The sequence below is a fragment of the Scleropages formosus genome, chromosome 17 (assembly GCF_900964775.1).
Source record: "Scleropages formosus chromosome 17, fSclFor1.1, whole genome shotgun sequence".
NCBI classification, from domain to species: domain Eukaryota; kingdom Metazoa; phylum Chordata; class Actinopteri; order Osteoglossiformes; family Osteoglossidae; genus Scleropages; species Scleropages formosus.
Window position 1 is genome coordinate 4,758,727 of NC_041822.1, and position 72,089 is coordinate 4,830,815.

The 72,089-nt window shown below is 39.7% G+C and overlaps 2 protein-coding genes across 3 annotated transcripts; one reads left to right on the plus strand and one right to left on the minus strand.

Annotated features, from left to right (window-relative positions):
- Window positions 1–16,277: 16,277 nt before the first annotated feature.
- On the plus strand, window positions 16,278–46,839 carry rasa1a (RAS p21 protein activator (GTPase activating protein) 1a). Its single transcript, XM_018759427.2, has 25 exons — window positions 16,278–17,488; window positions 33,690–33,842; window positions 35,375–35,510; window positions 35,662–35,732; window positions 36,054–36,171; window positions 36,275–36,306; window positions 37,145–37,197; window positions 37,644–37,794; window positions 38,101–38,179; window positions 38,308–38,425; window positions 38,514–38,670; window positions 38,940–39,027; window positions 39,219–39,299; window positions 40,466–40,623; window positions 40,750–40,826; window positions 41,037–41,209; window positions 41,750–41,909; window positions 42,428–42,570; window positions 42,955–43,070; window positions 43,167–43,253; window positions 43,750–43,817; window positions 44,181–44,269; window positions 45,143–45,220; window positions 45,491–45,625; window positions 45,965–46,839. The coding sequence occupies exons 1-25, from the start codon at window positions 16,989–16,991 to the stop codon at window positions 46,046–46,048; spliced, it is 3,105 nt and encodes a 1,034-aa protein (XP_018614943.2). The 5' UTR covers window positions 16,278–16,988; the 3' UTR covers window positions 46,049–46,839.
- Window positions 46,840–47,207: 368 nt separating this feature from the next.
- Window positions 47,208–54,798, minus strand: ccnh (cyclin H). Of its 2 annotated transcripts, none has more exons than XM_018758907.2 (10): window positions 54,710–54,798; window positions 51,949–52,073; window positions 51,573–51,701; window positions 51,366–51,439; window positions 51,008–51,218; window positions 50,012–50,175; window positions 49,427–49,497; window positions 49,183–49,291; window positions 48,141–48,204; window positions 47,208–48,048 (listed from the first exon to the last, which is right to left on the minus strand). In XM_018758907.2, the coding sequence occupies exons 1-10, from the start codon at window positions 54,732–54,734 to the stop codon at window positions 48,007–48,009; spliced, it is 1,014 nt and encodes a 337-aa protein (XP_018614423.1). In that variant the 5' UTR covers window positions 54,735–54,798; the 3' UTR covers window positions 47,208–48,006. The 2 variants fall into 2 exon arrangements, with proteins under 2 accessions (XP_018614423.1, XP_018614424.1); XM_018758908.2 differs by lacking the exon at window positions 54,710–54,798 and adding an exon at window positions 52,496–52,679.
- Window positions 54,799–72,089: the final 17,291 nt, after the last annotated feature.

The window sequence follows — 72,089 nt, forward strand, 5'->3', positions numbered from 1 at the left end:
TCTTTGCTCCCAGTCTGACTGGAGATCAACAAACTCTTCACCCATCCCCAACAATGAGAACTTGTCTGACCCCTCGATTCCAACTAAATGATCCTGTACTTGGGTCCAGCCTTCCCCTCGCCTTGGTTCTGCATGACAAAGAAGGGTCTTAAAACTCATTTCTTCTAGGTTCGCTTTTCCCATGATCCAAGTGCATGTGAATGTTTAAATGTTTATACTCAATTTGTTTCTAATTGTTGAATAATACAGTGAATTCACTTTTATTCAGCTACTCATGTGATGTAAATGTTTGTAACATTTTTGTGATTAGAAATCATTCATTAATGGATAACTCTTTAGGCACCTACTTGTATATTGGTTTACATGGTGAAATGTAACAAATGAACTGTGCTTTGATTCATGTGTCTGTATCAGTCTCTTTTTGTTGATGTAATGCACTCATTGTATTTTTCTGATATGTATGTTTCTTTGGAGAAGTGTCTGCTAAATGAATAAATGGAAAATGTCAATGTTTTCTACATGGAAGGGTGTATCTGCACTCTCTGGTTTGAGAGGAGGCCATGGAGGCTTACATGAAGGAAGCCCTAAAATTAGGGATCATAAGGCCTTCCACCTTCTCAGGTTCTACAGGGTACTTCTTCATAAAATAGAAGGTTGTGGTCTTCAGCCATGTATTGATTATCAGAGTCTTAATGCTATTACCATTAAATACCACCATCTCATGCTTTTGATAACTGATGCCTTAGAACAAGTCCATAGAGCCAAGTCCTTCACTGAGATAAACTTGTGCAGCACCTATATCATGATCTGAATAAAGGACTGGGACAAGTGGAAAACAGTTTTTAGTAGAATTATGGCCCATTGTAAATATTTTGATGTTTTTTGATCAAATGAATGTACCTTTAGTCTTCCAGGCAATCTTTAATGGGGTACTTAGAGACCTGATAAACTCTTTGACACTGGTGTACCAATATGATATTATAACATTTTTCAGGTCTTTGGAGGAACCCACAGGCCATGATTGTCAGGTTTTACAACAGCCATGAGAGAATAAGCTCATCATAAAGGGACAGAAGTGTTGACTCCATCAAACCACTGTAGAGTTCTTTGGCTATTTAACTGAGCCTCAGTGCATGGAAACAGACCCTAAGAAAGTTGAGGATGTACTGTCTTAGCCTCAATCTTAGCCAGTCAAGGACATGTAGAGATTTTTAAGGTTTAGCCAATTTTTATTTAAGGTTTACAGTAGCAGTACCTTTGTCAAATTTCATCAGTGGAAGTCCCTGTCAGCTCTCCTGGATCACTGAGGCACCCAAGGCAACCAGAACCTTCAAGGAGTTGAAGGACCATTTCGCCTAGGCCTTGGAATGTATGAGTTAAAAACAGCTGACATTATGTCACTTAAATGAAACGGCAGCCTGTCACACCACCATGACTCCAGGCAGAAATAATGCTGCAATACAGATATGATACTATCTGATGCTGTCATCAGATTCTGGGCTCACAGCCATTAGATGCATTCTCATAGAATGACTAAGGTCTTTTTTAAATCTTATAGAGTCACCTTTCAGGACACTCTAAAATGAGATTTTGCAAGACTATCGCTACTGGGAAGGTTATACTATAACTTTCAGACAGTTGATATTTTGATATATATCAAAATGTGATGTAATATATACAGTATACATGTATATGTATATATATATATATATATATAGTATGTGTATATATAGTATATAACATATACAGTATAAATATATCTGTGTGTATGTTATCATGGTCTTAAAATTATGTACTCAGTATATGGACTGTACCTTCTAATTCTACTTACTAATTCTAGTGTGGGGGGGGGTGCAGTGGCACATTGGGTTGGACCGGGTCCTACTCTCTATCGGGCTTGGGGTGCCTTGCGATGGACTGGCATCCCATCCTGGGTGTGTCCCCTCCCCCTCCGGCCTTATGCCCTGCGTTCCCGGGTTCGGCTCTGGCTCCCCGCGACCCCGTATGGGACAAGCAGTTCAGACAATGTGTGTGTGAATTCTAGTATGTTCTTATTATGTAATGTTATGCTGTTTCTTCAGTCAAATTGACATTTTAATGGCATTTTTAATATGATGGTTAATGCATACCATCAAACCAGGGAAAATTTCCTTCAGCCTCCAAATATGGCATAATGGTTAATGTATTTCTCAGTTGCTTTGTAATATTTCTATTAAATTTTGATTTATCCAGCAGGCACTTTTCTCCAAAATGACATAGAACTCAAAGTAAAGAGAAGTAGAGACAGCTAGTACTGTAGTAGTTAGTGCTACTACCTTTGGCTCCAAAGATAGTAGGTTTGATTCCCATCTCTAGCTCTAATACTCTTGTGCAAGGTAATTGCTCCAGTAAAAATTACCCTGCTATGCAAAGGGGTGAAAATTGTAAGTTGCTTTGGAGAAAAGTGTCAGATAAATGTAAGTGCATTTCACAACAGGCAAGTAACGTTAGATACGGACATGCTGCCAAAGTGCAGTTTGTCTAAAGCTGTAATTTTTGTCACCACACATTGCACGAGAAGCTGCTTATAGAATTGAGGACGGAATACAATGGTGATCATGACCAGTGGTGTGATGCAAATTTATCTAGCTGTCAGTAAGTCTACTGAGAAGTGCATCTGAAAGATATGCATTTTGAGACTTTTCTTGAGTGCTGAAAGGGACTGGTTAGTTATAAAGGAGAGAGGACACTTATTCATTCGGTTAAGAGCCAAAACCAAGAACCTGCAGACTTTTAGTTTTGGATCTGTCCTAAGGGGGACCATGTAGTGGAGTCTAGTGGTCTTACTGGGTGTGGGGAGTAATCAGGTATGGTCGCTATCAAGGTGCAGACCCTTTGACCTCTTAGGCCATAATCACAGTCTTGAATTTAATAAAACTAGCCACTGGAAGCCAATGCAAAGTGACGAGGGGGGAAGATACTTGGAAACACTTTGGAAATACAACTCTTACTATGGCATACTGGATCAGCTGGAGAGACTTGATGGCAGAGGCCAGAAGACCAGATGGGATGGCTGAATCAGTACAAGCAAGGTATCCCTATGGCCTGGAGCAGGAGCTGTGCAGATTGTGCTGTGAGATGTGGGCAGATCCTGTAAATTTTATACAGGAGGTGTCTGCAGAATCACATTATGGCTTCAACATGCTGCTAAAAGCAGAGATTTCAGTGATTTTTATTCCTATAATTTCAAACTGAATACACCAAAAGCACTAGAGAAGTATTTTACATTTAGTAGGCAACTAGCAGAGTAGTGGTTAGAGTTGTTGCCTTTGGATCCAAAGGCTGCCAGCTGGAATCTCATGCATTGCCGCAGTACCCTTGAGCAAGGTACTTACCCTAAACTGCTGTAGTAAAAATTACCCACCTGTGCAAATGGATAAGTAAATGTAAGTAGCTTAAGTCTGTAAGTTGCTTTGGAGACAAGCATCAGGGTTATGTTCATGTCAACTCCTCTCAGTTTACTCCTAATGTGAATGCCTGTAACTGAAAACACTTTCAAATTTCCTTCCAACCCCTATGAAGCTTCTGTCATTCTCAGTGGCTAGGTTCAAAGTACTCCTCATGTAGAAAGAATTAAACATTCACCCATAACATTCACTGTGAGAAGCTGGTGCATTATGCAAATAAGGAACGTTATATAAATAATTCTGGCAGTTGGGTTAAATTAGATTATCACACTTGTCTTGTTTTCTTTCTTGATTTGAATAGGAATTTACACGCTATGCTTGATCCCGCGCATTGCAAAGAAAACGAAGCCGACATGAAAGAAGAATGTTGCCACTGTATAAATAACAGGTCTTATTATTTACCATTGTGAAAAAAGCAGATACATAAAAAATTCCCTATTTAAATATCCACATCAGGGAATTTGGCCAATGAACTAAAATTGCGTAAAATGACATCTATTACTGTCTAAAGAAATTTTTTTTAAGAGAAGCACAAATGACAGGGCATGTTGATCATTCCATTAAGAAAAAAAAAAATATGAATATTGTTTTTTGAATTCATTTAGTGTAAGTAACCCATTTACACTGACACACTATCGGAGACATCAAGGCAGCCAAGTCCAAAACATATTGTGTAACTGCATTAGATGTGCAAACACTTGCAAGTTAAGAATCTAATTCATTTTACATCTCACTGCAGCTGAAACAGCCCAGTGGATTAATGTGATTTTCGCAGTTCACAGAGGTTGCTCTTAGTGTGTATGAACAAACTGAGAATGAAACAAACTACTTGCCCCCAGTGCATTAGTCTAGTTGTTGCTGTTCCAGATTAGGCAGCACTTTCCCTTGTTTCTTTTTTTTTTTTAAAAAAGAATGTCCTCTGTGGTTTCTGCCTTAGTAAACACCAAACCAGATGTACTTCAGTGAGTCCAGGCCAGGCCTGTTGGCTCGTGGACATCAGGGATCTGATTCCTGCATTTTTTTTTTTTTTCCTTTTCTTTCTGCTGAGTGACTGAGGGGATCATGTGCGCCAGTCTGCCGCCATCCATATGTGCTCTCAAGTGGCAGCTGCAGGCTATGAAAAACCAGACAACAGCCCTTCCCTCAGAAATGCCCAGCGACATGCTGGGTTTCTTTAAAGAGGGCCACTCCCATCCCACAATACGTCTTGAGTTCACAGACCCCAGGAGACGTGTTTTTTTTTTTTTGTTTGTTTAAATGTATTTAAAAAAAAACATTACGAGGAAGGTGATCAGGAATCGTGGATGTTCTAGTAAAATTTTATGCAGCTACTCGTGTGATGAACTATGGTTCATATGGTGGAAAGAAACTAACTGTACTTAAAAACGACGCGTCTGCGTCTATGTCTCTCTTTCTCCTAATGTAGTGAGCACATTGTATTTTCTATGAGATGTACGTCGCTTTGGAGAAGAGCATCTGCCAAATGAATAAATGTAATGTAATGTAAATGTAAGTGATGTCTGAAAAACTGGTAATAGCTATAATAAAAGCTACATTTTTATGAAGCACGGATTAAAGGTATCTACCTAAAGCTGCTGCCTTTCTAGTTTATTCTGTGTTTTTGCGTGTAAAGCTCTCTTCTCTCTTTTTTTCTGCAAAGGCTTAAATGTTTTCATTTATGCCCAGCTTCCTAATTGTATAAAGTATTTTTTGATCATTAATTAGTTTGCCTCAGCAAGCGAGTAAAGATGCAAATGAGGGTGACTATACCCTGCTGTACTCCTCTAGTGAAATACAGCAGTGGCATTCCCATCTGCCTTTACAATCCCCTGGGGAATTTCTTGGAAGTGAGGTGCAACAGCCCACGCCATATTTTCTCAGTGCATTATTATCATGACAACTGAGGGAAGGCCAGACCCTCTGTATGCACATTCCAAATAGGGCTTGTGGAATAAATAGGCCTGAGACGCAGAGCGGTGTGTCATACACATGGCGCATGTCACACTGCTCAGTGGCGTGAATGACAGGAGGCTGTTTCTCACACATGGCTTATTTGACAACCAAGGCGCTTTTTGTGACAGAATTCAACAAATGTCTGTTGCAGAACATTGTGTGGGAGGGTGGGGGGGGCCGGGTAATAATCAGGTAAATGTATCATCGTTGGCGCTCGTGCTGAAGCAGCACATGTTTTCTTGCGTACCAGGTAATTTGTTTTTTTGAACAGCACAAGAGGCTGTCAGGGGAAGAGGAAATATTTCAATTTGCAAAAACAGAAATTATTTTTTCCAAATCGCTGCAATAATAATACAATCAGAAACTTTTACTGCAACTTCTTTTGCGTTAAACACTCATTTACATTACATTGCACCAAGGTAGTAATCTCTGAAAAAATAAACTAACGTATACTACGAAAATGCGTTTAACTGGAGCCATGTTTAACAATATGCTGTTTCAGCTCCTGAGACCGTATTTTTTTTTTTTTTTTTTTAAAAACACACACATTTTCAGAACCGCTCGTCCCATACGGGGGTCGCAGGGAACCGGAGCCTAACCCAGCAACACAGGGTGAAAGGCCAGAGGGGGAGGGGACACACCCAGGACGGGACGCCAGTCCATCGCAAGGCACCCCAAGCAGGACTCGAACCCCAGACCTAGTAGAGAACAGGACCCAGTCCAACCCACTGCGCCACCGCGCCACCGCGCCACCGCACCCCCTACTTTTTTAAAACATTTCATGGTAAAATATTTATAGTAGTCACAGCCTATATATTTCTATCATTATTTGTGCAGTTACCTGGTGTTGAAAGGTATTTCTCTAATATTTCATATGAGAAATGGATAAATACAAAAATAATGAATTTATGTATTTAATAAATCTGTAATGCATATTCTGCTGGCAAGTGAATATTCACAGTTGAGCACGGCATGAAAGCAGAGGAATGATTAAGTCCATTTACACACGTGTGAAATATGGCGAAAGATGTTTCATATTCTGACAAGGGTTTCATGCTCATCAGCCTTTGTGTGTTTGATAGTGTGCTTGTCCGTGCAGGTTCTGTCTTATTCAACATACCTTCCAAAACTTATTCAACTTTAGAAACTGTCTTAAATTTTCATAACATTCTTTCATTCTGAAATTGAAAATTTATACACCATCTATTTTTAAGTATGTGGCTGCATTAAGCAGAGCAAGTTTTCAGGGTTCTCTGGAGGACAGTAATGATGTAAAACCAGCCTTTACCCTCAGAAAAACCCTCATTCCAACATTCAACTGTCACTCAGTACATTTAAAATTTAATGTTAATGCAGTGAATAATTTACTGTTGACAACAGCATTATTATTCATTTGAAGAAGGACTGTATCTTGGGAAAGAAAGCACGCACATATACTGTGTGATCAGTATTCCTTTTTTATTTCACTTTCAGGGAACGTGATCATTTTGCAAGTTTATGTCCAGATAATATGTTCTGTATACTTAAAAAAAAAAAAAAATGCATTGTCAATCATTTTGAGATTGATACCTTGATCTAGAGGGGGGCGTGGTGGCGCAGTGGCGCAGTGGGTTGAACCACAGTCCTGCTCTCCGGTGGGTCTGGGGTTCGAGTCCCGCTTGGGGTGCCTTGCGACAGACTGGTGTCCCATCCTGGGTGTATCCCCTCCCCCTCTGGCCTTACGCCTTGCGTTGCCGGGTAGGCTCCGGTTCCCTCGTGACCCCGTATGGGACAAGCGGGTCTGAAAATGTGTGTGTGTGTGTGTACCTTGATCTATTTTAAAGATACATTGCCTTATAGCTGACGTACATCATTTATCCGAAAAAAGAAAAATAATATTGAAGCAATAACAGGATGAAACTTTTGTGATAATCTTGTGTATAAATTACAGCATGATTAATACAACTGTATTACTCATTAACTGCATTATATCCTTGAATGAAGATAATTAAATAACCTAACAATTTCCTTTGCCTTCTGAAATGCAGAAAGCGATATACAACACAAGCAAAAACCAGAATATACAGATGGTAACAATTTATCAGGCTCTGATGCTTTTCATAGGTGTTATTTTTTGTGCATCTGTATTTCTTGGTAGATTGAGCTTGTGTACTCCTCCATTACACATACAGGCTGAAGCTGCTTGTCCCACATGGGGTTGTGGCAAGCCAAAGATTAACCCAGCAACACAGGGCGCAATGCTGGAGGGGTTGGGGGAACATACCCAGGATGGGACACCAGTCCATCACAAGGCACTCTAAGCAGGACTCAAACCCCAGGCCCACCAAGGAGTGGGACCTGGACAAGCCCACTGCACCACTGTGCCACCACACCCCCACTACTCTATTCTTGCTTAGCTAATATAGCTCTACTACCTGTTACTACCTGATACTACAGCCAATAATTATCTAATGATACAGATTACATTTTGGCAGAGAGGCTACTCCTTTACATTGCAGAAATGTAATATCAAGATATTTTAGATCACAGATCATAAAATAGCTCAGCTGGCTTATTGTGTGTTGGCACTACTTATTCTACTCCATCTGTTAATAAATGCTGATTATCTACTAAAGTGCATGCCATCACACATGTTGTTTACTATGCTTTCTGATAAATGAAGTGGACAGAACAGGCGTTCACGTAATGAAAAATAGTTTGCCAAGGAAGCCTTATTATTACTATTATTACGCTAGATAGGGTACACTGATTTGTAATGTAAATTCATTCATTGTATTTTTTCTTGGAGATGTACATCTGTGAAATGAATAAATGTAAATGTAATGTAATGTAGTTTCCAAGATGCTGTTTAATAATTTAGATAACCAAATTTATCAGAAAAATTCTTCAACATGAATTCCTGATATTATGGACAAACGCTGATTAAGTGTACCTGAATACAAATGAAAAATTTTGCCAGATAAGCCCATATTAATCCTAGACAAGGAATCTGTCAGGATCACACAGAGACGTTGATAGAGGTGAACTCAAGTGAAGAGTTTATTGAAGTGTGCTTAAGATTGTTGGCACAGTTCTCATACTGTGGTTATGCGAAGGCTTGAGAATGAAGAGACAAGAACGTAGGGATAGAGTGGGGGACTTGTGGAGCTGAGACACAGAGAATCAGAGACACAAAGAACTGGAGAACTCGAAGAAAAGGATAACTTGGGGCACTGCTGACAGCTTAAACTTGGGGTTTATAGCTTAAAACACACTCAAGAGGGGTCAGGTTAATAAATAAGTGGTAAAGGGAGTGCTATAAACCCAAGGTTGGAACTGACTCCAAAAAGAACTGGTTCAATGTGTGACTGGGGTGGTTGCTCTAGGTCAAACTTACAGACACCTGCAAACATGAGCAGAACTCCTCTTACACGCTTAAGGTGAACTGTGGTGTCTATTCTGACACTGTGTCTTTCGGAATACCATATAATCAAAATACCTCCTGGAACAAAGTCTCTGCAGCTTTCATGGTAGTAAGTAACCCTCTCAGGAGGATTACACAGCAGGCTTTGGAGAATCTATCAGCTGCTGTGAGGATTGCTGTGTTTCCCTCTGACCTGGACAAGTCTAATAAAGTTAATAAAAATGTGGAACCACGAATGATAAGGTGCTGGAAAGTGCTACAGTAGGCTAGAAATCAATTGTTCAAAAAACCAAAAATGTGCCAAAGAAATTTTGTGAAGGCCAGGACAAATTGTCTCACATCCTACTTTATTGTGGCCCACCAAAAAGACAGCATTTTTTTAAGACACCACATAATTTATATGTACTCATTTAGCAGATGCTTTTCTCCAAAGCAATACAGATCTCATAGAAAATAGAATGTAATGTGTTCATTACGTGGGGGTGCAGTGGCGTAGTGGGTTGGGCCACAGTCCTGCTCTCTGGTGGGTCTAGGGTTCGAGTCCGCTTGGGGTGCCTTGTGACGGACTGGCGTCCCGTCCTAGGTGTGTCCCCTCCCCCTCCGGCCTTACGCCCTGTGTTGCCGGGTTAGGCTCCGGTTCCCTGCGACCCCGTATGGGACGAGCGGTTCTGAAAATGTGTGTGTGTGTGTTCATTACATTAGCAGAAAGGTGAACTTAGATGCATACGCATGATTCTTAAATGCAGTTAGTTTCTTGTCACCATATGAATCGATCTACATCACACGAGTAGCGGTATATAACTTTATCCAAATATCGATGACTCCTTCCTAGTAATTTTTTTTTTTTTTAATTATAAATATGTATATACATAGAGGGTGCGATGGTGCAGTGGGTTGAACCACAGTCCTGCTCTCCGGTGGGTCTGGGGTTCGAGTCCTGCTTGGGGTGCCTTGTGACGGACTGGCGTCCCGTCCTGGGTGTGTCCCCTCCCCCTCCGGCCTTGCGCCCTGTGTTGCCGGGTAGGCTCCGGTTCCCCGTGACCCCGTATGGGACAAGCAGTTCTGAAAATGTGTGTGTGTGTGTGTGTATATACATATATACAGTATATATACAGTACTGTGCAAAAGTTTGGGCACTTGAGAAAAAAAGCTGTAAAGTGAGAATGCCTCCAAAAACAATGCTCTTAATTAATAAACTTCTTACAAAGCTTAGTAACCATCCATCGCCAACAATCGCCTTGGTGCAGCAGGCTTGGCCAGGTCTCTGATGGGTCTGGGGTTTCAATCCTGCTTGGGGTGCCTTACGATGGGCTGGCGTCCCATCCTGGGTGTGTCCTCTCCCCCACAGCCTTGCGCCCTGTGCTGCTGGGTTAGGCTCCGGTTTGCAGCGACCCCGCTTGGGATAAGTGGTTTGAGACTTTGTGTGTGTGTGCTTTCTTTCTTTAATGACATACTAAACCCTTACTGTAATATCGTAATTTTTTGCAAAAGGAATGCTTGGAAATCTAAAGACCTCAAATCAGAAGACATTAAATAACCATCTAAAACAAATATTTTTGTGAAACATCTAAATGCCTAAGACTTTTGCACAGTACTCTATTTATATTAAGATTTATGTTACATTACAGGCATAGTTGCATGAAGCGTTATCCAATTGTTTAATAGACATGATCTCAAAGTTATAGTGCATGAACATTTAGACATTACATGAACTAAGTAGATCATGGTCAAAGTGAACGCGGAAGTAATAATAACTGTTATCTTAACATTGCAAGTTGCCTTGGAGAAAAGCATCTAATAACTGCAATGTACTGTGACAAGGCTCACTGTATTAGTGTATGTGAATGGAGTAACTGTTGCACTGAAAACAGCTGCTGAAGTTTACTCTTTACCACATCACTCTACAATAAAGACATAATGGCACTTTACAATAAATTCCTTTCATGGTAAAAAAAAAATTAATGCACAGCAAGTAGAAGGTGAAACATATTATATCCCCAGTTAGTGTTTCTTTGCTCAGCTTTCTCTGGTGACAACATTAAAAGCTCTGGTAGTCATTTTCACTGGAGGAGAGTTACAGCGGAATAGAATAAAGGTCACATTTAATCAACAAACTAGGGTGAGACAACTGCGGGTGGGGACTAACTTGAAGAGGCACAGATAGGAAATGACAGAAGCTTTCAGGCGACACTTTCTGCCCTCCTTCTTACACACATCCTGCTGAAGTGAAAGAAGTTCCAAAAGCACAAGTTTCAGACTCGTCTCGCTGTTAATGAGGGACTCCTCCTGCCCCAAATGAGCACCTACTGTTTAGCGCATGCTTATGTGTAATCAGGACAGCATGTAATGTAAGATTTAATTACATCGACCTTAAACTGGAAGGGTGCAGATATACATTTACTTATTTAGCCAACACATTTCTCCAAAACAATTTCCAATGAACTCTATGTAGTGTTATCAGCCCACACATCTTATTCACCGCGGTGACTTACACTGCTAGATACACTACTTACACTGGGTCACTCATCCATACATCAGTGGAACACACACTTTCTCTCTGTCACTTGCACTGTACATATTCACACACTGGGTATATTCACACACTATACTATCACACACTATGCACACGCACACATTTTCTGAACCGCTTGTCCCACATGGGGTCGCGGGGAACCGGAGCCTACCCAGCAACACAGGGCGTAAGGCCAGAGGGGGACGCCAGTCCGTCGCAAGGCACCCCAAGCGGGACTCGAACCCCAGACCCACTGGAGAGCAGGACCCGGTCCAACCCACTGGACCACTGCACCCCCCATATACACTATGCAATATTATACAATGTTACACACACAATAATATGTTAAACACTGGATACAATCACACACTGGACAGTTAAATACTGGATATATTCAGATATGTGACACAATGTCTATGCAGTGCAACGCAACACAATCTAAGCACCAGTCCTAACTGTTGTTGTGGTAATATTGAGTAAAGCACTTACCTTGACTTGCTTCAGTAAAATACACACATATACACACACACACAGAAGCCACTTATCCCAAGCAGGGTCACAGTGAGGCAGAGCCTAACCCAGCAACACAGGGCACAAGGCTGGAGGGGAAGGGGACACACTGAGGACAGGACACCAGTCTGTCACAAGACACCCCAAGTGGGTCTCAAACCCCAGACCCACCAGAGAGCAGGTACAGGCCAAATCCGCTGCACCACTACACCACTGTTTCCCTGTGAACGCCCCCCCAGTAAAATATCAAGGCGTATAAATGGGTGGATTGTTGTAAATTGCTTTTATGTAAAAGTATGAGAAAATCTAGTAAAATCGGAATGACATGTATGTGGTTTAAGGTAACAGTGTGCGTCATTCAACCATTGTACTCTCACTCAGCTCTCCTGGCATTTGTCCATTTAGCTGACACTTTTCTCAAAAATGACTCACAATGTTAAAGTTAAACTTACTCACCCAGTTCGATAATTTTACTGGAATAATTGAGAGTAAGTACCTTGCTCAATGGCACTACAGCCAGAGGTAGGGATTGAACCCGCATCCTTTGGAACAAAAGGCAGGGGCTCTAACCACTAAACTACCAGCTGTGCTTCACATATGATAAGATAGCTCTCATTCATAATTTTGTATATAATACTAATTAGTGAAGGGGGTGCCGTGGTGGAGGGGGTGCCGTGGTGGAGGGGGTGCCGTGGCGCAGTGGGTTGGACCGCAGTCCTGCTCTCTGGTGGGTCTGGGGTTCGAGTCCTGCTTGGGGTGCCTTGCGACGGACTGGCGTCCCGTCCTGGGTGTGTCCCCTCCCCCTCCAGCCTTATGCCCTGTGTTGCCGGGTAGGCTCCGGTTCCCTGTGACCCTGTATGGGACAAGCGGTTCTGAAAGCGTGTGTGTGTGTGTGTGTGTGTGGTTTCATATTAATGATTTACAATCATGACCTGTAGTGTACACCATTGCGGTCTTGTTGGATACACTATTTCAGCACTTAAGAAATGGCACCTTCAAAACAATACCATAACGGCAAAAAGTCATGGGAATCTGTCACATGAAGCAATATTCAGAAAAGGGACTCAGTTGTTTCACAAACGGATAGGTGTTATAATTACTAGCCCTTTCTTATTGAGCATTGTTTCCCTGTGATGAGACGGGTCATGATACCAACAGTAAGTGTTAAAGGAAGCTGATTGTGAACGAGACCTCCCTAAGCAAATTGGGACATGTGGGCAGCCACTGGTACTTCGACCCCCAGAGGTTTTTTCTTTCTCCCTTGCTTTTTTTGTTCCTTTCCTATATGTCCAGTTCACTTACTTACAGCTCCAATACTTATATAGTCATTATAGTAATTTAATATATAGCCAACCTTTAATTTGTATCATACCTCTGATCCATTGTTCAGTGCTCTGTGTCACTGTGTGAGAAGAGCGCTCTATAAAAATGTGCTGGGCTGAATTGAATTAATAATTCAGATCTCTTCATTCTGTCAGTTTGCTTGTATGTACATGGAACTAAAGACAGAATAAGTGAAATTACAATATTCTGTCAAAAAATTAGTTGCTTCTTGCATATCAGTTAACGTAACTAAAATATTTAGCAGAAAAATAGCTATCATTCTGTTTCTGTGAGTCTAAATAGCTACTAGTAAAGTCTTACACAGAAAAAGTTGTATGAAATGCAAAAATAATTCAAAACAGGAACTTTGCAAGGTCATCTACCAAGCTACTTGTCATGGGGTGTGTGGGCAGAGTGAAACATAGATGTAGATTGGAAATTAATAGTCAGCTATTTCATTCTGTTTATATTTATATAGCAATACCTTTTCGTACAGGGCCATTGTATTTTGCTTCATTTGTCAATTTGAAAGGTCACTTTTGGTAATGTATAGATCATCCAGGGGGTGAAGAAATTCTTTTTTGTTCAAACTGTTCAATTACAGAACAGTTTACTGTAGAAGAGTTGAAATGTGTCTGTAGACCATCTTGACTTACCACATTCTCTGTACTAGTCCCATTTGAATTTCACAGGAAATAAAGGAATTTTCATATTAGTCTCCTCAAGTTATAGATGTGCTTTGGCATGTAAAATAGTTACACTGCTATTTTTATTATGAAACACTTCTTTGGATATACAGATGTTCTTCGACTAACGATGGGATTATATTTTGATAAACCCATCGTAACTGGAAAAATCATAAGTGGAAAAAGAATACAGTACCGCAAGTACCGAACATCATAGCCTACCTTTAATGTTCTCAGAACACTTACCACAGCCTACAGCTGGGCAAATTTAAGCAGGAGACACACATGAGGGTTTAGTAGACATGATGAGATGCAAAAACACAAAATAAAAAAAGGCTTTTAACACAGTCTCGGTTGTTTACACTCGTTGGCGTGATTGCTACAGAGACTGCAACTGTGGTTGAGTGGATGCTGCAGCTCGCTGCCATCGTCCAGCATCATGAAAGAGTACCATACTGCATATCAAAAGTGCAGGAAAAGATTGAAATTCAAAATTCGAAGTATGGATCCTACCGAATGCGTATTGCTATTGTACCAACGCAATTGTGAAAAATCGTAAGTCGAACCATCGTAAGTAGAGGAGCATGTCTATAAAAGAAATGCTGTTTTAAGGTATGTGGAGAAGCATTTAATGATAGTGAGTGAGTGCTTCAAGGTGGGATGGAGTTGAATATACTTGTTAGAGTAAGTTAAGCTTCTGAGGTTGTAGCTTATTGCATAGTTTGAGTGGATTCTTAGGTATGCAAGTTTGTCTCCAATTGAGTTAACAAGATTTGTTAACTATAATGTATAAGACATTGTATGGTAAGTTATTTTTAATTGCCAGAATTTCTAGAATGGTGGCATGGTAATGCAGTGGCTTAGTATCCGTGTCAACCCTGCAGTGAACTGGCATCCCTTTTAGGGTGTATGACTTAGCCCTTTGATTCTGGGATACCGCTGTGAACCGCTGTGACCCTGATGAGGACAATTTTAAAAGAAATTGAGAGAGAATTTATGGAAAAAACTGTTACGGACGATATCTTTATTAAGAGAGCAAATAATTTTTACATGGCAAAAATTACGTAATTCCATGTCTTGCAATCAAGCAGATAGCATAGTGGTGCTGCCTTTTAGATACACTAAATACAGATACAGGCCCCAGCCTTGAATCCCACCCCCTTCTGTAGTACTCTTGACCAAGCGTTCCAGTAAAAAGCACCCATGTTTACAAGTGGTAATTTATGTATCATAAACTACACATAAAAACTAATAAAAGTATTAGCTACTGTTTTGGGAGTTTCTGAAACAAAGGAGAAGAAGCATCAATGGTCTGATGAGATGAAAATGGCGCTTTTAGGCCGAAGTAAAAGCTATGTTGGGTGAAATGCAAATACTGAACATCGCCAGAAACACACAATCCTTACTGTAAAGTATGGTGGTGGCTGTATCATGCTGTCGGGGACTGTTTTGTGCTACAGGGCCTGGAAGGCTCATTAACATAGAGAGTAAAATGCAGTATGGTGCAGGGAAAACCTTGAGGAAAACTTGAGGAGAAGATTTATTTTCTAACAGGACAACACAAAATCAAGGCTACACAGAAATATCTTAAAAAGAAAAATGTCAATGTCTTGGATAGGCCAAGTCAGAGAATGGACCTCAGTACAATGGAGAATTTATGGTAAGACTTAAAAATTGCATTCCCATCATGGTTCCTATGCAACTTGACTAAGGTTGAGTAGTTTTGCAAAGAGGAGTGGAGAAAAATTGAAGTATTAAGATGTCCAAAGCTGATACAGACTTACTCAAATAGACTCAAGGCTGTAATTTCTGCAAGAGGTCCTTCTACTAAATCTTGAAATTGTGAATATTTGTTATTTTATTATAAGTTATTTACTGTTTTTGTCATTAATTCAAAACAACTTTGTATAAATGTTTTTGCTTTAACATTAGAGATTATTTTTATTAGACATTAAACATTATCTTTCTGTTGATCAGTTTCAAAAAACCTTAATTGGAGTGATAATGATTTGATGTTATACTAAAATAAAACGGGAAAAGTCCGGGGGGGTAACTTCTTATAGCTATACACAAACCTAACATTGTAAATTGTTCTGGAGAAAATAATCTTTTTTTTTGGGAGGATTACACAATTTATACAGCATCCCAAACTTGGTAACCTAATAACACTAAAGATTAATAATATAATCAGTTAAACCCAAATAGAAGCAGGCCTATGTATGTCCTGGAAACTGCTCTTTCAATCATCATCATCGCTTACTAAACCTAAACATTTTTCCTTTTTCTTTCTAATTTGCCTTATTATTACATTATACATGATAAGTCTTTGGGATCAGTTAAGATGACAAACTTCCTCGAAAGTCTATTCATCTGGGTTCTGCTCCAGCTACCATCACATCCCCCAAGATCAACCGTTTGCGATCGCAGATAACATGGATGGGCGCGCGCGCTCGCTCGGGTCACTCGACGTTCGTTTGGGCGGGCCTGAGCGCGCGAGCGAGCACGCGCTCCGAAGGAGGAATGGAGGGGGAACCGTAAGCGGCAGCGTTAGCGAGCCTCCAGCAGACCTGTAATCCCGACGAGAGAATTTAGCTAAGAAAATTCAACAAAAGCACCGCAGTTTTTTTCTTCTTCTTCTTACCCCCTATTCGGGACGCTTACAAGAGGAGAACCCGACCGCGCTAGATACCACACTATATGGAAAGCGACGCCGCGACTGAGAATGTGAAAGCTTCGGGACTCCGTGGGAACAAACAAAAAGGAGCACGCGCCGACAATAAACAACACTCTCCGACAAGTGCGACTTCTGTCGAGTGAAGAGGGGCCAGGAAAAGGGGCAGAAAAATCGCCAGCCGCCTCTGCTCACATACTTCAACTCGTAACGTTTTGTTATTCCGCGTCGCCCCGAACTTATAACTCAAAAAAGAAACAATGAAGACGTAAAACTTTCCTTTCCAGCGTAACGTCGTTAGCTAGCAGGCTAGAGCTAGCCGTTTTCCCTGCTCCGCCGGGGGGATGTTTGTGCGCTCATGTCGCACAATTTGAATTGACGACTCATTCCTCAAGTTGAAACTTTTATTTCCACTAGTAGACGGTGCATAAGACTGGCGGGGGAGGACGTATCCCTTCCGGACTTGACCACTCTGTATTGTTAAATGATGGCCACGCAGGTCAGCGGCGAGGAGGCGCGTTCGGTTGCGGCGAGGACCCGGGTTACAGGCGGTCGAGGCCCCGACGCTGCGGCCCCTTTCTCGTTTTATCACCAGCCCACAGAGCGACTGAGTGAGCCGGCCTCGGAAACAGGTCAGAGCGGCCGACACCCATCCGACACGTCCCCCGAGTCCCCCTGCGACACGATGCTCAGCGTGCTCCCCGAAGGCGACCTGCCGAGCTCTGCCTTGTCCTCTGGGAGTGGCAGCGGCGTCGGTAGCGGGGCGTCCTATTCGCCCACTTCGGAAGGACCGAGCAGTCAGATGTCGCCCATCTCAGTGGGTCCGGACGGGCCCTCCGGATTTGCCCCTCTGCCGCCGCCGCCGCCGCCGCCCCCTCCTGTCTACGGGGCCCAGGGCACCGTTGATGAGAGCGACACGCTGGACGGCCAGGAGTGCGAAGAAGAAGAAGTCGCCTTCCCTCTTACAGCACCGCCCACAAACCAGTAAGGATCCTTTCGTTTTTTTTTTTTTTTTTTTTTAACACTCGGGCGGCACAGCGCCTGGGTGGTGCGAGGCGAGGACATGATGGGTTCGATCCCGAGCCCATCTGTGTGGAGTGTGCATGTTCTCCTCGTGTCTGTGTGGGTTTCCTCTGGGTGCTCTGGTTTCCTCCCACAGTCAATAGACATGCTGTTCAGGTTCCCCCATAGTAAGTATGTGAGTGACAGAGAGTGTTCCACTGATGTATGGATGAGTGACCCATTGTAAGTAGTGTAAGTCACTGCGGTGAATAAGGTGTGTGGGCTGACAACACTACAGAGTTCATTGGAAGTTGCTTTGGAGAAAAGTGTCTGCTAAATAAGTGTAAATGTAAACCTTCTAACGCAATGGGTTGGGGGGCTATGAGGGCTTCGCTATAGGACGCCCCTTTTCCGGGCTCTCTTGCTATGGTTTCGTGTATTTTCCATGTGTGTACATCCCGAAGCAGCGCTATACGTGAGTGGATGGTGGGGACAACACCGTCCAACCTTGTTTTGCGAGTTCCTGTGCGGCCCAACTTGACTGCAGCGCTGCAGCTGACACCCCAAATCACTGCTTGTCACGTCTCACAATCAGTGACCAGCAGTGACTTCAGTTTCCCCACAAAATGACTGCATGTCCCAATTGTGTAATGTGTGACTCTTTTATTGCCCAATACAGCCATGTGTCCTGCTGTTGTTTCTTAGTAAGAAAGCATTTAATCTGTAACCACATCCACAGTGTTTTAGTCACCATTCAGGTTCCAGTTATAGTTCACAAACTGTGCAAAAACTAGTGTTTCTTCATGCATACTTTTGGTAGAATGTGGTGCTTTGCTTTTCTCCATTTCACTATGCTTTTTTTTTTTCTTTTTTCTAGCTTGAATGTGAATACATACTGTGTTTTTGCAGAAGTCAGTGTTTTGTCCTGGTTTTATGTTAAAAATTTTGTATATTGTATCTGTATTGTACATGACTAGGTACATGTGTGGTCCTGCCCACAATGTAGAACAGCCCTTACACATTTTGCAGCTGAGCTGCTGTGCCATCAAGATTTCTGCATAAAGTTCTGTTAATAAGGTCCACGCTGCAAGGCCTTCATGGTCCTTTCAGTGATACTTCACATACTTCAGTTAAAGAAAGATGAATAATAGTTTGACTTTAATATTTTAGCAATTTGCATGTCAGTGAAAAACCTTTACAAATTAGGTAAATGTTGCTATGGAGACAGTTTTACCAAATGTAGGCATTCTTCATAGCAATATTTATCTGATTGATAAAGGACTGTTATTAAAATATAAATCAGTAGTACCAGTGTATCCAGTTATATTGCTGCTGTTAACCTTTGATTTGTTGATGCGTTTGTCTAAGGTGACATGCCGTTTCAGGCAAGCAGCGTTGCTTTGCCCATTTATCAAAAAAAAAAAAAAAAAATTATAGGAGAACTTCAGTTTGGTACCTTGCTTAAAGGTACTGCACAATAATTTTTAGTAGCGTGTCTGAAAAATGCACAGATATCCAACAAACTTTTTTCTTTTCATGATGTCTGTGGTGAAATGGTTGCACAGATTGTTTAAAAGAAGAGAAAAATGTCTTGATATTCACAAAACTTGTTGGATTTAATCCACCTAAAGCATAAATGTTGCATAGTGAGGTGTAGTTTGGCTTCACCATATCCAGTTGGTGTAATCTGTCTTTTTTAAAGTATTTCGAACTATTTTGTTCCGCTGGAAGATTCCTGTATGAGTATATTAAGTTTAGGTATGTGTTTTGCGTAGTGACAGCAGAATTAGTCTGAGAAATCATAAGATCACTGGACTTTGATATCCTGCATCTACACATTTGATTCTTCTATTTTTTTTTTGTCTGTGCCTTCCTGTAGGGGATTTAGCACTTCATTGTATATATTACAGGATCTGTGGTTGTAATTTTTTTTCGTTAAACCTTTCAAACATAAAAAGTTAAGGCCAGTTTCATTTTTAGTGAGTTTGACATTTCCTCTGCCTTCTCATTTTGGCCCCAGGCTATGGTACATCATTATTAAAATGAATCTTAATGACTATTTATTGCACTTTGGCAGTGGTACAGCCCTAGAATTTTGCGTTAGATACGTATATATACACTGTTATCTTATTTAGCCTTTAGAGACAACTGGGTTATTCTGTTTTAGTATGAAGTTCTCTGTCTTAGTGTTTTTCATTTTACAAGCAGCAAAAGCATTTTGACCCATAGGCTTTGTTTGGACATGAAGTCTATGGCATTGCACAGTATCAACATATTATAGTGCTGGAGGTGAGCACTACTTCTAAGCGGTTTGCAGTGTAAAAATGTTGTGCTGCAGGAGTCTAAATGTTCACGATACTCCACAACATCACCGTTCGTTGTACAGTAAGATGACCAGTACTTAAAATGCTCCTTAGTAATTAACAAAGATGAGGATAGTGTAGTTGTGTAGTCCTGGACCAACATTTAAGAGGAAACACAAATGTGGAAATGGGAAGCTGATGTGTTTCCACGAAGATTAGAAAGGATTTTAAGTCATAAAGGGTTTCGTTCACAAAGTGGATTTGAAGATCAGCCTTGCAAATAGGTTTGCCTGATAATTATTTATTTGTGAAACTTTCTGGGTGAAAGCAAATTCTTTGACCATGCTATTTGCCTAACTGACATAGGGGTTGTGACCTTTAGACTTTCTTTTGTCAGTCAATATTTGTGAATAGTGAGCTGAATCAGAGATACTAAAACATCCAAACTGAAGAGTCTCTTTTTGGAGGAAATTGTGTCTGAATACATCAGTGTTAAATCCCACTGACATCACTTTGGCTTGCCACTAGGTTTTTTTTGGTCTGTTATTTCAACACATTTGAAAACAGGTTAAGCAGTAATTTGATTTTATATGTTTATACATAAGAAGGTATACCTTTGCTCAGTAGATGTGAAACTATAAATGCTTTCTCCCTCACCACTTGGCAGTTTCTAATAGTTTGAGTGCAGTTTGAATATTGATGGTTAAATGCACTTCACTTTGAAGGAAAAATTGTAAGGAAGGACTCCAAAAATATAATATCAGTCTCTTATGCATCACATTCTTTGGTGTCTTTAGTGTAGTCATAGACCTTGCTGTACAGCACCTTATTTTTAACTGATGTTGCTCTTTGAGATGTTGCCTTGTTATAAAATGTTTGATTGCATAGATGTCACAATCCACCACATGTTAAACTGAAACAATGTTACAAAAAACAAAATGTTAAAAATTGCTCTCGCCACAGTGAGACGAAGTGCTGAATAGGATTGTAATGTTAAACAATGTTAATAATTATAAATTACAGACATAACGCATATAATTAACAGTACAATAAGCTAGCTGACAAAAATGGAAAGGAAAATAAAAAGCTCCCAAGCACAGTCAGAGGAGGAAATATAAACCTCTGGTGGTCTGAGTAACAGTGACAGCCCACCCCTCCTGGGCATTCTGTTGTGGTGACAGATGACCTGTGTGGATATCTAGTAAATACAACTGTAAAGATTGGGCTACTGTCTACGGAAGCTCTTATTTGTTGTCCGAGCCTAAGGTTGCTGGTCCTATTGGTTGGCTGGCACCATTGTACACAAAGCTTCATGGGTCGATGGTATGGTTGCTAGTTTAAGATAGAAAACTGGTAACAGCAAAAAAAAAAAAAAACAAAAAGGAAGCAAGGTAATTACTCTGGTAACAAACTAAAGTGCAGAATGAATAGATCAGCAGCAGATAGGGATAGAACAGATCAAGTAAGTCTTAAGCTTGAATTTAAAGGCTGAAACAGAAGTAGCATTCCTTATTCTTTATTCTGTAGCTGAAAGTACACCCTCCCACTAAAATGTTATGACCGGTATTTTAAAATGCCCAGTGTCTTAAGGATTGTTGAGAACATTCAGGAATATAGGAATTGATTGTCACAAAGGTAAGCTGGAGTGAGGCCGTTAACTACTTTGTACTTTGATGGCGACATGAGTGAGTGAGTCTGAGAGTGCTGCACTGCTCTGTTTCAGTCCTAAAAACCATGCTGTTTCTTCCTGCTCCGAGAAGCTCTCTGGGTTGCTGATATTTGCATTTCATATATTCATTAAATACTCCCCCCCCCCCCCCCCCCCAAACCAATGTACAATTCAATAAATAAAACTGCATTTCACAACAGAAGAGAGAGATGCAGAGACACAATGAAAGTACAGTCACTTAATAGAATACCATCTTCTTTGCCCACATACGTTACACAAGTAGTTACATGTTGAATCGATGAGGGGCCCTGGCTTGATCTGGATCACATTGGACTTTGAAACTTTTGGTCCCTGTAAGTTGGAGACTAACTGTACAGTGCTGCCATATTTGATTTGTACATTGAGTTGCATTGAGGAAAAGCATAGTCTAAGTAAATGCACAGTGGTGAGGAGATGTTTATTGTTGCTGCCTTTTAATACTGTACTACTTTACTGCTATAATGTTCATATGACATTCTTAAAGAATATCTGAGTGCAGTAACTGTTTTACATCAGTGAAATAACTAAGAATAAGGGTGGAACTTTATGAAATATGGTAATAGTTAAATAAGTGTGGTAAGCTAAACATAAAATGCACAAAGCATTTTTTTTTTAATGCCCCACTATCTCACATTGTCTGCACTTCTGTCTGCTATAATCATTTTGTTGTTTTGTTCCTTTTTTTGCAAAAAGTGTGAATGCATACAGGAACTTTCTATGTTTCCTCTGTTTATTTGTCATTAGTGTCTTTATAAGTTGAACAGAGTGAAAGGCACTTCCAGCAAAAAGGTAAAATGCTGAATTGGTTTACTTGCTTTGCAATATATTAATGTCACATTAGTGATGCTTTCCATCATTTTTTATGGGGAAAATATCCCTGCTATATATTGTTTTAACTCCAAGGTGCTCTTTTTCTGTCCACATTAGCAAAGTTGTACACTGGTACAATGACAGCCTGTACTATTTATAACCCTGCTCGTAGTGCTTTTAGATGAAGAACATGATTATAGAACTTTTACTGTAAATGTAGAATGTGGGGGGAAAATTTGATATAGTTAAGCCTGTTGATGTAAATGATACTATGTTTTTTATATATATATATATTTATTTCTTAGACAATTTACTGTTACTTATCACGTGATGTGAGGAATCAACATTTTGGAGGAATGAATGAAGCTTTATTAATCCCGGAGGGGAATTCTGCTTAGTTGCAGCAGCATATGATGCATATACACACAGTGAAAAAAGGGGATGAGTAGATAAATACGCATGCTTATTTATTAATTTATTTACACAAGTGAATTTCCAGCTTCTGGTGACTGTAGTAATGCTATAAATACCTGTTTAACTTTGCCAGCAGTAACTGCTAACAGAAACAATCTTTTTCCATCTATAGTGCCCAAGAGGGTGGGATGTCTCTAGCACTTGACAGCCCAGAGGTGTGTTTTTTCCCTTGCCTTTTTGGCTTGGAATATTTAGTTTTCATTTTCTCTGTAGCCACTTGGATTACTTGATAGCTTACTAGATGGTATACTTCTTGTAGTAATTTACTCTGCAGCTAACCTTTTAGGAGGGGCAAGGTGGCACAGCACATTTTGTGTGGTGGGTCTGGGGTTCAAGTCCCCTCCTTGGGGTGCCTGGTGGTGGACTGGCGTTCCATCCCGGTTGTGTCCCCTCCCCCACCAGCCTTGCACCTTGTGTGGCCGGGTTAGGCTCTGGTTCGCCGCGACCCTGTTCGGGTCAAGCGATTGTGGACACTGCATGCATGCGTGCGCGCGCTAACCTTTTGCCTTTCTTACCGCTATGTCTCTTGATCCTTTTTTTCCCTGCTCTCTCACTGTGTGAGTAGAGCATTGTATAAAAAATTTAATTTTCACAGAGCCCATCAGTTATAAAAGTTGTGAGCAGCTGCTCATCCACTGGGGCACTGTCTTAGAGGTTTCTTATAGCTGATTTATATGTTAAACTCATAATTGACTCCTTTGGTAACAATGGCAACTAAATATATTTTGTCACCACTAAAATCAGTATGATCATCTGCAAAGCCTAAGGAAATGTAGCTCTTTGTCGGCACACTGTGCCAGCTGTGCTGCTCACTGACCTAGAGAGCAGTGATTTAGTTTAGTGAAGCAGCAGGTTCTTTGGAACGTACCAACGACTAAATTAGAAACATGCCTTGTGAGTGGGAGACATCATACCCAAGTGACTCCTGCATCCAGTCGGCAGCGGAACAGCTTCACCTTCTGAGAACTCCTGCTATAGGCAGAGATGCAACAAAGGGTAAATTCACTGTAAGTGGGATGTCAAAACATATCCTACTTTTGACTGTGGCAAGAGTCTGAAGAGGATGATATTTGTGTATTTTTTTTTCCTCTATTTGGCAGACCACATTGTGGATGTGGTGTTGGAATTATATCTTTCAAGGTTTTCCAGCTTTTGCTGTTGCAGTTACTACCTACTTCATGGGATTTAAAAATGCTCAACAAATCATTTTTTATTACAACCCTGAGATGTGAATTCTTAATGGTATGGTGGTGTGTTCCTTTTCAAATTGCATTAATAACAGTTAAAATCTTATGTTTTTGAGATTGGAGGGGTTGGTCAAGTATAGGGGACTTTTTATCATTGAGGGCTACTGCAGATAATATCGTCATGCAAGTTTATGGCTTTCTTAGTCAAAGTGTTTGTGGGATGTCTAAGCAGTGTTTTTTTTTTTTTTTTTTTTTTTTTTTTTTTTTTTTTTTTTTTTTTTTTTTTTGGACCTTATGCTTCTCCGTGTTGACTCTTGAATGTAATATACATTATCAAATGCTGACAAATTACCAACTATAAATCAGTAGTTTTTATTTTTGGAATGGGAAATATACGAAAGAACATTATTTATCACGGGTACTATGAAACGGGTCCTATTCAAAGTAGCTAATGTATAAATTTCAGGCTTTTAAATACATTCTTTATTAGCCAACAGTGTGCATTGTTAATGTAAAGTGGGTACAATTTCATGATTCATGAACACTATTGAATATATCTTGATATGTATCAGAGTTGCTCCACCAGCAAGGTGAATGCTTTTCTCCTACAAGCTCAGAGTGCAGTTATAGAAACCTTGTGACTGAAGAAGCTGCTCTTTGTCCCTACCTGCAGTTGTCAGTGTCATGTGTCCTGTCTCAGAAGAAAAGTAACTATGATTTTGAGTAGGAAGAGCAAGAAAAAATAGAATTCTTTTATGTCTGTTTTTACATTTCCAATTCAAGAATGACAATTTGTGTGTGTGGTCATAGACATGTAATCACAAAACAGGTTTTTAAATGTTATGATGGGCCGTCAGACTGTGTAGAATAAGCTAGTGACAAATGTGCAGATATAGTAATTAAGAGCATTAATATAAAATAAAATTTTTACATTTTATTCTATTGATGTCTGATTTCTATGAGATGTACATCACTTTGGATAAAAGCGTCTGCTAAATGAATAAATGTAAATTTATTGTTACATGGATAGCCTTTTAAGTAAGTGAAAATTAGGTCACTACCTTTTTATCATTAATTATTCAGTAGTGAAATTTAAATTATAAATTGTGTTCTATAAACATTAAGAAAATGCATAACAATACACTTGTATAACCTGCAGAGGTTATACTAAAACTTTGCTTTTGGTATTTTAATTTTGTTAACATTGACTTAAATTAACACACACAAAAATAGCTGCTAGTTAGGTTTGCAAGAGTGAGTTAGTGGTGGACATAAGGAGAGGAGTAAGGTGAAAGGTGTGGGGCTCTTTGACCAAGAATGGAGACTGGAGAAGCTGCATCAGTTGTATTTAGCAGTCAACTTGCCATACTTTTTTAAATTAAGCTAACCACTGTTCCACATAGATAACTTATTTTCTCTGCTTTCTGACTGGTTGCAGAGATGTTAATAAAAGATACATGAACTTTATGTGAAGTAAATGCTTCAGGCTTCATGTCTCTCATGGAATATGTAGACTTGTTCTTTCAAGTCCAAAGCCGTAGACCAATGATGGCAAGAATTCAGCTGTTACTGGAGAAAAGAAAGCAGTCTCTAATAGCACAGTTTACATTTACATTTATTCATTTAGCAGATGCTTTTTTTCCAAAGCGACGTACATCTCAGCAAAAATACAATTTGTGCATTACGTTAAGAGAGAGACATAGCTGCAGACATGTGATTCTTAATTCTGATCCTAATTCTTATTTTGTTCAGTCAGTACCAAATGCAGCACAAATGTGACCCTCACAGTCCATTACCTTTGAAGTTCATGAGGAATACAGAGAATTTAAAATGATACTGCTCAGTGATGAAACGGTTCCATGATAGAAGAGTTTTGAATACAGTTATTGCAGGTGTATTTTGTTATACTTTTCTCATGAGTAGTGCAGGCAGATGTAGTTTTCTGAACATGCTTTACAAAGTGTCAATGTTTGCTTTTAAAATAGGGCTTAAAATCAACTGTAGTCACTGCAGATGAAATCTTTTATTACAGAAGACTGTAGAATAGTTTTACTGTGGCTACGTGAGTCTGAAACAAATGTGTTTTGAGACCATTCTTACATGTTGAAAGAGATTCAGGAGTTCTCAGTAAAAGAGGTATCTAAAAAAAAAAAAATAAAATACTTCCAGCAGTGGGCTGGCTTCCCAAACAGGGTGTACACTGCCTTGTGCCCTGTGTTTTTAGATTGGTTTTGGACTTCTAGGACCCTGTTTCTGGATAAAGCAGTTATCAATAATGTATGAATGAAAATATAACATTAAAGACAGACTGGAAAAAATAATTAAAAATGCTGTAAAATATGCTTGCATTATTGATGTACATAAAATACAGTTTTTGGTATTTTAATGAATTTTAGGTGGCATTTGTCATCTGGGAATACATTTTTATCTCATAAAACATAGTGGTAAGATGATCAAAGCAATTTGCTTACTGGGAAGCTTTTATGGAATGAATTAAATGAGGACTGGTTGTATTTTCAGTAGATATGCATTTAATCCTGTAATTTGTAATATCTGAAGTTTAGTTTTAGAATTAAAAGCATGCTATAGATTTTTGTTTGTAGACTTCAGACATCTGGGGCAATGTTTTTAAGGGGTATTCTTTGGTGTGGTTATACTTATACTCAGTTCTGATTTCCTAAGCTTTTTCTCCGTAGTAGCGCAAAGATCATTCTAAACCACAAGCCCTGTTTATACTAGAGGAGCAATCAGTATGGGAAGTGTGTTTTTTCACCAAAGCAAATTCCAATAAGAGTCTGCTAAATGAATAAATGCAAATAATAATGTAAGTGCTGGCAGCAAGACAACACTTGAAATGCTTCCATATAATTTAACCTTGAAGATGTATTGCAGTTGTTTATTATTTGACTGTCCATATCAAAATAAGGAGTGGATTTTTTATTTTTTCCTTTTTTTGATGTCTCAAACTGGTGTCACAAATAATTTCTAGATAGTACACTCTTTTCAGTATTATTGAATAATGAAATTATTATTTAAAAGTTGTCATCTCCTCTGGGCAGATGACATCACAGGATCTTTGAGACATTTTGAGGAGTACCTAGAATTGTGCAAAACCTTTACTCCTCTACTTTTAGAGTGTATTCTAAGTTATTATGCATTTAATTCTTTTAAAAAGTATGCAGTAGAGTCAAGCAGAACTGTTAAAGGTCCCCTTATGAACACATGTTCTTTTGAGAATATGCTAATACATATTTTAAATGTACTAGTTTATTCAGCCTTTTGCGTTCATTTTAGGAGCTGATGTTATTGTCAGCAAACCGTTTCCCTGTGACATCTGAAACTGTCCTTACAGAAACCTGAAGAATTGTTCAGTGTTACCTCATGACCAAAGGAAAAAAAAAATCTTGCTCAGTGTGATGTAGCGGAAATGTGAAAAAGGTCTTCCTATTGTATGATACATAACTTACCCCATCAGTCTGCATCAGTGAGTGTTTCATGATTATTGGCAGTTAGTGCGTGTCCTTGTGTCCTGGAGAATGCACAGTATTTTAATACACTGCTGCTTAATAATGCTAATGTTTCATGTTAAATGTATCAATAACAACTCAGGAAGTTTGTCTATTCATGTATTTATTACTTCCAAAGGTTTTATCATCTGTTTTAAATGTTAAGTACAATGTTTTTATTTGAAATACTTCTGTATTAAATATATTAGTAAAAATCAAAATTTGCCTGAATGTTAACAAAGATGCAGTAAGTTTAGGTTCAGATGAGTTCTTTGTGAATAATGTTGGTTATTATGGTCCGCACACCATTTGTGTCTTTGTGGCTTCTGTTTTCATGTCTTTACTGCATACATGAGTAAAGCAAGAAAACTGGAGGGTCAAAATACTCTCTTAGAAGTGCAAACATTGTCGCATGAAGGAGTGAATCTGCTTGGTTTCATCTTTAGTTCTGAAGCTTTTTTGTGTTCCAGCCTGTTTCCTGTAGCACACCCACAGCATCAGATGGCACGTCTGCAGCTGCAAAAAAGTTGTCTATCATGTTTTAATGAATTTATTAAACACATCAATTGCATTCATCACCAGGTTTCGTTCTAATCTGCATGTCTTTTTCCGCTGTCTTGCATTTCTAATATAATTGTTCCTAATTCCAAAATAAGCACACACATTTATATACTTAAATGTTTTGTGTGATGCTGTACTTAAATTACTGATTTTTCTTTCTACTCAGCTGTGCTGGTGCACACATAATAGCACCATTAATTAAAATGGCGGTATTCATTTAGAGAAATTAACGTTAAAGTTGTTTTGTGAAACTTCACTGTTATACTGCACACCGATCAGCCAAAACATTAAAACCACCTGCCTAATGTTATGTAGGTCCCCCTCGTGCTACCAAAACAGCTGTGACCCATCGAGTCATGGACTCCACAGGACGTGGAGCACCAAGTTGTTAGCAGCAGATCCTTTAAGTCCTGTAAGTTGCGAGGTGGGACCTCCATGGATCAGGTTTGTTTTTGCTGTACATCCCACAGATGCTTGATTGGTTTGAGATCTGGGGAATTTGAGGCCAAGTCAATACCTTGAACTCTTTTTGTCGTTTTCCTCAAACCATTCCTGAACAGTTTTTGCAGTGCAACAGGGTGCATTATCCTGCTGAAACAGGCCACTGCCATCAGGGAATACTGTTGCCATGAAGGGGTGTATGTGGTCTGCAACAACCTTTAGGTAGGTGGTACGTGTCAAAGTAACATCCACGTGAATGCCAGGACCCAAGGTTTCCAACAGAACATTGCCCAGAGCATCACACTGCCTCCGCCGGCTTGCCTTCTTCCCATAGTGCATCCTACTGCGATCTCTTCCGCAGGTAAGCGACATGCACGTGCCCAGCCGTCCACATGATCTAAAAGAAATTGTGATTCATCAGACCAGGCTACCTTCTTTCATTGCTCCATGGTCCAGTTCTGACGCACACGTGCCTATTGCAAGCGCTTCCAGTGGTGGACAGGGGTCAGCATGGCTACTCTGGCCATTCTGCGGCTACTCGGCCCCATACGCAGCAAGCAGCGATGCACTGTGTGTTCTGACCCCTTTCTATCATGGCCAGCATTAAGGCATTCAGCAATTTGTGTTACGGTAGCTCTTCTGTGGGATCGGACCAGATGGGCTAACCTGCTCTCCCCACACGCGTCAGTGAGCCTTAGGTATTTGTGACCCTGTCACCAGTTCACCGGTTGTTCATGTTCGATTCTTCAGGGTGCTCTGGTTTCCTGTCACAGTCCAAAGACATATTTCATAAATATTTTTTTGATAACACCAAACACAAATATGTATAAGTACTGTTACTGAGGATTTCAGTGTGAATTCATTATTATATAAACTATACAGTATGTAGTGTGCATTAAATTGCTGTTAAATGAAAGTTAAAGCTAAAGTGGAATAAATAAAAAAGTAACTGCCATTTCAAGTTGTTGGGGCTGCTTTACAATGTATAAACAAATTTCAAAACGGTCCTGGGCAGGACACTGCTGCTGTGACCCATTTCTTATTCAAAGGCATAAGACAGTCTAGAGACCTATACAAGGTGTTTGTGATTTTAACAATAAATACACTAATTTTTCAAGTATAATGTAACCATTGGTCAGAAAGTGCTGCTCCCCTTAATCTCTGACCCTCTTTTTTGCTTTTCTGTGCAGACCAGGTCATGTGCAGCAAGAGATGGTGGTTGATGATTATACTCCATTAAGTATCAGTCTTTTCAAGCCCCATACAGCTGCATTGCAGCAACAGTGGTGTAACACCCTTGAACAAAGTACTTATGGAGAATTACTCTTGGGAAAAAAAAATCCTCGCTGCATGAAAGGGTTAAATACGGTGCTGTAAAATGGTAGAAATCAGTTTTAACATTTTTCTTGGACCATTTCTTTAAGGTCTGTTTTAGCCATTACACTGCTCCTCAGGTTGTGAGCATTTGAGTTACAAATTTTCAACGATTTTTACTTTTTTTCAGTTTATATTTAAACTTCATTTTCTTCACTTAGATATTTTTTAGGAATTTTTGTCTGTAGTGAAGTGACATGTTTACCTGCTTGGTACAGAGCCAGACAGACCATAAAAGCAGAATAAGAGTCTGAGGAAACTGAAATTCAACTACCAATGTTTACAGCTTGTGTCTGGTGTTCATCAGTGGTGATGATTCTTACAGCATGTAGAAGAAAAAGAGTACTGCTACCATGAGAGTAACTTTGGTACGCGTTTATTTAGTTTCATGCATAATGAATTGGTAAAAACATCTGAGCTTTTTGATTTTTTTTTTTTTTCCTTGTTTGCCACATATAGAAAAGTGATTCACTATAGGCAAAATAAAACACATTTGATATCAGAAGCTTCTCTGCTTTTTTTTTCCCCTTTTTCCAACCTTAATCGACATTTATTAGAACTTGTGAAACGAGTTTTCTGCCAACTACATAAAGTACAGTTAGCTAACATAAGCATGCTGTGATTTGAGGTTTTAGGAAATCAGCTTATCCTTTAAAAATGTCAGTTTGTCTCCTGGCATAAAATGCTAAGTTTTGTCTTCTAACATTTGCTGCCCATACTATTTTTGTTATCTAACTCTTTGGCTAGTTATGTACAGTAGTTGTTGTGATCAACTTTAGTAACCACTTTTCCAAATCAAGGCCATACTGCCATGCAGCTCATTCTAGAGATAAATGACTCTCTAGTTTTGTGTGTTTGTCCCTTAGTGGTGTGGCTCTCTCTAACATTTTTAAGAAGGCAGTAATGAGTGGTGATCCTGACTGTACGGTTATTTTTTCTGACTGAAACATTCAGTGTTTCAGTCAAATGTGAAAAAGCATAAGGTAATCGAGACCTTTTCAGACAGGAATAAGTGTGTGTGTGTTTTTGACAGTTCCAATACAATTAATTGTTTTACACTGTGACCATTATAGAAATAATTTGAGTTTAAGAAAGGGAGAAAAAAGGTGAAAAAAATGCTACTGAAGTCATTAGTTGATGAGCAACATGGAGAGAACTTGATCCACACTTCTGACAATTCCTCTTGGGGCTTCATAAGTTTTCGTGTGTGTGTGAGAGAGATTGTGTGTGAGATTGTTTCTTTAATGTGGGACTAGTGGGTGAGTTATTAACTAGCCGGTAAAGTATCGTGATCTTTTATGTGCCAAAATGTCATCATAGTAGCTTATAATTCCTCCTTAAATCACTGTGAAAACAATAGTTTTATCAGTTAGTTTATTTGCATTCATAGTGTGTGTATAACTCTTAGTGTAAACTATACCCAGATGTTAGTCTAAACAATTTGGCAAGTTGGGTGTCTCTACATTATAATAATTCTACAGCAGTGTTGTTAGCATTTGCTGACTGTATCTTTCCTGCTTTATGATCTGTACCTTCAAAGCTTGATGACTCATAGGTGCTTTCAGAGTTTAAAACAAATGCATGTGCAGAAGATGAGATGTGAGGAAGTATAAATGTGCAAAATGAACATGCATTGGTATTGTTGAAGTAGTGGTGTTTCTGGTGTTTTATGCAGCATTTGCTGCAGTCATTTGTTTGCAGCAGGTGCAAAAACAGGGCCATATGAGGTAGAGAATAAATAAAGAAAAGCAAATGAATAATGAAAGTAATATTTGTCAAAATTCCAGAGTTCAGTCTCCAAAATATAACTATTTAATATAACAGTACATGAAACAAAATTTTATCTGTTCTGTGCGGTGCTAAATAAATTTTAATGCTGTTTTGCCAGTGTTTTTGGGTTCTGTCACATATTCCTATTTGAATTTCTTTTTTAATGGTGGGGTGAAAACATCCTGTGATGAGCTGTGACATAATGTCTTAACTGTGCTCCAAGATAGTATGAACAGATTGATTAATTTTTGAAGAATTTTTAATATTCCCTGTTTTTCCCAATGTGTTCCTGGTTGAATGGATATACAAAAAAAAAAATAATTTTTATAGCGGTTTCAATCAACTTGTTAGAGCACCTTCCCAATAGCCTGTTCTGTCTTTGCTCACATCTCGTGTCAGCTCTGGTACATTTTCGACTGAGTGCAGAGTGTGAAGGGTGGGTGGCACTTCCTCCGATACTTAAAGATGTGTTCAGCTGTCAAGTTTTGTGTTCGCTCATGTGCTTATTGTAGCTTTCATTCATGTAGAAAAGACACTGCTGTCATACGGCTACTTATGTTGCCCTTACGTACTGTCGTATTCTGTCATTAAAGGCACCTGGGCTATTTAGTCTGTGAGTCTAGTTGACTGCTAAAATGAATTAATACTGTGTTAACACCTCCTTTTAATTACGCTCAAACTTCTGGGCACTTCAAGTCACTTGTATTGCTCTGAAAGCAAATATACAAGGTCTCTGTGAGAAGAGGTGGACTCTACAGAGGACCTTCTTGAATGGTCGAAGGATGGTAACAGATGCTTTGAGGATGCAAACCTGCCAGGATCTGTGACGTGGATAATGAGTAAAATTCTGTTCAAACTTATTGTTTGCCAAGACCTAGTTGAGAGAAAAATGTATGCATTGAAGTAGAAAACTTTGCCTGGTAGAGGCTTCTCAAATCTTAACTAATGTTGTTACAAACCACTATATAAGGGGGGGGGGGGAAGACATCAGTTTAGCATTATAAGGCTTCAGCTTTAATGTTGGATCCACTGGTGTCTTGACTTTAACTCACTTTAAATACCGTACACTGTGCCTTTAGCTTACAAATACAGACTCAGAGTCTGTAACTTCATTTGTACATCTCTTTACTAAGTCACAATCAATAAAAGCTTAATACATCCATTTCTGTTTGTTCACAGGCTAGATTCTGTAAAAAGCTCAGATAAAGCTCTAATGACATTGGACGTAAGGGAGGGAACACTACGGGCAGGACTCCAATTTATCACAGGACTTTCATCTTTTTTTAACTTTAAGCAATATATGCAACATTTGTCAGTATCTGGACACTTTATTTTCTGTATAATCAATAAATGCATATTTATAGAGATGTGCCTTGATTTACTTGCTGGGTAGGTTCTGTAAAATATACATATAGCTATAAGAAAAATAATAATGTGTTTTTTTTTAAAACACTTTTATTGACTTTGAGCTAAATTAAAATGAAAGAAAATTGTCATCTCCACAAATTCCTGTTTCAGTGCGGGTTGTTGGCTGAGTGATCTAATAAATGTGTAAAGTTTGTCATGTTCTTGATTACTAACACTCAAATGTCACATGAGCTGCAAACACTCTGGAAGAGAGTTGAATTAAATGCAGTCCCACATTCCTACACTCCTGCTCTCTTTGGATATATTTTACTGCCAACTAATGGCTACAGGAAGATATCCTTAAGTTTTTGATTCTGTAACATGGTAACCCATTGTAATATGGTTTTATTCCTGCAACTATTAACCAGTGTTTAATAAGCTAAGAAATGTTTTTCATATCTTAGGTATTTATTCATTCATTCATTAGGGCAGGTCACTTGCTGCCCTGTGGATATTCTAGATGTTTCAGTTTGTTACATGATAAGGGTGATGTTAATATATTTCATGTATTGTGTTCTCAGGCATACTTTTTTTCTTTGAGTTGTAGGCATTGTGGAGTCTTCAGTATGTATACCTGGGAATTTTGGAATAAAAAGACACACGACTGAAGAAAGAAAAATAAAAATATGCTCTGCTCTTCAGGTGGTACCATGGGAAATTGGACCGGACCATAGCAGAGGAGCGCCTGCGGCAGGCAAGGACACCGGGCAGCTACCTCATCAGAGAGAGTGACCGTCGACCTGGCTCCTTTGTGTTGTCCTTCCTCAGCATGACCAATGTTGTTAACCATTTCAGGTGATGGTCAAAACCTCTTGCACCTACTTAACCTTCTACTTTGTCATTTTAGGAGGATAAAATTAATCGTAAAAACTAAATGTCTTTTCTAGCAACCAACTTGTCAAGGTCTTTTTTGCAGGACTTAGCTTCATCTAAACTACAGTTAAACTGTCAGAGGTATACTCTGTGGATATTTTGACAGCATCTGTTTTATTGGGTGCTAAGAGAAAAAAAAAAATCTGTGCATGGGAAATGTCATTTTCTATATTTTTGCAACTTTTGGACACTATTTTATTGTTGAGAAAAACCACAAATTCTGCTCTGTGTCAATTTCTAAATGAGAATGTCATGAGAATATCTGTGAGCTGGAGCACAGCTGAGTTTTTCAGTGAGACAACAATCTTAAAAATGTCTTCCCAACATCATAATGGCTACCAAAAAAATCATAATTAAAGTTATGAAATGGCATAGTCAGTTTCCTGATCTGAATCTGATTTACATTTTCTTGCAAGACCTCAAAAGAGCTATTTGAAAAATCCACATATGTTGCTAAGCTAAAGCATTTCTGCACGGAGTCGGTCAGTGTTGCTCCATAATGATGTGAAAGCCTGGTGAAGCGTTACAGAAAGCATTTAGTTGCAGTCATTACAGCTAAAGGTGGCATGACCTGTTATTGACTCCTCTGGGCATTTTCCCCACACAGGGCTACTTGTTGGAGCTTTACTCTTGTTATTTATAAATTGTTTGCTTTTTGAGTTGCTGGATTTCCTGTAGCTAATGATAGTATTTTGATTGATCAGATGATATTCATTGTCAAAAATTCAAAAGTATATAAAGTCAGATTAGGGGAAAATGCTTTCTCATGACATTAACTATAGGCCCATGCAATATACAGTTTTCAGTGTATCTTTTGGTGAGTAACAATTTCTGGAAACCACCAAACTATCCATTTTACTGCAGTTCTCTCTGCTGTTCAGCAAATAAAAGGAACTGTATCTGTGAAGAAACATTCTAGCTGTAGGATTCATCAAATGAATATGATACCTCTAAAATTCGATTGGAATTATGGCAGGAGCAAGTAGGCAAGGAAGGAAGCTTTCCAGAGGCCAGTCTTTTCATAATTCAGTGTCTTCTGGTGACAAACAAATACTGGTGTAAATGGATGGAATGAATGATTGTTTTTTCATTCATTCCATCCATTTACACCAGTATTTCCTCCATGCATCCCTGTATGGATACATTCTGGTTTAATTCCTTTACTTATATCTTGTGATGTTTTTGGTCATGAATGGACAATTGTCCCTTTAATTTTTTTTTTTTTTTTTTTTTTTTTTTTAAGTACAGTTCATTTTAGTTACATTGATGCATTCTCTTTGATCCGAGTGGATTTGTTTTGTGTTTGGTTCATATAAATATGTTAATGTTATAATTTAAAGACACAATTTTATCCAGCACTATAATTTTAAACTGAGTTTGCAAAAAGAACACATTATTTACATTTAGGTTAAGATTGTGGTATAAATTATTTAAAATCTTGTTTCTGTTTTTAGGATAATTGCAATGTGTGGTGACTATTATATTGGAGGGCGACGGTTCTCGTCCCTTTCCGACTTGATCGGCTACTACAGCTATGTGTCCTGTTTGCTGAAAGGAGAAAAGCTGCAATCTCCAGTGGCTCCTCCGGAGGTGAGATAAATTAGGAAAAATATTTAGTGCCAGGTTTTGTCTTGAGCTTGGAAGTGGAACTTTGAATGTGGCTTGTGAAGACATGTACTGAGAAGCAAGTATAAATAAAGAGTGCTCACTGTAAGTGTTTGTGTACTCTTTACTCTTTCAGCCTGTGGAAGATAGACGAAGAGTACGAGCTATCCTCCCATACACCAAAGTGCCAGACACTGATGAGATCAGGTTAGTGGGGACACATTGTTCTAAAGCAAGATATTTAGTGAACTTTTCAAAAAAAAAAAAAAAGCACAACTGTTGGTCATTAAAAATGCCTGGAACCTCTGACATCTTAAGTAACATAACTGCATCGTTTTTGTTCAATGAATTTGTCTTTTCCAGGCAACTAGAGCCACCTTCAGTTAGAATTGTGATACTACAGAAGGTAGTGCTAACAAATGATCAAGCAGGTTTTGGATGTTTACGCTTCACTTTAGTGATACCCTGTTGCATTCAGGATGTATAAACAACCAAATTACTCATCACACCCAATGTTTGTTTTCTCAGTTTCCTTAAAGGGGACATGTTTATTGTTCACAATGAACTTGATGATGGATGGATGTGGGTAACCAATGTTCGGACTGACGAACAGGGCCTTATTGTCGAGGACCTGGTGGAGGAGGTGGTAAGTGATGCTGCCCATGTTGTTTATAACACCTTGGATACCTTTTTTGTCATAGTTAATGTGAAAATCCAATATAACTAACATGCAAAATTCTTGATTTCAGGGACGTGAAGAAGATCCACATGAGGGCAAAGTGTGAGTCTTTCTTCCAAAATGTTTTTCATATATCATTCAGTTTGCCTTATGATAGGAGCATAACTGAAATAGTGCAATCTCAATGTGAAGTTATGTGATAGTACCAAAGAAGGGAGCATAATTAAAGAAAACTAACCTGTTTAATCCTGTTAACACAAAAATGCTATTTTTTTTTTTAAACTAAGTATGTAATTAATGCCTAGTGAATAAAGCAAGGCATAAAATGTTGCAGATGAACAAAGATACATACTAGAAAGACAAGGTTGCTTAATTTAGGGGAATGCTACATGCATCTAACAATTGAAATGGTATTAAACTGTATTTGTAAAAGTAAATGTTCATTCAAGATGCAGCCAACCAGAATGCAGTGTGTATACCTGATGGTCTTTAATTTTTATGCACAAGAGTGTGTGTGTGTGTGTATATATTTATCTTAACGATACTACATCTACATTTTTCATTGTGATTATTGATTCAAAAGCATAATCATTTGTGACTAAACAGTTTTTTTCATCTATGGAAAACTCAAGTGTCTCTTAGTCTTTGAAAATGTGTTGCTTAAGTCCTGTGTGCCAAATGTATTAACACTATTCTCAGGGTACGTTTTTTGGGAGGGTGGGTGATAGCTCATGTAATTGCCCACAGATGGCAGGTCGATGAGAGATGGCCATTGGCTGAGCACTGTTGGTGGAGTTGTTTCTTAAGTGCTGTGACTCAGTGCTGAGTCACACTGCTGTCGTTCCTGCTTCTGATGTGCTCCTCTGAGCAGACACAGATGACAGCCCTCTTGTCCCTTTGTTTGTTGTTTTATAATGGGCTATTTCCATTCCCTCTATAGCTGGTATCATGGGAAGATCAGCAAGCAGGAAGCATACAACCTGCTGATGACAGGTACCATTCTCTGCACAACATTGTCACACATTTGAGTCTGATATTTACCCTTGTGATGAAAGCAAAGAAGAAAAGCATGATGCACACCTCCAGCATGGCCACAAACACTAACATGTCATCATAAACAGTTTTCAATGCTATTAGAGTATCATGAGTGTGTATTTTGTTTAAATTGGGAAGGAACTGCAAAACAAAGAATTGCCTTACACTAACTGTGGGTCTGTAAACTCATGGATTGCACATGCTACGTGATATGTAGAGTTGTTGTTTGTTAATTTTACATTATTTTGTCTTGGTCATATTTAGAACCAGATGGAAATGGTTTAGACATGTTAAAGTCAGTATCTCCTAGAAGGTCAGCTGGTGTTTCATGTCAGGAAAGTGGGTTATATCATGTTAGGGCTTGAATGTTTGTACTTAAGGCAAATGTCTTTTTTCTTTCTTAGTTGGTCAAGTATGTGGCTTTCTGGTCAGACCATCAGACAACACGCCAGGGGATTACTCTCTCTTTTTTCGCACCAATGAAAACATCCAAAGGTTTAAAATATGCCCAACTCCCAACAATCAGTTCATGATGGGAGGAAGGTACTACAACAGGTAAATGGAATGGCTGCGCACAGTAATGTATGTTGTAATGACACAGTAAATGTTAGAATAAATACCTTCTTTAACAACCTATAGCCTTTTTTGAGGTTATGTGCTGTATCTTTGAGTTAACAGATGTAGGGTACATCCTGTGCTTTTGTGACATTTGTCTTGGATCTACAACAGAAATTTTTAGTGACTTCATTTGTTTATTTTTCTCTTTTGTGGAAGTGCATTGCTTTGCAAAAGTGAGGACTGTACTGAAGTCTGTGTGTCAGTAATCTCTGTTCCTTTTTTCTCCAATCTTTTCACCAACAGTATTGATGACATAATTGACCATTACAGAAAAGAGCAGATTGTGGAAGGGTATAATCTGAAAGATGCTGTAGCAGTCCAGGTATGAACTGCATCTGAGCTATAGACAGTCTGCTGGAATTGCATGGATAAAGCCACCCAACAGGCATGATTGTGTAGTGCAAACTAATGTTTTTAGTAAAATTACTGAAGTAATACTTTTACTTTTAGCACCAACAAGTACTCACTGACGTGGATGGAAAAGAAATCTACAATACGATTCGCAGAAAGCCAAAGGATGCATTCTACAAAAACATTGTGAAGAAAGGCTACCTCCAATTCAATAAAGGTATTGTACTATACTGCAGTAATATTACATGTGTTCATAAGTCCCGGAACCTGCAAATGTACCGACCTAAATGATCTACCTTTTCTAGGCAAAGGAAAACGATGGAAAAACCTCTACTTTATCTTAGAGGGGAATGATGCTCAGCTCATCTACTTTGAGAGTGAGAAGCGAGCCACAAAGCCCAAAGGATTAATAGACCTAAGTGTGTGCTCTGTATATGGTGTGCATGACAGCTTGTTTGGCAGGTGAGGTGCACAGTTGCATTGCTTTTGTGCCAGTAATAGTGATATATGGTTAAATTAAGTTTTTTTTTTTTTTTTTTTTTTTTTTTTTTTTTCTTTCTTCTTCTTCCCCCCCTTCTCCCCTTCTTTTCTTCTTCCACCTTAATCTTTAATCCAACATAGTAATGGAAATTGCCATAGTAAAAAATGCATTAAGAATGTTGTTTTCTTTTAACAAGACATTTCTATCCCTTCTGAAAATGATCATGCTAATTGTCATTGTCTATTTACAGGCCAAACTGTTTCCAAGTTGTAGTTCAGCACTTTAGTGAAGAGCAGTACATCTTCTACTTTGCAGGTGCCACTCTTGAACAAGCACAGGTTTGCACTAGCTTTGTCTTTTACTTCATAAGTAATATTTCTTTCAAAAATTACCGTTACCAAACCTGATTGCTCCAGATTTGCAGTCAGTTGGAGGTAAAATGTAATTGTCATCCACAGTTATACAGTATTTTGCAACTATATTTACAATTGAGGTAATTCAACTTTTTGATGTCATATTTATTTCTAAGGACTGGATGAAATGTCTGCAGTCATTCTGCAGCAATCTGAGAAAACCAACACAGCCCACCTCTAACAAACGTCTCCGACAGGTAGTCTTTCCTCATACTGAGCCTGTATTTCAGCTGAGATGATTTGATGCAGCCCAGTTAAAATGTTTCAAAGAACACAACATGAAAGTCTGGTTCAGAGTCCTTCAATGCTGGATGTAGTCATAAAATTTAAGAATAAAGTCAGCCCTCATTTAACAGGTATAAATTTATAAAATAAAATGACATCATAAAAGGTACTTTTTTTAGAGACATTCAGCTTCTTTATAGTGTCAGGCAAAAAGAATATTAAAAAAAAAAAACAAACTCTTCATATTTCAGATTCCAGACACAGGTTTGAGTGGAATTATCATTTAAATTACTTTTCAACTCTATTATCAGACTAATCCCCATAACTAAGAATATATAGCAAAAGTAAGAATATTTTAATGGTTATATTAGATACATCTTGAGAGAGACAAATTTATGTTTCTGGCTGTATTGCAGCAGGTAAAAATCAGTTAGGTTTTGCTTCTTTCCAGAACTTATCACCAGGAGGATGACTGGAAGCCCTTTTCAGATCTCCTTTCTGTTGTTCATTGTTAATGTAACGCAAAAATAATATTTATAGCCTTTCAAACATTTATGCATTTTAACACTTTATGAAGTTATATTTGCAAAATTATGAAAAAATTCAAATATTGTTCCTGAAGATGAGATCAATGAACTCCAATTTATGTACAGTGGATGTAAAGACTCACCCCCAGCCTTCTGTCCCAGTTTGCTGCATAATCCCTTTCCTTGTAAAATAAAAGTAAAAATTTATTTTGAATCCTGGGCGATAAATAGTTATTGCGTCCACTGTGCTTATATTCAGTGCAGCTTGCAATTTAGGGAATACCACTTGAAAGTACCATTTTTTTCCCCCAGGCTGCCTGGACTGATGGTAGTAGCTCCAAGGTTTACCTGAAGTTCTTCCTATAATTATACTGAAATAATAAAAATGGATATCGCTAATTGTAATCGATTTGTAGGTTGAAAAGATATTGTATTGATGCATGTTGTTGGCTTTCTTTTCTTCCTTGTAACATGTGGGCTAAAATGCTTAACGTGTAGTGTATACAGAAAAGACAGGTACACATGCTGGCAGCAGCCAGAAGAGCTTGGACCATGGCATAACAATCTGCATGTATTTCTTTGTTTCTTTTCAATATTCCTCTTCCTTGTAGGTCAGCAGCTTACTGCTTTATGTGGAGGAGGCCCATAAACTTCCAGTGAAACATTTTACAAATCCTTATTGCAACATCTACTTAAATAGTGTACAAGTGGCAAAGACCCATCCCAGAGAAGGACAGAACCCTGTGTTTACAGAGGAATTCATCTTTGAGTAAGTATCGCTCAGCCATAGCTACAGCAGGTTGAGACCCTTAACCATATGACATTTTCTTGAAGCATTTTTGGATGCAGGACTATCAAAGCAACTGTCAGTATTTGTTTTGCTTTCTTCCATCAGTGACTTGTCCAGTGAAATCAACAGATTTGAAATCAGCCTTAGCAATAAGACAAAGAAAAGCAAAGAAATTGACATCTGTAAGTGGGTTTTTTTTTTTTTTTTGTCATCCAGTGTATAATTATATACTCCTAGTAGAGTTTGTATTTGATACCTTTAACTTGAACAGACTGTTGTCATTGTTGAATTCCAAGAAATGCCCTTTAAAGATCCTTCTTAGTACTTCTGCATGGTTTCTGTTGAAGGACGATCACTTAGTTTCCCTGCACATTTCTACTCTTGCCCTACAGTGTTCATGCGCTGTCAGCTCAGTCGGCTACAGAAGGGCCAGATGATTGACGAATGGTTTCCTCTCAGCTCCCACATCCCATTGAAGGGTATTGAGCCTGGCTCCCTTCGAGTCAAAGCTCGTTATTCCATGGAGAAGATCATGCCAGAAGAGGAGTACAGTGAGTTCAAGGAGGTGGGGATGGTTATTGTCTTTGAGTTGCACGGGGCACATTCCAGTATCCAGAACTGAAGAAATACATTAACTCAAATTTTCATTGAGTGCAGGGAACAGAAATCTAATCTCATACTTCCCTTAGTCATTAAATTCAAGGATGAACATCAGATCTAACCCTGACCATTTTGGAAAAGATATTCTGCTGCACCTATGGCAACTGCAGTAATTGTATTATTCTCTCTCTCTCTCTCACACACACACACACACACACACACACACACACACACACACACACTCTCTCTCTCTCTCTCTCTGGCGGAAAACACACCCAGGATGGGACGCCAGTCTGTTGCAAGCACCCCAAGCAGGACTCGAACCCCAGACTCACCAGAGAGCAGGCACAATCTAAACCCACCGCGCCCCGTGTATAAATCCCAGTTACTGTAAAATGCTGCTAATGCATCATCTCCAATGAATTATTCCCAGATGCATATCTTGTGAGACTGATTTTAATCATGTAGAAAAGGGAAACTGACTCATATCTCTTGCATGAATCAGCTCATTCTTCAGAAGGACTTCCATGTGATCTACGCACTGGCTCATGTATGTGGGCAGGACCGCAGCCTTCTGGCCAGTATTCTGCTGAGAATATTCAGGCACGAAAAGGCAGAGGCATCTCTTCTGAGAACACTAAACGACAGAGAAATAAGCATGGAAGGTAGTTACTCCTGATTCCTAAATCTAACTATACCAACTTTATGCACGATGATGCATATTTCAGTTTAAACATGTCAAATCAGGTTTTCCAAAGGATTGTTCTGTTACAGTACCAGTCAAAATTCTGAGTCCACCCCCACAAAGCATTGGGTTAACAGTTTTTAACAGGAAGTCGGCCAGTATGTCTTCTCAGCATTTCTGCTGCAGTTTCCCGACACATGGGACACTTGTAGGTTGCTTTGCTTTTAATTGTTGTCCAGTTCTTCCCATACAAATACTGCCCAGGTTGTTCTGGTATACTCAGAGTTTTCACTGGAACTGTAAACAACGTGCATATTCCACACTTTTGTGTACAGTGTAATGAAGCTGTGCTGATCTGTAAAATGGAGGTTTATATGTGTAAGCACATTAATTATATTTTTTTTAAATGACTGTGCTACTATATGTTTTGCTCATGTTTTGGCTTGAGATGCTATGCAAGTTTTCCTTGAGATGCACTCACATCACTGCCTCTTGCAGATGAAGCTACAACACTGTTCCGTGCCACTACCCTGGCAAGCACACTCATGGAGCAGTACATGAAGGCTACAGCCATACCATTTGTTCACCATGCTCTCAAAGAGACCATTTTGAAGATAATGGAAAGCAAACAGTCCTGTGAGGTAGTAAATTCTACCTTAAGATGAATACGCATGCGTCATATAATTTACTTTTCCAGTAAAAACACTTTCTGCATTAAGACCCATTTTGCCCTTTTGTCTTTCTGTACCATTCTTATTTGGTACGTCTTTTCCGTGTGGATCAGTCTGTAATGAATATTCAGTATTTTAAACAACTGATCAGATTGCAGTTTATCAAAAGGTTCTCTTTCACTTGTGAAGCTGATTAGCATAAGTATATCCCAAGTATATTAGTAAACAGGATCATGTACCGACTAAGTATTTTTTTAAAACAAAGTGATAAAAGCAGTAATTAGTCATTAAAAGGGTGCTAGTCAGGATATTCATCTTATTTTTCTCATTTCCATTTTTTTCTTTTTTTTTTAGCTGAACCCTTCCAAACTGGAGAAGAATGAAGATGTTAACTTGAATCTGGCACATCTTCTGAACATTCTGTCAGAGCTGGTGGAAAAAATATTCATGGCAGCTGAAATCCTTCCTCCGTAAGTCGACAGAAAACATTTTTGGTGAACAGTGTGTGGTATTTTTAATATTCTCACGTTCATATGTATGATATTTTCATCGTCCCTTCCCAACAGGACCTTGAGATTCATTTATGGATGCTTGCAGAAATCTGTAAAAGAGAAGTGGCCAACAAATACAACAATGAGGACCAGAGTTGTAAGGTAAGCTTATGAATTATAATTACTGGCAAGATGAGTGTGGTAGCACTGGTGCCTCACTGCTCCTGGGCTAGACGTGTGTGAATCTAGCTTATGCTGCACAGTGTGTACATGTTCGCTTTGTGTGGTTTTTTGTGGTTGTTCCCATTTCCTCCCACAGTCTAAAGACTTGTGTTTCAGATGAATTGCTGACTAAATTAACTGCAGTGTGTGTATGTGTGAGTGAACGTATGCGTGCGTTGTACATACTAAACAAACTGGACAGTTGGTAAAGTAGTGGGTAGATCTGTGGCCTTGCACTTGAAGGACCCAGGTTTGAATTCCATGTCTTGCTGTAATGCCCTTAAGCAAGGCACTTATCCTAAATTGCTCCAGTAAAAATTACCCTGCTGTATAAGTTGCGTTGGAGGAAACCGTTAGCCGAATAAATACTATGTAAATGTGAATTTGTCCGATTTCCTGTTGGAGCATTTAACTTGCGTTCATCTCTTAACTTTAGTGGGTTTGTCTTCCTGCGACTGATTTGCCCCGCAATTCTCAGCCCAAGAATGTTCAACATAATTTCTGGTGAGATTATAGTTGATTCCTTTTTTAATTTGTAAGCATCTTTAAATTACAAGTAGTGATTAGCTGTGACAACTTTTTTTTTTCTTTTTTTTTTTAAATCTTGATAAGCATTTTTAAGATATGTCATAACTGTCTGTATGCAATTAATACAGTATGTCTCAAGATTTTCGTACATAGTCTTAAGGCATCTACAATGCTTTAGGATGGAATGTGGCTATATGTGAAGGCTTAATTTTTACTTGCTATTGCACATTCTCTCGGGTTAATTCTTTTGATATTTGAACGATTGTCATCTTGTCTTTTTTAAAGGTCAGTTAAGTAGTTTTCTGATACTTTTCTTCCTCCCCTTGTGTTTGTTTGTAGATCCCCCTTCCCCCACTGCTGGTCGAACCCTCACTTTAGTTGCAAAGTCTGTGCAAAACCTGGCAAACCTGGTTGAGTTTGGAGCCAAGGTAAACTTAATCTTGTCACTATAAAATACCTGCATGTATGTTTTTGCCACATCATTCATTGTCAGTGTCATTATTACTGTCAAAGGGTCTGATGCAACTGCCTTAAATAAGTACTTTTGATTATATAGTGAAGTATATAACGTTTTTAAATGATTCTGTGAACAGCAACTTTTTTGTATTACGTGATATATCAGGATGACATGCTCAACTGAAATGACAGCATTAAGGATTGTTTGGGTGCTGTAATCCAAACTAACTGGTTAAGATAAAGAGAAGACAGCACTTGAAAGTCCCATTTCTAAATTTGTAAAAAATATAGTAAAAACACAGTGACACATTTTGAGCAATGACCTGAATACCAGAACTGCTATTCAAACGTGACCTTGTTTTTCATACGATAAAGCCCCCCACAACATAACAAACCACCTGGTATGGGCAGCCGCCTACAACCAGCCTGAAACGTTTGCATTTCCCATCATGGATGGAATTGTCATATATGTGTTTTATAATGCCGTAATTGGGAATTCATAGAAATGCCCATATTCCAGTAAAGTATAAAAAATAAAATGAATAACCTCTCTCTCAACATACATGGTTTATCTTTTATGTTGCCCATGTAACCTTGATGTGGGGAAAAGCAAAAAGATGGCCAAAAATAAGAATGTCAACACAGGTATTCAACTGGAAATAACACTGAGAAATCCCCTGTTGCCAGGCGTGTTAACACTGGGGCATCATGAGGTGGTGCATTCTCCATGTTATGGGCCTAGTCAAGTTTGTGGTTTACTATGTTTGCGAGTGCTGCCTGCTTTTTATCTTCCATGTGTGATGTATGATTTTGTGAGATCACTCATATATATGTTTGTTTTCCAGGAGCCATACATGGAAGGTGTAAACCCTTTCATCAAAAACAACAAGCATCGGATGATCATGTTCCTAGATGAACTGGGGGTTTGTTATTTTTCTGTGTACTTTGGGTTTCTGATTTCTTGTTTTTTGAATAGCATTCAGAATGATAACATGCACATGCAACACTCATATAATGTGTGTGTGTAAGTAAGGGTGGTTATTGCAACAATTAAATTTGATAGGGTAATATCACTCCTGAGTAATGTACTTGCTTGTATAAGTCCACCAGCTTTATTAAATGCAGTAATTACTATTACAGTTTAAATACCTTGGTAAAAACCCAGAGGGGACAATTTGTTTCTTTGCCACTAGAATATCCCAGACCTCCCAGACACTACAGAGCACTTTAGGACTGACCTGTCCCGGGACCTTGCTGCCCTACATGAAATCTGTGCAACACATTCAGATGAGCTTCGGACCCTGAGCAACGAGAGGGGAGCACAGCAGGCACGTGTCCACCTTTTTAGCCCTACAGTATTTGTAATTGATTACAAAGTATCCGATTAATCTGTTGTGTCTTGGTGGTAGTAGATAGAATTTGCTAGTTGCATAGTAGACAGGGGTGGTTAGTCATACCAGCTTGCAATCAAAGGACCAGGATTTAATTTCACACTCCTGTTGGACAAGAAACTTACCTTGAACTGCTCCAGTAAAATTTACCCAGTTACATAAACTGGTAAATAATTCTTGTACCTTAGTACACAAACATGTGTAAGTCACTTTGGAGAAAAGGGCCAATGAATAACAAGTACTGACTTTCACTTCTTCCATGTTTCTGTTTTGCAGCACGTGTTGAAAAAGCTTCTGGCAATCACATTACTCCTGCAGCAAAAACAGGTTCAATATTCAGTTTCCAACAGTAACAGGTAGTAGCCTTTCAGAGGAGTCCCATTTGACACTTAGCATGTTCCACCAATGCTCCACCCTCATCACCTTAGCAACCCAAGCCACACTTCCTGGCCCTGCCCTGTCATTCTTTTCCAGTGCACCTCTGCAACATTCCAGAGACACGAGCTATGCAGCAACAACTGCAAACGAGAACAAAACCCTGGCTTTTTTCCCGCCACCTCTGACTTTTACAGCTGGAATGCACAGGAAGTTGCTTTTTGTATTTACATTTAACTGTGCTGATGGTTTTGTAGCTTGGGTACACAACTTTATTGAAGCAGAGGGGTAAATAAAGCTTAGTGCACCTAAGACTTGAGTATTTTTTAACACAAGTTGCCAAAGTTGCCAGTGTATTATCTCTGCTCATGAGGCAAGTTAGCTGACATGAAGCTACAGCAAGCATTTTAACTGGATTATGAGCTATAATGGTTTTTATACTGTAATTTGTGACCAGTTTTTGACTTACTCAAATGCTGTAACTAGCTGTTTCCTATCTAAATGTCCTTTTGGTTTTGACAATATTAGATAGGAAAGATGAGTTGCAAAAATGTTTTATATAACACAGATTCTGCTGGAATTACAAGCATTTGTCCCTTCCCAAGTAGTCCTCAAATTTTTTTTGTGTTCAGTCTTCCTGGAAATTTCTCCATGCCACACAATACACATAATCAAAGAAAGAGGAGGGGTAACTTTGTAAAATGTTTACAGCCATAAATTCTGACTAGAACATTGTATCAAATTTGTGCACTTATTAAAACTTTTTGTAAATTAAATTTTGTCATGGTTTATTTAATCAGAATAATGCATACATTGGGTATTGGCTAAACATATTTGATGATTCATTATATAGAATTAAATATTTGAGTTCAGAATCATTTTTGGATGACTCCAGTGTGGCTAGTAAATACTATGTCTTCACATTTGACCTGGCTGATATTCTCCAATTCATTTAATCTATAAATTCAGAAAATCTTAGTAGCTACACAGAGTCTGAAACCACCTGTCCCAAGCGGGGTCATGGTGAGCCAGAGCCAAACCCGGCAGCACAGGGTGCAAGGCTGGAGGGGGAGGGGACACACCCAGGACAGAATGCCAGTCTGTCACAAAGCGCCCCAAGCAGGACTCGAACCCCAGACCTACCGGAGAGCAGGCCCTGGCCAAACCCGCTGTGCCCCCATGCCCCCCCAGTAGCTATACATGAAAAGTGAATTTGCGAACAATATAATTAGGGACATGCATTTTCAACCCATTTGAAGTTTAAACCCCAGTCAATTTTCTAGATGGGGTGAATTTCAAAAACAAATAGTACAAAACAGGAAATGAAAGTATGTGTGATTCTTTGTAACCATTATTCATCACATGATGTAAATTTGGTGAGATTTGAAAATTCTAGATTTCAATGTTCCTCTGCTTGTAAAGAATTTAGGATGTAAGATGTGTGAGATTACCCTGCACTGGACTGGTGTCCCATCTAGAGTATACCCTGAATTACATTACATGTTTCTGGGATAAGCTGTGGAACACAAAGACCCTGCACGGGACAAACTTATTCATAACTAATGAATGGATGTGGATCTCTTTCTTACAAAAAGATGCTTTTTGTCTGCTTTACATGTATAGCCTGGAAAATGCTAGAGGAAAGTATGCACAGGGCAAGCTGCCACAGTATGAGTCACTACTACATCAACACTTTTCAGAGCAAAAAGAATTATCTAGGTAATCTCTACCCAAAATGTGCTGAGTAAACCGACTGCAATTTCTGTAATGTTATAAAAATGTGATGTACCACAGTTTTATTTATAAACCTGCAAAAATACAGGAAAAGAAATATGCAAAGAACATAACAGGCGATCTGACAAAGGTGCTACAGCATAACATGGGGGGGATTAAGACCTTTAAAACACTAGCTTGTGAAAGCGCAAACAGACAGATATTGGGCTTCAGCTCCTCAGACATTCAAGGTCCTCATCGGTCCACTCCTCCTACAGAAGAAGTCGGCCATATAAAATCACTGACCACACTTTAGGCATTTAAAAAAAATCTCCAATGTTACTTTGAATCAGTTGGTGCTCACCTCCTCTGCAACAGGATGCTCTTTTGTCACATGGTCATCATCTTCGTATCCTCTTTTTCGTTTTCTAGAATAAGTAAGTGACGTGTAAGTGCTCGGAATGGTAAAATTACTTGTTCGCTTTTTCTGTATTTGAGTGATTATGCAAGTTTTCATCCATTGGTGACAACTTTTAACTGCTCATATCTTCAGAATATCTACAAGTTCATATTAAGCAAAAACAGGTCAGCATGTTTTAAAGAAAATACTTCCAACACTACATGAGATTACTATCAGAAATAGACTGGCTCCTTCAGCGTAGAAATACAGTTTGGACCAGAAGTCAGTCCACAGGCCCAAACTCACTTTTACTAAAGGTTAATAAAACAAAAACTGACATAAGTGGTGGTGGATAGGTCATGTGCTGTAATATCTTATATGAACACAAGACTAGTTCAATGTGTTCATTTAGAGATACATAAAAACAGACTAATTTTAAATGACTGAAAATAAAATTGTGTCCACAAACCCCTATTCAATGCTGACTGAAAACCAATCCTCATAAACATATGGACTGTTTATCTTGTTATTGATCACGAAAACTCAGGAACACCAAAAAACAGCTGCAAACACTGTGGGTGCTGGTTAAATGAAGGTGGTCCCACACTCCTTTTTGGGTGCGTTTGTCTCTTCTGAAATTCACTCGACTGTTCATAATGAAAGGAGTCTGCATTGCAGTTGAACCGTGGTGATAAAAAAAAACATACTAGATCTATGGCGGATCTCCATACCTAAAGGCGCTATGTTGTACGAAGCTAATAAAACAACTTTAGCCATGCAAAAACGACAGGAACGGAAATCTCGAGACGTTTGTCCCCAACGAAAGGGCACAATCACATGTCCGTAGTGTCAGAGAACATTTCATGCGCAAATCGGTCTAATCAGCCATCTGCGCACGCACATCGCACCCCCGCCCCTACCCCAGTCTAACTAGATGGTCCTCGTCGACAACGACAAACAACACTAGATCTATAGCACAGATGTCCACACTACTGCACATACTTACGAGTTTGTGTTGATGATAAATTCAGTGTGTATCCTTTCAAGTTTCTGTTTGTAGGTACTGACCTCTTCTGGGTTTGGCGGTTCATATTTCTTTAAGAGAGTTTTTATACCTTGGGAAGGAAAAATTACATGCAACAGTAATTGTTACCATGTGTTCTGAAGGGGAAAAAATGCAACTAACAAGCAAAGTTCATGTTTCAAGACACAAAAGCAGCTTATTAAAAAATATGAATGAAGAGTCATACGTTTCATTGAATCAATCATCTTAGATAGCGTTTCCTTGTCCTCTTTGAGACCCAAGCATTCTGTCAGATAACTAAATAAAAGAAGAAAGAATAAGGGAAAGAAAACATTCAGAAGAATATTAAGTAGGGTAAACTTATCTGGAAATATAAACAGGTTCTATAACAATACAGTAAATTTAAATTTCCACTACATGTATTTAACAGGCTGCTTTCCATTTTCAGTAACTTATATATCATGCCTAAGTAACATGTGGTCACAAAATATTTAAATTTCCACTACAAAAAGTATAAAATGTGACTATTCTCCATTGCTTTTATTCAAGCCCCCTTTTCACACAAATTTTACATATTGAGACCTTGTGATGGAGATCCTCTCAAGCATCCTCGATAGTGCAATCATGATGAGCTCAGTTAGAATCACAACATCAGAACGTAACAACAGTGCTCTCACTACTCGAAAAGGTCCAAACGTGAGTGTTAAATTGCAAGACGAATTCATGCACGAGTTCCATATCATTCTGTTGCAAATTATTTGAACACAGTGGATGGATGACTACAGCGCCCCTGTGTGGACAACACACCCACCTCTCCATGTTGATGCCGGCTCGGGAGGCACTGTTCAGTACAGCAGTCAAAGCGATTTGCGACGGAGAGAAGAGAAGACCGACATCTGTCAACATGGCTCGGTTAAGGAAGTCGTCAGCGGTTTTCCTTAACATTTCTGGATTCTCCAGTGTCAAGTACCTGGTCTGAATAAGAAAAACTATTATTATCTACAACCAAATTAAGAGACAGCAGTTTTTAAGAAACCACATAATTTACATGTATTCTTTTAGCAGACGCTTTTCTCCAAAGCAACATACATCTCATGGAAAATACAATGCATTTATTACATTCGCAGGAAGACACTTAGATGCAAGCATGTGATTCTAAAGTAGTTTGTTACTTTCCACCATATGAAACGATGTACATCACACAAGTAGCTGCATAAAGGTTTATCAGAATATCGATAATTCATAATGACTTTCCTAGTAATTAAAATAAAATAAAAAAAAAAAAACTTTTACGTTACATTATAAAAGTAGCTGCGTGAAGGTTTATCCGTTGTTCGACAGGTATGATCTAAAAGGTATAGTGCATGAACATTTACACATTACATGAACTTAGATTATGGGAGAAGTCAGCCTGAAAGACGTGAGTTTTAAGACCCTTTTTAAATGGGGGGGGGGGGGGGGGTCGTTCCACTACATCACGAGTCAGAACCGAAAACCTTTGTGCTTTTGGACCTTTTATGCATGGGACCACCAAGTGGGCAGAGGTGGAGGAGCGTAGCAGTTTGGTTGGGGTGTAGCGGATGATCAGGTCTTGTAATAATGCATGAATGGGTGACCCACTGTAAGTAGTGTATCTAGCAGTGTAAGTTTCCTTGGTGAATACGGTGTGTGGGCTGATAACACTACACAGCATTTACTGGAAGTTGCTTTGGAGAAAAGCATCTGCTAAATGAGGCAACGTAAATGTAACAAACATCACATACTGCTGGAAGTCTAACCAGCTATGTAATGGCCAAGGCTTTGTTACCTTGAGGTCAATGAGGAAGCCTTCCATAGGTCGATAAGGGTTGTGGACCACTAGGTGGAAGTTTAGCTGCTGGATGAGAAGCAGCTCATATTCAAGAATCTGCTCTAGAGCTTTTTCCTGTCCTGCAGAGGTCTCCTGCAGGTTCCCAACAAACTGGCTGCTTGATACATTGAACTCATCCACCTTGCAGGCCAGATAAGCACAGGTGAGCCTGCCAGAAAAACAGCACACATGCAACTTGCCTTCTGTCTCCTGGAGCCGTCTGCATTTCAACCGCATAACCAAAAATACTTTACTGTATTGATGTTAACTCCATGCCATCTAAGAACGCCTTTTAACGGCAAGTTTTGACACTCACATGATGATCCGTGGATGGTATTCCATTAATGAGTTATTCACGTAAAATCGTCGAAAATACATATTCGCCGTGCCCTGAAGAAGTGAAGATGTCACAAGCAGTCAAGAATATTACTTTATCAGTTAATTTCAATACACAACAACTATTGTTTACAATTAATTTTTCAAAATGATTTAATTTAATAAAAATATATTATAAAGCAGATACCACAACAGACTTGGGCATCACTGGCTTGAAATTAGTGCAAAAGTCAAGGAGCCTCCTTTCATAGTGTCTGAAAAGTACAGCTTCTTCCAAAGGGTCCAAGAACAAAGATTCACTGAAAGCCGTCAGATCCTATGAACAGAAAAGTACTTAAATGATGGAAGCCCAGACAGACAAATATAAAAAGAAAAAGCTCCATTAATATTTGGCTAACGTAGACCCATCATGTAAAAATTGACTTTATTCAAAATAAGCAATGTCACTGCAGTAACGTTAATCTGATCATCTGTGGAAAAAGGACTTTACAACTGAACACACGTGGCTGAGCTTGTCAGAGCGCGGCAGCCACAGACATGCGCAGTAGGAGGATACCGCTCACCCTCGCGCTGCCGAGAACCTTCGCCCGAAGCCTCTGATTGGCTTCGTACCGCAGCTGCTCCAAATGCTCTTCGCTCGAGAAGGTCCAGAACTTCTTCTGTGAGCTGTTGTGATACATCACGGATTCTGTCAGGAAAACACATTATTATGTACAAGCTGCGTGCAAGTGATATTAAATATCATATTTCATCGGCAGGAAAATAAAATACAGAACAAGTACGACGGCAGCAGGAGGATGTGACAGATGAATTACTACTACTACCAGACACTCAGGTGTTAAATAAAATAACTTGCTATTAAAAAGCTAGTTAATACCGGGTTGGCTCCGGTTCCCCGTGACCCCGTAAGGGACAAGCGGTTCTGAAAATGTGTGTGTGTGAAAATAAGTACTTAAGTAATAATACATGTTTCAGTTTAGATCACAACCACTATCAACCGCCTACGGTCAATCAATGAATACTGTACATAATTTACAGGTAGCGAAGTGCGCAAGCTCAGTCTGTGTGCCACCTACTCTTTTCCTAACGTACTGTTGAAAAATGCCCTACCTTAGTCTAGTAAAACAGAAATATGCCTCGTTCTCATTTATTACACACGTTCATGAGTTAACCGTTGCTCCCGTTAATATGTTAATCATCCAAAAACGGACAACACAAAGAAAAAAGCAAAGCTAGACTAGCGCCACAGTTCTCTTATTATTCAGGCACTTTTTGGGCAGCACTGGTCCTTCCATTCCTGATGACGAAATGACCGAAATTACCGTAATACAGTATTAAACTAGGCAAAACATTTTCAGCCCTTTTAAGTGCCAGTCAAGCATATTGCATATAATAGAAGTTCCTCATTAAAATTTCCCTCAGCTCTCAGTAAAGCAGCAAGTGTTTAGTCAATGTGATTTCAAATGCCATTTTTTTTTAATGTAGCTGTAAAAATAGCTGTATAAATGGGTAAACTAATTGTAAAGTAGCTTAACATTGTAAGTCGCTTTGGAGAAAAGCGTCGGCTAAATGAACAAATGTAAATGTAGTATATTTTATCATTATTGTTATTTTTCTATATATATGCAACCTCACACACACACACACACATACACATTTTCTGAACCGCTTGTCCCATACGGGGTCGCGGGGAACCGGAGCCTAACCCGGCAACACAGGGCGTAAGGCCGGAGGGGGAGGGGACACAGCCAGGACGGGACGCCAGTCCGTCGCAAGGTACCCCAAGCGGGACTCGAACCCCAGACCCACTGGAGAGCAGGACCCGGTCCGACCCACTGCGACACTGCGACACCACGCCCCCCTATGCAACCTCAGTGTTCTCAAAATGTTAAACTCTATGTTAATGGCCTTTGCATCACCAGTTCTTGCCATGGGGGGGGCAGTGTCCCCATAAGCAGTTGATCTTACTGAGAAATTTCACAGAGAGCTCTAAATAATTGAGAAAAAATTTGAACGGAAGAGCTGAGGGATGCATCCCATCGCTGAGCTCAGCCACAAAATGTGGAAAGGAACGTGAAAGGCGGAGGGTATGGAGGGGAATGTAAGGTGAAATAAAATGATGAGGTGCCCTTTGCGTCATACTGAGGGAAACGGACGCAAATTGGCTCCTCATTAATCCACAGAAGTGTGGTAGCGATAGTGCTGAGAACATGTGGCATGATTCAGTCAGGGGTAACATTGCAGAAACTGCAGAAAAGAACATTACATGAAGAAAGAAGAGTACAAAGAATAGAAAGAAAAAGAACATTGCAAACTCGATAGCTGTTGTTAGTACATTAGGATGTCCAAACCCTTTGGCATTTTTTGAATTCTGCACAATAATTCTGCACTTGTATAGCATAGAAAACAGAGTCCAGAGCAGAATGATGGTATACACCTGCTGAAATCTCTCTTCATGTTGAAACACATTACATTTATTCATTTAGCAGACGCTTTTATGTAAAGCGACTTACGATAGTAATCTACCTACAATTATTTACCCATTTACACAGCTGGGTAATGTTACTGGAGTAATTTAGGGTAAGTCCTTTGCTCAGGGGTAGTACAGCTGGAGGTGGAGATCAAATTTGAAATGTTATAATATTCATTAACGCAAATACAGAAATAGCATTGAAGGTTGAGCAGAGTTTTTGGGGACTCGGATATCATGTACATGCGGCGACATGTCTTGTTTCTCCCAAACACTGGAATATGGACTTTGTTATTCCTCCCCCACCCCCCATGCATTTTAGTATGTGTGAAAACTTCAGATTCATTTTACAAATGCTGTGTTTCGTCCATCTTATTGTGTTGCGACTTTTACACCAGTTTGTGTAACTACGTTTAATGTGAATGTACAAGTATTACTTTCTCCGCTCATCATAAATATAAGGCACTATGCAGGATGTGGTAGCCTTTTTCTAATTTAATTTTATAATCTTAAGAGCAAAAATGGTTTGCTCGGTATTATTCACTCAGGTGTCTTTATGCGGGAAAAAAATGACAGAAATGTAATCAAATGTTTATTTTAACTGAAAGACAGAGTAATATCTAAATCCTCACCTACCACCCCAATCACCACCCCCACCACACATCAGTAGTTCTGTGTACTCTCATTTACATAAACATGAGTAATTTATGAATAATAAATGGGCCTTGTATTCAGCGGGAGTCATCAATTTGCATATCACCATGGCACTAGTTTTATTTCCTGTGAGCCATATTATGAAGCTCTTAAAACCTCCATAAACCAGAATCAAAGGAAACATTTAAACAGGTACGTACGTTTATTTTTCCTCTTTTTCTGCATCCCCTCCTCTTTTCCGCCGTTTCAGCTTGTCTCTGCAATGACTGCTTCAGATTGAGCATTTGCAGTTTTCATTGAGCTTGTAGTTTGAGAGCTGCTCTGTATGAAAAGGAATGCTAACATGTACCATGTCTGATAGGCTCAATGCTTTTTTTTTTTAGAAAATATGCAAAAATGGTATCTTAAATATGGCTTAAATAGTTAATGAGGTATTTGCATTGGTTGGTATGTGTGTTTTTAAAGAGCATGTTCCAAAATCAGTAATAGACTTTTTTAATTTGTCCGACTTGTGCTATTTGCAACCTTGTTAGTGTGAAGCAGCAAAAGAATATAGAGAATATTCCAGCGTACAGTTAGGGACTCATCCTGTGTGCTCTTCTCTGCTGTTTTTCATTTGGAGTCTGGAGTAGGGTTCTGGGCTGAATCAGTTCTTCCAGATAAGTCATGCAGAGTTGTTTGTATGAACCAAAGAAACAAAAAAAAAAAAAGAGGACAAAGAGTGTTTAATGTTAAAGGATGGAGCCATTATAATTTTCCAGTTGTCAGTAGTCTGCCCCCTGATAATAAGAATTCATATAACATTTGTTGGCTCATGGTTATATGGAAGCATCAACATCAGCATTAATTATTGATCTGCTGGAGTTACCTGTTCTGAGGCTCCACTCGTCCTGCTGAGCTGTCCTTATGGCTTTAAGGGAATATGCGTCAGTGTTCTGCATTTGCACAGGTTTTACCTGTCTGAGTACATGGTTGTGTGAGGCTTTCCTGCAGTTCACTTCTAAAGCCAATAATTTGTCTTTGTATGAGTCCTGCGGTTGTGATTCACCGCGTTGCATTTCAAAAATATTTCGGTCCTTTATGTTCCTACAAGATGCGATATTGGGGTGAAAATGTTCTAGAAGTGATGTTAGTGCTGATAATATTTTCCAATAAAATGCAGGGTTTTTCATTATAAAAATACTGCTCTGTTTTGTAATCTTGTAATAGGGCAAATTTGCTTTTTTGAGGCTGTTCCCTTTTTAATGTGTCACCCTGTGTAATTTGACACACACCTCCCATTTCCATATGACTGCTTAGTTTAATTTCCTTATTTAGACGCTCCTGTTATGGTTGTTATGGAAACGGGTATAGGCTACCGTGATGTTGGAAACATCTCCAAGGACAAAGAGGACCACTCCCTGTGAGTCAAAGAAAGTAAGTCAGTTGGTTCTCTTTCATTTTATCAGCATGCATAACACAGTAAATTCAAATCAAGATTTCTTCATTCTTCCAGAACAGAACTTTGTCAAAATATAATTGATAGAAATTTTGGATAAAAGAAAAAAAAAACCTAACAGTGTATTATTATTATTATTATTATTATTACAGAACTGCTATGTTCTGATGATGATGATGATGATAATAATTGTAGTAGACGTAGCTGTTGTTGTGGTTGTATATGCATAATATTAAAAGCCTATGCCAGCACAAAAATGCAAAAAGAGCAGTGCAACGGACAACAAATTGTGAAATAAATATGAGAAACTTGGAAAAAAAGAAAAAAGCTGGTTCTAGAAACAGAGAAACTGGCTCAGTTACAGAGGAAAGGTGCGTTACCATAATGTACTGGTCTATAATGTGAGCGATGTGCTTTGCATCGAAGAGCAATGTCTCAGTGAAAAGACAAAGTGCTTTAAGCTGCATATAAGCAGTGAGGCCCTTCCCCCAAAGTGAACCACATCATTAGCCTACATTTAATTGATCTTTGTGTCTCTCTCCTGTCATTTCAAAGGCTTGCGCTCGGTGACAACCTCAGCCGTACAGTGCGGCTTAAATGAGCACCGCACACCCATCATATGTGACGTGCATTCCATATGTGACAATAAGCAGAGCTTCCTCCCCTTTTAACGAATATACCCTCTGGAAGTAAGGAAGGATGAATAACAAAATATGTGGAAAATGTGCTTGGATGTGTCGTTGGAGGCTGGCGTTCAGTGCATCGGCAAAGCCTTCGCTCAGAGGAAATCGCTCTCCTTGATCACATTTTCCCTTTGTTTGGATGTATTCGCAATTGCGTCACATTAATTTTTCCATACGCAGTCTATACCGACACTGTGTCTCACAAAGGGAGTATAGAGACGGATCTGAATAATTTTAATACATTCATGAATAAATGTAATGTAATGCAATATTTTCTGAAAATATAAGCCCATTGCATTTGTTCCAACACCATAAACAAGGAGTGTAATACCTTGATATACAGATACAAGTCTTTGCTTGATATACATATATACACTACAGAATATATATACAGTATATATAAAAAGACACAACGCAGGGGCTACTGACCTAAAAAGAAAACGAGAAAGTAAAGTTGCACATGAAAGTTTTTCCTTTCCTACACATTGATTCAAATTCATTGACCCGAGGAAGTGTTAGTAATATTTACATTTATTTGTTTAGCTGATGCTTTTCTCCAAAGCAACTTATAATGTTAAGGTATTTACAGTCGCTTTACCCATTTATACAGCGGGATAATTTTACTGGAGCAATTTAGGGTAAATACCTTGCTCAAGGCTACAACAGCCAGAGGTGAGACTCAAGCCTGTGACCTTTAGGCCCAAAGGCAGCAGTTCTAAATCACAGCGTCCTAAATGGCCAAAGCGCCAGGCCAGCGGTTGCCAAGAACAACAGCTCTTCCTTGTTTACTGCAACGTGGATTATAAAATGTCAGTTTAAAAAAAAAAAAAAAAGAAGTGATCCGGGGATCTAGTACAAATTGCACTGCTCTGGGTGGCACCACAGTAACTGTCTCCATCAATAAACTGACAGCTGTTCTTTTCATTCCCTCTGCGTAGCTTTACTCATAGTTTACCATGTTAGTAAAGTATTAGGCCCACAATCTGTTGATTTTTCTTAATAAAGAGCCTTTGTCTTGTAACCCCATAAAGTTATAATCTGTGTCTGAATCATGAACTCTTTTTTCCCCCAATCTTTTACTCTGACTTTCATTCTTTACCCTTTTTATCACGTAATATCCGTCCTTGCTGTAGCGCCTCTACTGACCTGTACCGTGTTAGGATGTTGGAATTGGGGTGAAATGGGAATGTGTGTATGTGCGACGTGGAAAGGGCTTAAGGCAGTAGGACTGGGAATATGGACATTCAGCTTCGTAACGGGTCACAGCAAGTCGCATTTCAATGGATGCGTGAGGATTTAATACGTTTAAGGGTTGGCGAGAAGAGCCTTATTTGTTAATGAGAGTGGCGCCCTATGTGTCTTACTAAGTGTGGGCTACGAACTGAGGCACAACTGAAAAATACACACCAGGCTCTTCATATCTTTGTCTCTCTAAGAGTCCTGTTGCTAAATATCCATGGATTTATGCTGCAAATACACTGTGTGTGTTTGTATAACCTGCATTTTGATGAAACAGTCAATAGCTTGCCACCCGTGATCAGTCCTGCTCTGCTTGGTTCTTCTTTTCTCACTGTCAGTATTTTATTTTTTACACTGTTTCTGAAATCTAACACTTCGTTCAATTTGTATGCAAAATCTGTTTTGGGAAATTATCTTTATTTGCAATATTTTTTTAAAACTCGTTTCCGGCATCAGTAATATAAGACAAGTTACGGAATATAAATCATGTAGACGTTATTATTTAAGGGCAACTCAGCGCAACATTTCTCATCTATTTAAATGTTGGGCCTTCTGAGCTGGAATGGTGTAATTGTAATGAAACGAATATCTAATTGATTTTCCACTTTTAAAAATCTGCAAAATCCGCAGATATTTTTACCTAACCTTGTTTTTCATTTACAATGTAAAATAAGAACCCGCTTCACTTGTTTATTTTATCGGGCGAAGTTTTTCACAATTCAGATTAAACAGTGTCAACAACAGCAGTATGTGCATTGCAGTGTTTTGTTGGATGTTAGCGTATCATTGGGGTTATCCCATCATATTGTATACCCCACAGTTCCTGTGTGTCTTTCTGTTCTAAAAGCCATGTGTGTTTTGTTTTCAGAGATTTTACACCGAGTTACGGTATTTTCATGCTTCATTTCCACTATTAAGCACATAAATTCAGGGTCATATATGTAGTGGTTCTAATTTTACATGCAATATATGAATCCACTGTTTCATAATTGCTGTTTTAAGATTCCTCCCAAATGCATTTCAGAGCATCTGTAGGAAATGCTGGAAACGAGGAGTTTTGCAGGTGTGCGCAGTAGTGGCTCTATAGGTACAAAAGCTGAACTGAATTTCCGTACATTTGTTGTGTATTTTCTCTGCGCTGACTGAGTTTTGTTGCTTTATCGAAATGGGAAATTAAAGATATGCACAATCTGCACTCTCCCAGTCACTGGCAGTCTGTTGAAAATTAGAAAATTAACCCTCTTTCATGTCTGTTGACATTGTTAATTTTGAACTGATTCATTAATTTAATATAGCACACACTTTGCATTCCCTTCATTTCCTCTGAATAAAATTGCCATTTGCAGGTGAAGGGTAATAGCTGTTATTTCTTTGTTTGTGCTACGCTGTATGTAATATGATCCAGTTTCTTGTAAAATTTTGATAAGTGGCACAGTTGGTAAAAAAAGTGCTTAGAGCTGCTGCCTTTGGATCCAAAGGTTGAAGGTTTGATCCCTATCTCTGTATAAAAAGAATAAATAATTGTAAAAAAAAGAAGGAAAAAAAAAGAAATGCATAACATTGTAAGTTACATTGGAGAAAAGCATCAGCTACATGAATAAATGTAAGAGAACCTCTGTGTATTTCATAGTTTATATATCCAGAATTATAATCATTTTCTAACTTTCAGGCAAAAATCAGAATTACCGTTCTTTGTCCATGTTCTGGAAAGTTCTCTCTCTTTCTGTGTGTGTTTATTGAAATTTCAGATAAACCATTTCAGTCATGGTTTATTTGTTTCATGTTTGCTATAACTCCACTATGAATTGTCAGTTGTGGCCTTGGTTTTATTGTTTTTTTTTGTGTGTTAACCTTAGATAACAGCGTAACAAATAACATAAAATGAAATAAAATAAATTAAAATATTATAACATTATTTTTACTGCAAAGGTTTTACAGTTGGGCCTAATTAATGTTGAAATCTGAGCCACGTGACAGTGAAGCAGCGCAGACAGTTTTCAAACTGCGCGTAAAACGTGCGGAGTCGCAGGCGCGTTTCCAGCCGCGTCCGCTAGATGTCAGTGTGGTACCTTGTGTTCTGTGGCAGGGGCCCGTTTCCAAATAAATGTGTGTAAAAGTTCCAATATTTTTTAATATTTTTAACAACCTTGGCTGATTATGAAGTCACCCACGGAAGGTCAATGTAAAACATTCCATGACTTGTCTGCAATTTTATTTTAAATCAAAAATAATCTTGCTTATCTCCTATGCCTTTTTGGAAGCAATATAACAATGTTAAGTACCGAATTAACAAAAACTGATTCGAGGCAACAAGTTTTATTGGTATTTTTTTGTGGAAACCAATTTTAATACTCCAATGGTAAACACGCATCTGAATTAAAATGTTACTGTTAACAAATCAAAGTGGAAAAAAAGCTAAAGTGGACTGCAGGAACTGGAGAAAGAGTGTCACACTTTAACCTCTTCTCACACACACACACACACACAAATCTCTGCAGGAAAAGAGGGGTATCCCATTAACTCGCTGCTTTTGCAGAACATCACATGGTTAGTTACAGGTTCACAATGGAACAGGAATGCTTGGGAAGGAAGGAGCTTTAATTGTCTTACAAACCACCTCTGGGAGGTACTATGGAGATTACAAGTACCCACTGATTATACCATTGGCCTGCATAAGGGACTCTTATGCCTATATTGCTTATTCCCTTTTCCTTTTCTCTCCCTTTGAAAGAGACCAAATGGACCCCAGCAGGTGAGAGTAAAGAAACCTTACAGGCCCCCTCTTTGACCACACAATGACAAAACCCCAGCCCTCTTCTTTCTTCCAACATTAAAAAACTGATTAAATCTCTTCCTGTAAGGTATTGACAGAGGGTGCAAAACTAAAATCAACAAAAGCAGCAACGACCTAAAAGACATGTCTTTCAAGTGCGAGCTCCAAATACTAATTAAGATTTTGTTCCCTGAGTGTGTGTGCGCGCGCGCGCGCGCGTGTGCGTGGGTGTGTATACGTTTGTATGTAGATGTCTTTTTCAGTATAATCAACGACTTATGAGAAAATGCAAAGAAATCAAAGAAAAAAGCAAAGAAATGTAGGACAGTGATTTTTTTTTTTTTTGTAATGGAGTGTACAGTTGTGTTTGTGGGTCATAATCACGGCTTTTATATTTCTTTTACTTTTCACTAAGCAATTTAGAAAGTACTGGACATTTACGTCTTATAGGAGTTATTCTTTAAGATTGGAAATATTGCTTTTGTACCAGAAAATACGGCAGCAGAAGTGTGCAGTGGATCTTAAAAAACGGAATAATGCTAAGTGAGGCCATCAAAGCACTATTCTTCGGCCTTCTTGTGAGTCTTACAAATCTCAAAAATGGCTCCTTTTAAGAAATGCGTTGGTGTGGAATAAAACATAAACATTTTTTCCCTCATTCTATATTTTATAATGTTCAGAATTTTCTGATCAAAATGATATAAATATTTATTATCTGGAAAAAAAAAAACATAATGTTTTAAAATTATTAGGCAAAAATACACAGCACCACACATGTTCATTCTGAAAAGTTTAAACACAGTAAAAACCAATTTTATTTATTAATTCGTTTTTAGAAGTCTGGCACATTGATGTCTACAAAAAAAAAGAACATTCTGGTTTGTATTGGAAATTGTACTTTTCGAAACTTTTTAAAAAAAAGGGGGGGGGGTTTACAGATAACTGAATACTTCCATTTGCTCTTATTTTTTGCAGATTTTTTTACAGGTATTAATTCTCATCCTGTCAACGAGTATAGTGTTTTGGATCATTGCATGAAATGATTTAAAATGTTTTAAAAGCTGCACAGTAATGGGTGCAAATAAGCAGTTTATGTATTTATTTTATCATTGTACTGATATGACATGTAGCTGTAGGAAGTTGTGCTGTTTTTAATTGGAAGGATTCTTTCTTTGCATGTTCACTCATGACATGGACTAAATATGTTCCTCCAAAAATGGAAGCAAAGTCCCCAAGGTAACAGACAGAGCAGAGCAATTGTGTGATTTTTTGTGTGTGGGAGAGAAACGGGGAGCGAGGGAATGTCACCGAGTTACACTTTTGGTCTTTTCCATGGAGCTTTGCGCCACTGTCATCTTTGCTCTTTTGTTACATATTTCAAATGCAGAATCATAAAAACAAGTCTTGACAAAAATGAACATGTTCTGTTTAGCACTGCTAAAAAAGCCATGTGCGATTTCACTGTTATTGCAGTATATTTCTCTAGACCACCGACTGCATATAGCTTTATGCACAAGTCGCATCTTCTATTTACCATGTTTATTCTGCAGATTCTCACGTGCTTAATGTTTAACAAAACAATGATGTGTACATTTTTTTGATAAATACATCAGCAGACCAATCCACGACATCTGAACCCGAATCCTTCTCCCTTCACACGTGAGCGGCTCAGAAATCCTGGCGCTGGAACGGCAGGGGGCTCCCTATGTTGGCACAAACACAGCTCTCAGAACCGGAAAACTCCATATGCAATTATGATGACATCACATAAAATATCGTAAAACGGCCCACAATCACGTATGATCCAGTGTGACCCCAGTAAAACACGAAATGCCCATCAGGATATTTCAGTTTTTTTTCCATCACGTTGCTTCTCGATTTGTTAAAAGGTGAACTCTGGACTCGCACCCGACGCCGCCTCATCCCTAAAGTCGTGATTCGTGTCGGCTCGGCCCGCTTTGACAAGTCTGCCTGTTTAGCTACTTAGGCGTTTTATTTCCGAGCGAACGTACAGAGATGTGCATTTACTGCAAGGTGGTACCGACTTCACCGCCGCTCCAGAACCACCACTAAACTGTGCTCGCATTTAAAGGTCATTTTTGCACTTGAACTCATTTTTCTTTTTTATTTCAATTCTATCTACGTTGTAAGCGCTGTTAAAATGTACCAACATTTCGATTTGTGTCGAAACCCGGAATGGAGCAAACATTAAAATAGGGGGTGAAGTCGACGGCGATGCCGCCACGTAACTGGCATTTCACATTAGAGCTTTCGGCTCCTCCTCGCGTTAATTATCAGCGAAATGTTCATTATCCAACGGGAGGGAATAAAGATTGAGTTCCGAAGGAAACGGGACGTTTCGCAATGAGGGGGAATGCGGAGGGAACGATGTGCCCAGCTGTCTCACGATGGGAAGCGGCCCTGGGCGATGCTGAGATGTGTTTAAGGAAACAGTGTTGTCATTAGCGAGCAGCGGAGGCCTCGCAGCACGTCGACGCCATGGGCAAATGGGTGAACAAATGCAGGCAGGGCCCTGTCAGCCTCCTGGAGCTCAACAGTCACCTTTTCTCTCTTTCTTTCTCTCTCTGTCTGGGCAAAGCAAGTGTGGTTTTGGACAGCTGGGAGTGATGTGGTCAGAGCTGTTGCCTTTGGACCCAAAGGTTATAGGTTTGATCCCCACCTCTGGCTATAGTACCCATGAGCAGTGTACTTACCCTAAGTTCTTCCAGTAAAGTTGCCCAGCTGTACAAATGGGTAAATAGTTATAATCTGAACGCTATGACTTGCGTTGGAGAAAAGCATCAGCTAAATGAATAAGTATATGTAATATAAATGGGTAAGCATATCGAGCATTTTTCCCGCTTTTATACGTCTCGTAACATGTATTCAAGACTCTTTCATTTATCGCTTCAGCTTGAACGATCCAGTAACTCGGCTTCTCACGAATGATCCCGATCCACGTCCTGAACAGAGAAACATATTTTTGCATTAATTTTTATTTCGTCTTGACCTCTATAAAACGTAAAAGCGGAAAGATGAGCTCAGTTCTTCCGACTTATGGGTTTGTTACATGAATCATTTCGGGCCACTAACACTAAAAGTGTTGTGTTCGTGCTTAATAAATTATTGGGATAAAATGGGAGAGCCGGTAGCGTAGTGGTTACGGCTACTGCCGCTGGATCCAAAGGGTCGCAGGTTTGATCCCCACTTCCAGCTGTAGTACCCTTGAGCAAGGTACTTACCCTAAATTATTCCACTCAAGTTACCCAGCTGTATAAACGGGTAAATAATTGTAACATTATAAGTCATTTGGAGAAATGTGTCAGTTAAATAAATGTAAGTTCCCTGCGATTATGAGACGGATGTGGGTCTCTCATTCTTTCTTCCTTCAGCCTCTGTCAAAACCCGAACACGGGTGACCTGGCTGCGTGTTTAATCCAAGACGCTTTACGTTGCGCGCGATTTGCACGCAAAGGTGCGTACGGGAAGAACGCGTCGACTGACTCAACGGGAAATCTCTGGAAAAAAGTGAGATGATTCAAACGTCTGCTGACTGTCTGTGTCGGCGTCCGTGAAAGAAAGACCTGTCATCAATCCGCTGTCGCTGGAAGATGTAGGAGTGCCATGGTCACCCCAGGGCCAGCCCTCGAGTTGTGACAGGTAGGCGTGATGTCACCCACGCCACGGCAAGGGCGGGCGGCTGCTGTCAGATGACGGAAACGGCTGGCAGGGAGGAGGACAGGGTCTGGGCAGCAGCCCGGCACCCTGCGTTGACTGCCTATCACCCAGAAGGAAGACTGTCCTTGCGTTGCCCTCGGGGGGTCAGAGATGCCCCCGCTGACATCTCTCAGAAAGCCTCCTTTCACAGGTCACCGTGACCCACGCAAAACGGATCAGCGGCTGCTGTTGGAACGACTGACATCGGTCCGCACTGCGGATGCGGTCTCCATAAAGCACCACTCCATATTAAAAGCACTGTTGACTTTAAAGAGGGATAATCTAATTCAACTAACTGGATTCTGTAGCCTCCGGCAGGGGATCACAACGGTGGAGAACGGAAATGGCTCGCGGCCGGGTTTACATCCACTCGGCCTGTTAACCGCTGTAAACTGAGCTGCCCTGCGCCGCAAGCGCTCTCGTTACCTGAAACATACGTGGGGCACCGCGCAATCTCGCCGCGTTTTGTCGGAAAGTATATCTTGGCCAAGCGATGATGGAAGAGAGGCTGGACACAACGTGCACCGAAAGTATGGGCCTAACAATATGTATTTATCACCGGAGTTAAGAAATAGGACAATTTGTCTAGGAAGCTGATACAAGCTACTAAATAAATAAACTCTGAGGCTGGAGTGGGGGGGGGGTGGGTGGTTAAAGCCTTACCGGTAAGCAAGTTATGGCCTCTAGATCTATAACCATTGCTGAAAAGTGTGATCATGGGGAGCGCATTTCTGGTGGTTGAATCAGGGAAACACACACACATTTTCAGAACCGCTTGTCCCTTACGGGGTAACGGGGAACCGGAGCCTACCCGGCAACACAGGGCTTAAGGCCGGAGGGGGAAGGGGACACACCCAGGACGGGACGCCAGTCCGCCGCAAGGCACCCCAAGCGGGACTTGAACCCCAGACCCCCTGGAGAGCAGGACTGCGGTCCAACCCACTGCACCACCGCACCCCCGTCAGGGAAACAATTTCTGTGTTTAGAGAATTTTGGGAAATCAAGAGAAATTGAGATGTAACAGATATGTTACCTTTGCAAACACAATTTAAGGTTCTTTACTGGGTCAAGTTGGAAAAATCAATTTGACTGTAACATGCCCTCCAATAGGCTGGCACCCTGTCCAGGGTGTACCCCATATTGGATGGATGGATGGATGAACGAATGGATAAGGTATAAGAACATGGTTCCCTGACAGCATCTAGTGTGCTGAAAACAAACACTATGGTGCCATAAGCGCATAAAGACACAAATGAAGGTATCACACAAACCATACAGAGTTCCCACATCATTATATGGGATGTTTTTTGGCCCGCTGTTGCGCTTTTACGCTGCCTTGCACCCCATTTTCCGCTTGTAGGGCCCATATTAGCAATCATCCAGCCCTACCTGCATTACTGCTGCCTCCCATGCCGACTGCCAGGATGTTTTTCTATGGATATAACTGGAGGCAATGACTCAGCACTGCACCGCCACACCTCCGCCACATGTCGCGAGGGATTTCATCCTTTCTGAAGTCCAAAAATCGGTCATTTAAATACTTTTCTGGTTCCTAAATGGTTCTTAGGCTTATGACAGTCATGATGTCCAGCCGGTCTGTGCTACATACAGTTGAACCGTTTCAGGTCCAGTTAGAAAATACATTGAAATCAGTGCTATAGTACAGCTGTGTTGCCTCTGACTTGGAGTTTCATTCCAGGGTTTGAAGGTCACCGTAGAGTTGACCTGCTGAGGAAGAGTGCGTTTAAACCTCGGGTTGTGTTTGGGACGGCTTTCTATCTTTGATGTTCTCATGCACACCTGTGCGGCCCATCGTGACAGTTTATAAAGCATTATAAAATATCGATTTGCACCTTTTAACCATCTTCTTCTATTATAATGAGTTCACATTTACATTTATTCATTTAGCAGACGCTTTTCTCCAAAGCGACGTACATCTGTATTTTATACACATTATACACATCATTATACATCATATCCTATCATATACATCATTATACACATTGTATTTTGGTACAGAGTTATACACCTCTGTTTGAAATTCATGGTTTATAGACCTCATTTACCTGAAAATACCACGCCTTTGTGTGAACTCCTGAATCTGGCTTTTGAGACTCTTTGCTCTTTATTATAGTCTCATTTCCCACTCATTTGCTTCAGTCAACCAGACGTGTCCACATCAGGTGTACAAAGTGCAAATAAAACACAGAAAGTTCAGTGAAGCTGCTGATCATTCATTGCATGGGTTCAGATGCCTTGTGTGGAGGATATCATGAAGCCTTATGGCAATCAGATGAAAGAAATCATATTTATGACACAAAAGTTGTGAAAGGGTCAAATCTGACTGGAGCACAACTCCAGGTTCCAGCTAGGTGTGCAGTTTCATGACTTGTGATATTTCTGGATGAATTTGCATTTATTTATTTACTTAGCAGACGCTTTTCTCCAAAGCGACTTCCATGGACTCTATATAGTGTTATCAGCCCACACGCCTTAGTCACCGTGGTGACTTACACTGCTAGATACACTACTTACAGTGGGTCACTCATCTATACATCAGTGGAACACACACTCTCTCTGTCACTCACACACTATGGGGGAACCTCAACAGTATGTCTTTGGACTGTGGGAGGAAACCAGAGCACCCAGAGGAAACCCACACAGACACGGGGAGAACATGCAAACTTCATACAGACTGAGCAGGGATCGAACCCATGTCCTCTCACACCACCCAGGAACTGTGAGACAGCAACGCTACTCACTGTGCCAACGTGGCAAATTTTATTACAGCATTTAACAAAAATCTCCTTGTGTGACAAGGGATATACATTCACTGGCAAAAATGCGACACAAAAGCTTGTAAAGTACACGTACTGTATTTTACTGTATATTTATTCAAAACTGTGTGTGTGAGAGATGTAATGTTTTAAAACCCTTTTGCATTTCTCATGCCTAAACAGGCAGATTCGACGAGATGCGGTGGCCTATTTCTTCAGTCAGTCAGTTAGCCTTGGTGGTGAAAAATTGATCATTTTGACAGTCTTGGTTTAGCAACGAGCAAAAAATGGTTCACGGCAGCACCGCAAGTGTCCTCAACATCCAGCAGAGACCGCGCTGCCCCTCTGACACGATTTACACTTGCCAAGTTGCTTTTCAGGTGCACCCCCACTGACAGCACCTTTTATCTCAGTGATCAGCTTCAGCTTTCTCCACATGATCAATTGATTAGCCCAGACCAGATAATTGTTGGCAAATCCCAGGGAATCACTTCCCATCCATTTGAGAAGGACAAAGGTTGTCTACGGGTGTGTAATGGAGAGACAGAGAAAGAGAGAGAGAGAGGATAGAGAGAAATTGGGTCTCACAGTGCCTGGGTGGTGCGAGAGGAATGTATGAAGTTTATACGTTCCCCCATGTCTGTGTGGGTTTCCTCCGAGTGCTCTGGTTTCCTCCCACAGTCCAAAGACATGATGTGCAGGTTCCCCATAGTGTGTGAGTGACAGAGAGAGAGAGTGTGTTCCACTGATGTATGGATGAGTGACCCATTGTAAGTAGTGTATCTAGCAGTGTAAGTCACCGCGGTGAATAAGGTGTGTGGGCTGGTAACACTACATAGAGTTCTTTGGAAGTTGCTTTGGAGTAAAAAGTGTGTGCTAAAAAAATTAATGTAAATTCCAGTTGTTTGTCCTCTTATTCTCACCTCTCTGGGAATTTTTTTATTATTACTTAACTTTTTCTCTGCTGATGTAGATTAAAACCCGGAAGGGTGACCTGGTCAGAGAATTCCCCCGCAGAGGTGCAGAGCGGAGTACCATCAGGCAGGGAGTGTGGGACTTGGGTTCGAGTGAACACAGTACATTGCCTGTACCAAATACCAAATAGCTGGGGCCTGTCAACAATACACTTCTCATGTGGTTGTCGTCACATTCTGTGTTCACCAAAAAAGAGCTGTTTTGTCTTTGTTCAGACCCTATTTGGAAATAATAATAATAATAATAATAATAAGGCACAGCTGATTTTCATAGTATTTATAGCAGCTACCTTTGGACCTAAAGGTCCCAGGTTTGATTCTCACCTCCAACTGTAGTACCCTTGAGCAAGGTACTTACCGCAAATTACTCCAGTAAAATTACCCAATTGTATAAATGGATAAATAATTGTAGGTAGACTGACATTGTAAGCTGCTTTGGAGAAAAGTCTCAGCTAAATGTAGTTATTATTATTAGTTGTAGTAAAGAACATTTATTGGGCAGTAAAAATGACTGAATTTATCATCAGCTAAAACGGTTGTAAAAGCGGCCACTTGTCACACGTGCCGTGTCGCCGGTTTATTTCCCGTGTTATTCAGTAAACAGGAGCTGCGGGCATTTAACACTCTCATTGTTGCATTAGGCTCGGACAGAGAGGAGCGCAGGACCTCTGGGACCCCAGTCATTTAACCCCTGACCCCAGTGGCAGCTGGACATCTGCCTGGGTAAAGAAATGCTCTAACCTCCTTGTAATCCACTCATTGTGAACAGGCCAACAAGTCCACCAGCTGTTCTCTCCACTTTATCTGCAGCAGGAACATGCCGATCACTAATTTAAAGACAAAACTAACAAACTCCTCTTCTCGGAGTCCATATTGGTCGATTTGGATGCAGCCACATCCCCCACGCCGTGGCCCCTCCACCCCTGCTGCCTTTGCCCCCCGACCCTTTGCTCAGCACCGACCCTCTCGCGTAGCGTGAGGCTGCACGTCGTCGAGAACCTCGAACAGAGACATCAGCTAACAAGGCAGCGAAGTCCGGAAATAAGCCGTAGTTCGGCAGCGAGGTGAAAAATATGAATAATCACGAAATAAAGCCGCGTACCTGCGCTGGTATACTGGACGTCTAAAGAGAAAAGAGAAAATGATCATTGAAGATGATTTAATTCAATGTTCAATTTTATTATGGATCCTAAATGGTTCATGGTGAAAAGAATTCAGGCTAAAAATCCAAGACAATGTTTCCATTCGAGGGACATTTCTAACTGACGGTTAATGATATGCCACCAAATAACTGCCGAAAATTTGCATCCTTTTGCAGTTTTTTTACACCGTTTACTGATTTTTATATAAACGGAGGTGAAAATAAAAACAGAGTAAGGTACAATTTTAAGAAGAACCACGGGCCTTAAATATATTTCCTCATCATCATGTAACTTGTAATTTTCGTAAGTCAAGTGTGTTTTGAACAAATGAATGTCCATGGCCACGATTATAGTGTTTTAATTCTGCTCTCGTGTGATCTTTTACCCGCCCGTTAACGAAACTCTGACACATCTTCAATCAATGTGTCAAGGGCCTGAGCATTTTAATTATTAAGTCTGTCATTAGGATTCTTCTTAACATGATACAATAATCACAGTGAAAATAACAAAATTTTGAAATATGGCACATAGCTGTAGCTTCTGCATAGGAAAATAGTATCTTATTTTACTCCCCTTGTTACCATAATGGTGCAATCCTCCCAAAATAGTTCTCTGAATTAATCTAATACATGTTTATTTGCTAAGGATAACCTCTGTGAATGTGCAGATGACTTTCAAGCTTCATTATTACATTTACATTTACACTTATTCATTTAGCGGACGCTTTTCTCCAAAGCGATGTACATCTCAGCGAAAGTACGATTTGTGCATTACATTATTATTCTTTAATAGTGTCTTTATATTTTTTTCAAATCTTGAGAATAATGAATATTATCCTGACACTAAGTTCCAATTTTTTGAGGTAACATATTCAGGGCTAATTTTGTGTAGAGTTAACATAACAGAACTGATGTTACATATAAGTGATCTGCAAAATGGGCCTGCCCTGTGGTGGGTCTGGGGTTCGAGTCCCGCTTGGGGTGCCTTGCGGCGGACTGGCGTCCCGTCCTGGGTGTGTCCCCTCCCCCTCCGGCCTTGCACCCTACGTTGCCGGGTTAGGCTCCGGTTCGTCGTGACCCCGGCTGTACACATTGTGTGTGTGATCTCCAAAATGCCATATCTGGTAGATGCAAAATCGCATTAAATATATCAGTGAGAATTAAGCTTCCCCATTTTTTTTCCAGATATATTGCAGATGCTCTTTTAGGTAAACACTGTATGTAATACAGCATCTAACAGTCAAAATACACCCCACGTGTATAACATCATGTCCTGTGTATATTGAATGTAACACATATGCTTTTATTTTGATTATAAAAAAAAAAATTCTAATATATTAAAGCCTTTAATTGCTTTGAAGCTCAGCATAATAAACACATAATGAATACGCTGTGTTGTTTCTAGCGTTTTCTTCAGGAAAAGTGCATGGAGTAAATCATATATCAATTAGCGTGGACGGCATCATTCAAGAGAGCCTCTTCACTTTGCCCTTAGACAAATGGCTGGTCATTTCTCAAAGCAGAGGTCTCTTCCCAAGAGGAAGGCTTGTTGGCGAGGGAACTACTGGACCTGCTTTGAACTGGTCAAGTTACCCACGTAACCCCAACCCTAACCCTTGACCTTTATTTTTGCCATATGGGGAGGGAATTAAACGCAACATTAAAGACTCCCGAAGGTCACGGGGTGAACGGACGGGACGCTTTACAAGGAAATAAATTTGTAAACACGCAGCTTTTGTGCAGTTGTCTTTGCCTCCACTATAGAACCAATTTAGCCCTATTTAAAAGAGCATTTGTCCAAGTCTGACACCCGGGAGCGCAATTTGCTGGCTGACTTCATTTGATTTAACGCTGCGTGTACGTTATAAGGGCGGCGTTCTTTCCGGAGACCAACGGCGACGATGTTTAATATCTCGCGCATAACGCTCGGTACTCGGATATTCTAATTCTTACCAACGTATAGCGGGATATTGTGGGCTTGCATGCGTCCCTCTTTTAAAATAATTTTATCCAGAAAAAAAAAAAACGCGCGTAACATCTTTGCGCTTTACTGACGGAAACCGAGGAAAAAATTGCGCCGCCACCTGCGAACGTGAGAATTTGTACACCGGCCGAGTGAGAAAAGAGGTTTGTGTGGTCCGAGTGCGTGCGGAGTGTGTGTAAGACAGGCTGCAGCCCCGGGCTTTTTGCGGGCTTATGAATATAGTTATAAATGACAGTCTTTGTTGTGCCAACTTCTGTTTACACAGAAGGCCTACTCGGGACGATCGGGGAGGTCAGAAGGTCCCTTCATTGGTGTCAGGGAGCTGTCTGACGGTTTTTTCCCACGTACCACCGGCCCATTGTCCCACGCGGAATGCGTCCATTAACGTTTGGCCCTTTCACTTCGTATGCTTGGAGTCTCAGTGGCAGGGTGTCTGCCTGGTATGTAAAATAACTCAGTGAATGGGTCCCTTGGAAACGGTCATAACAAGAACTGCCCGAGCTAACTGTGACAGCATGTGGTCATTTTCCGGCTTGCTGCTCTTGTAAAGAGTTCTGGAACACGGGACCGGGGCCTGAAAGGCAAGTAGATGCAGGGATTGTGAGAGAATGCGCAGGCCTGTGCGTGCGTGTGTGGGTGTGTGTGTGTGTGTGTGTGTGTGTGTGTGTGTGTGTGTGAGAGAGAGAGAGAGAGAGAGAAAGGGAGAGGGGGTAGGGTGGCGAGGTTCATCAGAAAGGGGGGCGGGGCAACGCTGAATAACTGCCAAGGAGCTGAAGATATCTGGTGATGTCAGAGGTGGTGATTGAGAGCTGGGGGCAGCGCTGGGCTCAAGGACCGCGATTGGTCTGCTGCTC

What these genes read in the sequence shown, in the direction of transcription:
- rasa1a (XM_018759427.2), top strand. Translation starts at nt 16,989, where the DNA reads ATGATGGCCACGCAGGTCAGCGGCGAGGAGGCGCGTTCGGTTGCGGCG. An exon ending in GATCCACATGAGGGCAAAGT is followed by an intron (nt 36,307 to 37,144) that starts GTGAGTCTTTCT and finishes TTCCCTCTATAG; the next exon opens with CTGGTATCATGGGAAGATCA. An exon ending in AAGATGCTGTAGCAGTCCAG is followed by an intron (nt 38,180 to 38,307) that starts GTATGAACTGCA and finishes TTTTACTTTTAG; the next exon opens with CACCAACAAGTACTCACTGA.
- ccnh (XM_018758907.2), bottom strand. Translation starts at nt 54,734, where the DNA reads ATGCAGAAAAAGAGGAAAAATAAAC. An exon ending in GAAAAAGAGGAAAAATAAAC is followed by an intron (nt 52,074 to 54,709) that starts GTACGTACCTGT and finishes TTTTCCTGACAG; the next exon opens with AATCCGTGATGTATCACAAC. An exon ending in TTTATCATCAACACAAACTC is followed by an intron (nt 48,205 to 49,182) that starts GTAAGTATGTGC and finishes TACTTATTCTAG; the next exon opens with AAAACGAAAAAGAGGATACG.